This window comes from Marmota monax, unplaced genomic scaffold (assembly GCF_021218885.2).
Source record: "Marmota monax isolate L192 unplaced genomic scaffold, Marmota_monax_Labrador192_F-V1.1 WCK01_AAM20220418_F8-fsc00022, whole genome shotgun sequence".
Classification (NCBI taxonomy): Eukaryota; Metazoa; Chordata; class Mammalia; order Rodentia; family Sciuridae; genus Marmota; species Marmota monax.
Window position 1 is genome coordinate 14,986,423 of NW_026695215.1, and position 71,535 is coordinate 15,057,957.

General features: G+C 48.6%; 1 protein-coding gene across 6 annotated transcripts; it reads right to left on the reverse strand.

Annotated features, from left to right (window-relative positions):
- Positions 1 to 1,127: 1,127 nt before the first annotated feature.
- Positions 1,128 to 55,677, reverse strand: Pxylp1 (2-phosphoxylose phosphatase 1). 6 transcript variants are annotated; one of them, XM_046431712.2, is made up of 8 exons: positions 55,587 to 55,636; positions 55,031 to 55,207; positions 37,846 to 37,902; positions 28,500 to 28,633; positions 18,321 to 18,479; positions 17,305 to 17,431; positions 8,434 to 8,573; positions 1,128 to 3,431 (listed from the first exon to the last, which is right to left on the reverse strand). In XM_046431712.2, exons 4-8 carry the CDS (start codon positions 28,576 to 28,578, stop codon positions 2,494 to 2,496), a joined length of 1,443 nt encoding a protein of 480 aa, XP_046287668.1. In that variant the 5' UTR covers positions 28,579 to 28,633; positions 37,846 to 37,902; positions 55,031 to 55,207; positions 55,587 to 55,636; the 3' UTR covers positions 1,128 to 2,493. The 6 variants fall into 6 exon arrangements, with proteins under 6 accessions (XP_046287668.1, XP_046287671.1, XP_046287666.1 ...); XM_046431715.2 differs by lacking the exon at positions 55,587 to 55,636 and adding an exon at positions 53,390 to 53,466 and having other exon boundaries at positions 55,031 to 55,273; XM_046431710.2 differs by lacking the exon at positions 55,031 to 55,207 and having other exon boundaries at positions 55,587 to 55,677.
- Between the last annotated feature and the right edge of the window lie 15,858 nt (positions 55,678 to 71,535).

A 71,535-nucleotide genomic window follows, 5' to 3' on the forward strand; every position in this document is an offset into this window, starting at 1 on the left:
GATTCTGTGAATCACTTGAGCATGTTAATTAACTGAACCCAAGAAGGGGGATGGTGAGAGCCCCAATTTATAGTGGGTCAGTCAGAAGCACAGGTAAAACCTCCTGAGGTTTGCCATGGGCATCTGCAGTGTGTGTGGGGTGGTCCTGGGGACTAAACCCTCAACCCATGGGATCTGACATCTGACAGGTAATAAGTTTGAGGACAGGATTGAACACCCAGCGGCAGAACTGACTGCTTCCTTGGTGTGTGGGGAAAACCTGCACACGCCTGGTTTCCATAGTGTGTTGAAAGAGCACAGTGGGAGTCTGAGCCTTGTTCTTTCCCCTCTGACAAGTGAAAATGTCACTTCTGCAGTTGCTTTTCAGTATTATTTGATTATTTTCCAGTATGCATGTATTGATTTCAATCATAAAACCAAGAAAGGTAAATATATACATGTACATACCCAGAGTTGTCATGAATTAAGCCATTAGACTATGGCCTCAAAATTGAAGATTATGCCCCTCAACCTCAGGTCAGTGTTTTCTGTCTTTGCCATGGAATGATGTGGCTCACAACCAAGATTGGGGAGCATATTTTAATGCAGTCACAGGAGATAAAACATTACCTTCATTTTTGATATTGTCATAGCCAAAACATATACTTTTACTGACAGATGTTAAGAATTGATTTTTTTTTTTTTTTGTACCAGGGATTGAACCCAGGGGCACTTAACTAGTGAACCACATCCCCAGCCTTTTTTATTTTTCATTTTGCGACAGGGTCTCATTCAGTTGCTTAGGGCCTCATAAACTTGCTGAGGCTGGCTTTGAATTTGCAGTCTCCTACCTTAGCCTCCTGAGTCATCGGGATTGTAGGCAAGTACAACCATGCCTCACAAGAATTGCTTTTTTAAAAAAGTCTTCTAATTTGCTTTTATCGTTAAATCTTCAAGCTGTTTTTTAGCAGTTCTAATTCAGATATACTGCAAGTGGGTGCAAGAAATCTGAAGAGACTTTAAATGCTCCAGAGAGGATATGATTCTCAGCACTAAACACAGCAGGTAAGATACATTTTAAAAATATTGTTTCTCACTTGGAAAGAACTTGAGCGACTTATGGGTACACACTAGTTGCACAGGAAAAGTATTCTTCAAAAATTTATTTATAGAAACAGATGTGTTCAAATGCAACATTGGACAAAATCAAGAAGGGGCTGGAATTCTACCGACACTGGAGATCTCACTTGGACTTTACATTTCTGTGAAGAGAACTAGCACCATTATTTCAAAATCACAGATTTAATAATAATTGCTTCTAATATATAAAATACCTTAGAAAGATTAATTATCTAGTAACAAAGTTCTAAAAACGTATTTAAAAATCAATCGGAATTTGCCATTTGAAACTGATGAAAATGGTTTAAAAATTGATCCAATTCTAGGACTTGTCAAAAGGAATGAGCCGTCATTAGTCTTTTGGAAAAAAGTGCCTGAATTCAGCTTCTGGCCTTCTTCCAACCACCAAGCAGGTACAGAAAATTGAATATTACTATAGGAATAAGAGCGTGTCTAAAACTGGTCTTAGAAAATATTTTCCCAGACTATAAAAATACTAAATGGAATACAAAAATTTCAGCATACACAGCAAATAGACTACAGCAGACAGATATTTCAAACATACTTAAAACTATCTTGTACCACAATCATCATGAACATCAAGTATTATTCTAGTCATTTCTCTATGGTTTGTTCGGATTTGATGTTTTGTTATAGTGTCAGACCAGATTCTGTGTTTCTAGCAGAAGTTACTGGCGGAACCTTCGAATAATTCTTGGTATTCAGCTGGTTCTCAAAGTGCTGAGAGTGCAATTATAGTACAGCCTGATTTTAAATCAGGGGTCAGCACACTATACCCTGTGAGCCACCATGAGCCACTGCCTGTTTTGTAGGGCCTGTGCCCACAGCCACACTTTACTTCTTTATGTGTTGTCTCTGGTTGCTCTGCATTGCTAGGGCAGAGTTGAGAAGTGACAGAGATGGTGTGTTGCCTTTTGTTCTGCATGGTGTAAAATATTTACTCTCTGCCTCTCTCTCTGCCTTTTTATGGAAAAACATTGGCCATCCCCTGTTTTAGACAAATCCCTTCTGGAAATTTTTCTTTGGACAAGGACGAGGTAAAAGTGTCCAAGATTAAGAAAATTTGGCTAAGGTTTGCTGGTTCTATGGCAGGCCAAAGGAATACAAACTTTAATTGGCAACTTTGGATAGTGACTATTAACCTGGCATTCTGAGTGGTCTGGCTATGAAACAGTACCTCCTTCTTCCTGTGTACTGAGTAACTCACGTACCAACTTATAACATGTGCTTAGTGTTCAGCCTGGACCGCCTCTGTGGCTCCCAAACGCAAGTTTTCACCTTTAAAAATCAATATTCTTGTACCTTTACCAACAGACAGAAGTAGAAGAGAACCCTGCCAGCCCTCAGTACCAATGTAGGCTGTACCATGTATCTTTAGACTCCTTCCCTGTGACAGGCATCGTGATAATTAGTACTACTGCTGTCCAGGGTCACAAACATGTCCCTTTTGACAAAGCGGACCAAGTTCTCAAGAGGACACATGGGCTTGGAAGAACGCTTGTGGTGGTCCTGGCAGAAGAAGGTGTGGAATGTCACGTCGACTCCATTGTAGAGAATCCGCACAGAATGTTCGCTGGGCTTTTCTCTGTCTTGCCAGAGCTCAAAGATGAGCCTGGCGGCAAACCTCGGGAACCTGGCTTCCGAAAGGCCCAAGGCACTGAGAACTGGTGATAGAGTGACGTCGTGGGCAGAGTAGAGGGCAAAGACCTCATCCTTCCTGCCCTCAGCGATGCGCTGCATCCGATCGATGGTTTGATTGAGGATGGGGTGGGCGCCCAGCAGCGAGTACCCCAGGTACAGTCTCTTCTTGCGCCTCTCTTTCTCGTCCTCGATCTGGTGCATCTTGATCACCTTGAAGTGCTCCATGTCGAAACAGCCGCTGCTGGTGCAGGGGAAGCTGACGTTGTGGCAGAAGTGACAAAGCATGGAGTCGATGGGGTTGGCGGCCCGGAGCAGCTTGGTGGGGACATTCACGATCTTGGCCATCTCCCCGTAGGTCTGCTCCAGCTGGCTGTTCTTCAACCGCAGGAGGTACTGGCGACGCTGCTCCTTTTCCAGATACTGGTTTCTCACGGGGCAATAGCAGTTTCCAGAGCAGAAGAGCACACTTGGCTGGTGCCGGAAATAGATCTTCTTCCAGTCAAAATCTGGGAGGAAGCCATAGAGCAAGGCCAGCCCGCTCTGTAGGGTGCGGCTCCTCCCCGTGGTCTCTAAGTAAAGCTGGTCTGGGGACCAGTCGCTCGGCAGGAGTTTGTGTTTCTTTAGGTAGATGTCCCCCAGCAGCTGGCCATTCTGCAAATGCTGCACGACTCCTGAAAAACAGGGTGACAAAGGCCTTCCTTACCACCAGCTTAGCAAGGGGAACGGTGGCGAGGGGAGATCTGGAATGTAAGACAATGGGACGGAGCATGTGTCCCTACAATGCAGGGACTGCAGGAACGGGCTCACACCAGCTGGTAATGGGGGTTCACGGGGTAGGGGGGCGGTGAGTGGAATGGGCATGGCTTTTGGGGGAGCACAAGACCTTCTGCCACTCTCCCTCCTGCTGGGCTGGCTCCTTTCCAGAGAACAGCATTGTGACAGTATGAATCGCCCATCCGGGGGTCATCTAGGCTGTGACTGGCATGATCCAAGGACAGCTTTCTCCCTCCTGCCTGGGATACAGCAGTCCTGTGTGTGGGGATGGCTCCCCAGAATCTGTCAGGTGGAGACGACTGCTGGATGTCCCTCGCTGCCAGCAGACATTCCCTCCTTGACTCTTTCCCTCAGACTGCCCAACCAAAGGCTCTCTGCTAACCTGTTGGGGACACTCTGCCAAGATCTGCTCATCAACAAGGATGTGCTCTGTGTGATTTGGAATGATCTTTCAGAAATCCAGGAGAATACTTTTAAAAAGGAATGCTTATTGTGATCCTTAAAAAAAAAAAAATATGTTTATTGTGCTCCTTAAAGAAAAAAAAAAAGAAAAAAAGAAGGAAAACACAGAGGCTGCATTTTGTATACACAGACTTTGCAAGGGTGGACAAGAAACTAACACCAAGGTTTTCCCGGGAATGATGGGGGCACAGAAATGAGAGTGGATGGGGCGTGGGTAGAAGCACGGACTTTACTTTGACAGTTGAATATCATTTTCGTTTTGCAATGCCATGGCACAATAAATTCACTTCAAAGAAAAATGAAAAAGATTTGTTTTCAAGCAGGAGAAGGCAGCCCAAGACAAAAGCAAGCCCTCCCTCCAGTCCGCAGGATGTGAGGGAACGTGATCTCAGTAATGGGTGTAAACCCTCGGAGGGCATGAGCCACACACGGGCCCCATGACCAGTGACGTCACTATTTAGATGCCAAATAGTTTGGACAGCCCCAGCCAAGACCAGGCAACTTAGGCTGGAAAGCCTGAGACAGGGGCAGTGTGTTGGCCTGGAAGGGCATTAGCTCGGCCACAAGCACAAAGGGTTCTGGGTCCCCCTGTGAAAGGAGAGCACTGAGAGCAGAATTCCCCCAGAGACCTGAGCTGGGCATCTGCAAAATGATTTGCAAACAGAGGCAAACCATGAATGATGAATATGAAAAATCTGAGTAGATTTTATATTCAAGGTGGAGTTCTTAACTGTGTGCTGGGGCTTTCTCGCCTCCACAAAAACCCAATAAAGAAGGCGTGTTACATCATTACTCCCATTTTCCTTATTTGATAGATGAGGAAACGAAAGTCCTGAGCCACTCACACGAAAGTCAGGGCCCCATCTGGCCCCAATTTTGTGCTCTTAACCCTTGCTCTGTGCTTTCCCCTACATTTTCATGCACAAATATGAAGTTCTAGTCATTTAGGGCTTCTTCTCCCCTCCACATACAACTTTCTCTGCCTAGAGAGGCCCCCAGTCAACACCTGGCTCCATCTACCGCCTTTCTGCCTCTCCCAGCTCCAATTAGTATTTCCTTTCTGTTCCTTTGTGCTGTGGGACCTCTGTGACAACATCAGCTGCACTTGCAGAGAGTCTGCCACAGGCTAGAACCCTGGGAAGCTCTCGATACACATATTATCTAATTTAATTTACTGCCAGACCCGCTGGGGAGAGACCAGGAGGCCCATTTCACAGGTCTGACTTCAAGGCCTGTGTTGATTGCCTAAGACCTGCAGCTTCCAGCTGCAGTTCCCTTCCAGCTTCTAGTTCTCTCCATGTGTTATTCTGGAGTGGCCAGACAGACTTGAGTGGCCACTCAAGTGGGGCCAGATAGACTTGAGTGGTGGGAACATGAGGTTAAGGGAATCATTCTGTGAAATGGGCCCACTGTGCCGACCCCCACATGCTCTCTTTTTCAAGAAGCAATTTATCTGCAGCCCTGCCTGGCCTAAGTGGACAGGATCTGTCACATTCCTCAGCAAACTTCCTGTTACCCTCAGGAGAAATGCTGGCCTGAGATAATGTTGATAAAAGAAACCCAAGTTACCGTCAAATCCTGGAATTCAGGAAGATAAGGGTAATTCCTCCTAACCAGAAAATCTGTAAGAATTTATGGTTAAGAATACAATTAGAACTGGTCAGCATGGCCAAAGTGACCTAGAGTTGTCATGGCAGTGTGACTTGAAAGTCTGATGTCACATGCTGCCAGTCAAAGGTCAAGAGGTGGACCTAGGCGGGACTCTCTGGAAATTTCTCTGGGTCCCCCAATAAAACTGGAGGGCAGGAGAGGCACATTGTCCCTCTCCTCTCTGAGAGGAGCCACTCTCTCCCTTGCCCCTCCCTTCCAATAAATTCTTTCCTGTTTCTCTGAGTGGCATGTCTGAACTCCTTCTGACTTGAATGCAAGAATCAGGGTTTGAAACAGGACCTTTGTGCTGCCTTAATTTCCTGAAAGGCCCCAGCCCTGTAACACAGCCCCAGGGATCCCTTTAGGACAGGCACCGAGAGGGCCTTGCTCATAATGGCTTTGCCGGCTCAGCCACCACCAGGGCCTCTCCAGCAGAGCAGGCGCCGAGGAGCCATCTGATGCAGTCACTGTGGGGTGCCATAAGTATGCCAGGAAAAAATGACTCTTACGACAGCCATGCATTTTTAAAGACATTGAAAATAGAAGATAAAAGTGACCATTAAAGAGAATGAAGGAACAGGAGTAAATGGGCCCTGAAAAAATGATTCCCAGAGTAATGCTCATTGACAGAACAAAGATGATGATACATCAGTTGAGAAGAAAAGTCCAAATGAATGACTGCCTCTAAGTGTGTGAGCTCCCCCTGCACCTAGCCTGGGCCACAGGCTGGATCCTCAGGCTGAGCCTCCTGTCCCCTCTGCTCGCTGCACAGTTATTCTGTCACCTTGACCCTCTCGGACCTCAGTGGAGTCTCTCTCTCAAGCTTTTGGCCTGTACATTCGTCTCTGGGTGTGGCTCTTACTGCTAACTAATTGGCAGACACCCAGCAAAAAGCCACAGTGAGAGGCAGGGGTGAGACAGCCTTTTACTCCCAGTCCCAGTCTCTGGAGGTCTGGCCGCATTCTTACCCTTGGACTCTTTGAGTCACCCCTGAATTCTTATAATAAATTTCCCTTTTCACTTGACTTGGTTTCTGATGTTCACAACCAGACAGTGTAACCAGCAGTTCTCAGCAAGTGAGGTCCTGTCCTCAGGGAGGGCCACTCAAGTGGGGCCAGACAGACTTGAATCAGCACAGTATCAGGGAAGGGCCTTCCTGGGACCTCATGGGTGGGGACAGGGGGCTAGACACTCTTCACATGGGACAACCGTTCTGTCCCACACGACATCTGAATGTACCACAAGATACTCCCATGGAGAAAACCTGTTCAAACATTTTAGTCTAGAATATAACTCTGGCTTCTTGTGTCTACAAACATAAAATGACTTTTGGGTAACATTAACGTCCACTGAATTTCCAGAGAGGAGACATAAATTAAGGGAGATCTGTACTTTGTTCTGATTAGAACTTGAAGAGAATCCACAAACTAACATGTGGTGTCAATCATCTGCATTTGTAACTGTCACGGTCACCAAGGCATATTCAGGGAGGACACTTGATTACTCTATTTCCTACTGTAGCAGTTCCCAAGCATTTATATTTGATAGACACAGAGAACCTAGTTTCCTTTTGCTTGGTACAGCTGGGGCCCCGAGAGAACTTTTTAAAAAAATGAGTATCTAGAAGGGCTATATTATTTAGAACTTTCACTTCAGGATATTTGAGGGAGAATAAAACATTTGTGAAGAAAAGGGAGTGGTAGTCAGGCAGGATGAAAAGCCCTATTCTAAACTCACACAGAGGTCATGCACGTGGTACTGGCTTTGGACCCAACTCTCCAGCTAAGGCAAGTCCTCCAGAGCCTTGTTTGCCCCTCTGTCACCTGCCGTCACTCCCCCAACAACTGTGGCTTTGAACACCTGGCAAAACCCAGCAGTCCCAACTCTAGGACAAAGACCCTCCTTCCATCTAAACAGAGGCCCCAAGATGCTGACAGAACGAGGGACCAGAGCATGGTGTCGGGCCTCTCCATATCCCCACGGAGGCTGGTGGCTGCACAAAGGTCCTTTGAGGTCCCAGACTGAAGAACCAGGACCCTGAAATGCCATTTCCTTCCCAGCAAATGTCACCCTGCAGCTAACTCAGTGACCTCCCCTGATGGTGACCTGACTGCACAGTGGTACGACTAGGCCATAGAGGCAGAGATAGGCTTCGTGAGGAGGCCAAACATCCTCCATGTGCAGTGGGAATCGCCATACCGTGGCTCCCTGAGGTCTGCTACATTCAAGCAGCAGTTTGGTTTGCAAGACATAAGAACATAGGCTGGTCAGGTAAGCGACGGTCCCTCCTGGGTGGAGCAGTGTGCGGCCATCACGGTCATGGGGTGAACATTAAATGACAGGGCAAAATGCTCGTCAAATATTCTGATGTCACAAAGCGGGTCAGAGTGTGTTAGTGACATACTGCTCTATGTGTGTGTGCATACACACACACACACACACACACACACACCCACAGCAAGAAAGGTCACCACTCAGGGTCTGCTTCCTTGGTGACACTCTGGTGCTTTCTTTTGGTTTTAAAATCTTATCAATTCTCTTCCTGAACATGCATCACTTTTGCAGTAAGAAGAAAAGTCATTTTTCTTCTTACTGCTGGGTCATTATTTACAATCTCAACAAAATGAAATTCTAAAATAAGCCCAGTGTAGCCGATGTTTATCAGCTACCTGGGAGTCTTGGAGCACCTCGAGGTGAGGGTCGATTCCCCTCTGAGCCCCATAGCACCTCACCCAGAGTATCGGTTCCTCATGTGGGTGAGGGGAGGGGTGGGGGGCGGTCACGTACCTGTCTGCGTGAGCTCCCCCATCTCACACAGGGCATGGTTGGGGTAGAGCGGCATAGAGTTCAAGGGGCTTTCGAAAGAGGATCCTGATCCTTTGGACATGTGATTCACGAAAGCTTCCAGTTTAGGGTGGTAAGGCTTCCTAAAGAGAAGACATGGAAAACTGACGGTCAGAGTGCGTCACACACAGCCCGGACTTCACATCCACACCTTTCTCACCCCCAGTAACAGGGTCTGGTTCAGCCACTTTTCTTTTTCTTTTTGTACTGAGGATTGAACCCAGGGGTGCTTAACCATTGAGCCACATCCCCCGCCCCATGCCCCTTTTACTTAAAAAATATTTTATTTAGAGATAGGGTCTTGCTGAGTTGCTTAATGCCTTGCTGAGTTGCTGAGGCTGGCTTTGAACTCAGGATCCTCCCACGTCAGCCTCCTGAGCTGCTGGGTCCATCACTTTTAAATTGCAATTTCATTATGACTCAACCACGGGAACATTCTCTGGAAGGTCAGCCCGAGCCCCTCACTGCACCTAAGGTGGCCCTGTGGGATTTGTCTTTGTCCTGTTCCAGCTTTCTCCCTACCGGGCTGCTCTTGGCCTTCCCTGGAGGCCACCCAAAACTACGCAGCAGCCCTGCCCCAGGCAAGGGGTTGTCCTGTTCTCTCCCTTGTCACTTGCCCTCCAACTTCCCAGATCCTTCCACTTGGTGCTTCTTTGTCTCCTTCTCCTGCATCCCTGGGTTCTGGCCTCAGGCAGCTTCCATCTGGATGGCAATGGGCCCTCACCAGCCTTCCTGCAGGTTAACTGTACCCTTTCACTGTGGTCCTCTCCATAGCCAGAGGGATGGACCTCAAAGGCACCTCTGCTGGGTCACTGCCCTTCCACATTGCCACATTCAGGAAAGAGCTGTGCACAGGCTGTTCTGGCCCCACCTGCGGCTCCCCACTTGCCCAGCCGTGTTCCCTCCAGCAGTGTGCCCTGGCCACACAGGGCCAACTGGTCCTCCCAGCACATAGCACACCCCATCCTTTCCCACTGCACACCTTCTACAAGTCCTTTCCTCCTAGAAAGTCCACCCAACCTTGACCTAGCTGACCCTAACCTTTACTTTTTCTGACCTCTGGAAACTGAACGAGACATCCAAGGTCTCTGTAGCTCTTTATAGTTCAACATGCATTTTGCACATATGAATGTGGAGTGGTGAGGAAGAGCTAAAAAAGTTTGTATATGAGGTCTGAGATGATCTACATTTCTGTACGGTCAGTGAAGATATAATTTACTTTCAAAGTCACTTCCCCTGAATAATGAATGACCTATGAGCATATGGACATTTTCTTTGAATAATGAAATGGCCCATGAATGTGTCCACATTTTCCAGGTGAACAAAAATGAACAGAGACGTTCACAACAAAACTACACAGGGACCAGTGAGAAGCCAAGATAAAGCTTTCTAATAGCAAACCCCTGCTGTCTGAAAGCCCAATTAACTTTGGTGATGCTTTAAATATTGCTGCCAAAATGCGTGTATTATCTTTCAAAAACATAAAGCTGAAAAAAAAAATCCATCTTTTAAAAAACATGTTTTAAATTGAGAGAATATTAATCCTGACATGCAGAAGAGTTTCATAAATCACCCTGCATGGCTTCAGGGAATTATGCCTTTCCATAAAAACACAGAGAGAATTTCATTTTTCCTGAGGTTAAAGCACACAGATGTTTGCAAACTAGGAAATGAAATGCCCAGACTGACAATGAGGGGCATACGCAGATCCACAGGAACAAAGGCTGACCATGGACAGGAGTCAAGTTTCTGCTCCGGCTCATCATTTCAGGTTGGTGATTTCTGAGGATCTGAGACAGTTTTGCTGCCAATTTGAGCAATGGGGGAATTTCACTACTGAATGTTTGCTGAGATGCCCTAGGTTTTCAGGGCCTCTGGTTGCTTAATGATGCTTTGATAGCTAATTGCATCCATCACTGCTACTTTTCTTGTATGGAAAGACAAAGATTCACAGAGGGGAAAAAAACTTCACTTCCAAAACAGATAACAGGTGGCTCAGTGATTTTAATAGGGGAAGGACTAGGTAACTGAGTCCCTGGACATGTTCCCATCTGACCCCCTGGCCTTGCCTCCCTTTGCTACAGCTCCATGGAGCCCAGAGGACACCGAGCACAAGGTAGATGTGCCAAAAACACATGGGGATGGATTCAACTGTGAAGTGTCTCATCCTCATGCAAACACCAACCCTGAATGCCAAGCCCTCCATGATCTGTAGTGACGAATACGATGAGTTCCTGTAGTGTTTATTAAAACATGCAGATTTTGATGGAAATCTTAAAAACAAAGGCCATCGTGGGTGAGCGTGCCAGTGGTACATGAGGATGGTAGAATCAACACCTGGAAGGAAACTAGAGCCCTGATGACCAGGTAGAGCCAAGGCACATGACTGGGAACATTTATCTCATATCTTCACCCAAAAAAGAGACGAACTCTTTATTATTTAAGGCAAGGCCTTTTTTTTTTTTTTTTTTTTTTTGCGGGGGCAGGGTGGGGTGGATACTGGGGATTGATTGAATCTAGGAGCACTCTACCACTGACCTACATCCCCAGCCATTTTTATTTTTTGAGACAGGGTCTTGCTAAGTTGTTTAGGACCTCCCTAAGTTGCTGAGGATGGACTTGAACTTGCACTCCTCCTCCCTCAGCCTCCCAAGTTGCTGGGACTATAGGCGTGAGTCACTGAGGCCTGGCTAAGGCAATATATTCTTGAGTCTCTTTGTTACTACGGCCCAGACTTGTCCTGAATAATGGAGAAATGATCGTATCTAAGCAGATGCATTTTCCTTCCGCAAAAATTCATTGCCGTCTCATTGGAAATCTGCTTTCATACTGAAATCTGAAAGAATCCACAGTGCTCTGATTTAAAGCCTTCAAATCATTCACTTCTGAGTCTTTTTCACATTTTTTATGTGCCTTGCTCGTCCCTATTCATGCCACAAAGCTCGAGATAGAGCCCCATGGCCAATCTATACTCTCAGGAGGGATCGTGCTCTGCTTCAGTGGATGCTGAGGCATTTCTGAGCCCTGCACAGAATGTTCAAGTGCTCAGAGGACAGAGTGAGAGCATCAGCACTGTTAACAGAAAGCCACGCCCCAAACCCACCTGGCTGGGGACAGGAAGGGCTTCACACCAGATTTTTAACATTTATGCTAAAAAAATTATTATTTACAATCTCAACAAAATGAAATTCTAAAATAAGCCCAGTGTACCCTTCTGTCTTTGGCTTCCCGGGCCTTTTTGTTCTACGTGATGTGAGTAATGGCCGCACACGCCTCTGCTCTCCTCTGCTCTGCCGACCTCCCCAGTTGGCACACCTTCAGCCTCACCCCTGGAGGGGCCTCTTTCCTCTCAGTGCCAATTACATAATGTTGCTTCCTAGGCCTGCTTCTGGCCCTTTCCCCACTCTGCAGGTTCTCCCTGGGATCTACTCAAGCCCGCAGCTTCAGCTGCCACCCACATACTCAACACTGTCCAGTGACCCCGTCTCGCAGCAAGATGATGCTCCCGAGCGCCCAAGTACTGGACGGTGTCACCTGAATGTTGGAAGACGGCTCCCTCGCAGCACGGACGCCCAAAGTCACAATTTCCCTTCCCTCCTCCCTTCTTCCATGCTCTCTATTCCAGGGAGGGGCGGTGCCACCAGAAGATGACCCATCAGAATCTGGACACAATTCCCCTCCTAATCTGCCTAATGACCCCGCATGGCCCTTCTCTAAGGCCCGCCCCTCCATCTCTGCGGCCCTTCCCTGAGTTCCAGACTCCATCATTATTTGTATAATGAAGTGTGTCCCGGGGAGAGCTGGGAGCGCTGCAGCACAGAGAGGGTGAGGGGAGCACCAGGGGAGGTCAGATGGCAGAGGAGGCCTTGGAGGCTGTGGTTGGAAGGCAGGCCCCGCTCCCAGGGACTCCCTCTGGACCACTGTCCCTTAACAGCATTAACCCTGCCACCTGCTTCCAACCCCTGCTGTGCAGCGTGGTCACTTCATGCCTTCTCTCCCCTGCTGGCACTGGGAGCATCGGAGACAGCCTTGTTTCCACCCCTCTGCACTCCTCACTTTGAGGACCCCAGCATCCACCCTGTCCTGCATCCCCCGATGTGCACTGGTTGGTGTCCCTGCCCCAGGGGCCAGTTCTTGTCAGCAGCTACCTGACCTGTTCCTGCACACTTTTCCAGCTGCTGACCCAGGGTGGCCTTCCCTGACCTGCCAGCTGCTCTCCTCTCCCTGCCCCCAGTGGAGATGGGCTGCCCTCTTTTGGCTCATGCTCCAAAATGCGGGCACTCAAACCATTTCATTTCTTGCTCTTCTTCTTTCTCTTCTTTCCTCACTGTCTCTGCCACCTGAGCTGGCTGTCATTCAGGGAGGGTCACCAGACACCGGCACTAAGTTGGTCTCTCTGGAGGTGAGCAGGCCCCAAGGGCAGAGATGGCCTTCCCTCTGTGACTTTGAAGCCCACCCTCCCCTTCCTCCTGGGTCCAGCCTTGGCTCCTTGAACTCCCTCCTTGCAACCCCTTCTCCAGATCATCGCGGGTTGGCTGCCTCGCTTTGTTTATGTTCCTGTTTATGTGACAGTACCTGGCGCACGATAGGAGAACAGAACTAAAATGTGTTGAATAATTGCGGACTGAAGTGAATGTTTTTCCTCCTTAGATCTACAAAAGCACATTTGGTTTACATTCCTGAATGTACAAAAAGGAATTAACTAAACATGGTACATGAATAATGAATACTTTCATGCTGGCTAAACATAGTACTCTGAGGGATGAGACGGGACCCCTGTCATAAAGTGTGTGGCATTCGCAAAGAGGTTCAAAACCTCTAAGAGTCACAGACGTGTCCATGTGGGAGGAAACTTTGAGGCACTGGTGTGGACGGGCCACCACTCCTGCCTGCCTGAGATTCCCTCTGGCCCAGACATTCCCTTCCACAGTGGGAGCAGTGCGCTCACTGCAGGCAAGGCTCACTGCCCGCGAGGATGTCACCAAGTTGCTAATTTGTGAGCTGAAATGTCAGCTGTGGAACCAGATCCACAGACCCCGGGCAGTTAGTCGGTGGCTCACAGTGGGTCTCCCACACTGGGCTCCTCCTCACGCTGTATGTCTCCAGTGACGAGCTGGCTTGTCACTAGTATGTGTGTCTTTAAAGATGGAATTGAGTAAAAGACGTTAGGTACAGTAGCACCCCTTGTCTGAGGGGGGCAGGTTCCAGGATAACTAATGGATGTCTGAAACTGTGGATGATATATTTTTTCTTTTTTTCCTGTACAGACCTACTATGATAAGGCTTAATTTATAAGTTAAGCACAGTGAGACATTAACAAGAATAACAATAAAACAGAACAGTCATAACAATATACCCTAATAAATGTTATGTGCATGTGGACTTTCTGTTTATTTCTAGAATTTTCTATTAATATTTCTAGATTGCAGATGACCACGGGTAATGGAAACTGGTGGAGAGGGGATCTCAGATGAGGGGGGCTACTGGAACTAAACATGCACACCCTGCCCTCTTCCACAAAGGACTTAAAATAGCTCCTACAAATACAGGATGGTCCATAAAACGAAAATAGGCAAAGGGAAATGAAGACAGAGGCAGCTCTGGCAAGTGGTCACAGACGCTCCAGAAAGGACCCCACCTGAGGGCCCTGTCATTGTGGCAATAGCATGAGGGGCCCTGGGACATGGCCTGGTCTAGTGACTGGTCAAGTCTACTGCAGAGGAGGAAAGTGGCTGGGCCCAGAAGGCCCCAGCCACTGTGGGCAATGACATGTGACCACTCATCAGGCTTAGTGGACTAGCCTAAATGCTTATCCCATTGTCTCATTGGACTTCACAGGTGCTGTATGGGAGGCATCATTAACCCTGCTTTCCAGAGTGGAGAACAGAGGCCCAGGGAGCTGAAGTGATTTTGCCATCATCAAACACGTTGCAAAGGCCTCCAGGGATTCCATGGCTGAGGCTTCAACCCATCGGCAGGCGCGTGACAGGAGCACATCAAAGGCACTACGCCCTGTGATTCTCACTGAAGTCCTGAACTCATTCTGCAACCCACCCAGTCCAATAACTGCTTCACGCCAAGCTCTGGGCTGGGCCCTGGTGATCCAGGGACAGTCAGGGAGAGCAGAGACGAGCATGCTGGGAAGATGAGCTGCACAGTGCCTGGCGCACAGGGGACACCCTGTGCTCTGCCAGGCGGCCCTGACCAAGGGCACCCTTCTCTGCAAGAGCAGCCCCCAGAGACCTTCTAGCAACAGCTAACTGGTCTCGGCACAGACCCCTGGTCTGCATTGTGCTAATTAAATTCTGCCTTCTGGGAATGCAAAGCCCAGCTAGAGAAAGGGGAAGACCCAGGGATCCCACTCGTTAGTATTTACCCAAAAGAGCTGAAATCAACACACTACAGTGAGACCTGCATTCCAGGTTTAGAGCATCCACAGTTCATATCGCCAAGTTATAGAACCTGCCTGAGTGTCTGTCAGCCGGTCAGTGGATGAAGAAAATGTGGTACCTCTACACCGTGGAGCTCTACTCAGCTATAAAGAAGAATGAAGCTATGTCACTGCTGGTAAGAAGATGGGACTGGAGAGCATCATGTGAATGGAACAAGCCAGACTCAGAAAGTCAAGGGTTGAATGTTGTCTCTAATATGTGGAAGCTAGAGAAAAGTAAGAGGTTAAAAAAGGAGTGGGGATCTCATGAAAAGAGAAGGGAGACAAGCAAAACAGAGAAAGGGGATGGAGGGGGAGGGAGGAGGAGCAGCAGGAGAGAAGAGGAACTGTGGAATGAAACTGACTGAACGATGCTATGTGCATGTGAGCCGAGATCACAGTGAGTTCTACTTTCGTGTGTAATTAAAATGCACAACTAAGAAATTATAAATAAGTAAATAAATAAATAAGAAGGAGAGCAGTAGGGTAAGGGAAGGGATTGGGGAGAGAGGAGGAAGGATAAAGAGAAGTACTAGTGATTGACGTGTAGCAAATTATGTTATAATGCATTTATGAATCTGTCAGCGTGAACCCCACTATTGTGTGGAGCTATAACGCACTCATGAAGGAAAGAAAAAGGAAACGGATGCTGGGAGCGGCTGGGGGAGAAGCTCATAATTATTCATAGTGCCCTCAAGGCTGCCCTGCACAGGCCCGGCCTAGAGGCCTCGTGGTCCACCTCCTTCCTGGCTGATCAAAGGACTGATGTCCAGCCAGTGGGCAAGGGCAGGGCTGTGCCAGCTGCTGACACACAGAAACCCTGCTGTGCCTGATGGAGATAAGCCACTCCCTGTGCCAACTTCCTCCACCCGCCAGAGCTTTGGCGCCAATAACCCAGCACAATGAGAGCCTCCACCTTGCCCCAGCCCGAGGCCAGGCGAGGGACTGCCTTCAGACATTTAACTCTTGCTTTGCTTTTCCTGACACCTATGCCATTTACCCCTCTTTTCAGTGTATCCCACCAGGGCCACAGAGCCACCCAAAGGTGCTGGGGAGGCTTCTTGGAGGAGGAAGCATCTCGAGGGGCCTTGAAGAAGCTGTCAAATTGGGCCAAGCAAGGATGGGGACCAGGCAGTGAAGTGGCATGAAATGCAAAGACATGAAGGGAGGGGCTGGGGAGGAGTCAGGGGAGCCCCCTGGGAAAGGGCAAGAGAGTAGGGGCTCAGCGTGGAGGGAAGAGCGGTATCCATTTGTCCTCTGACGTGGTCTGGACTCACCCAGGGTGTTTTCCAACCTGTGAGACAATGGGATACACTCCCTTTTGCTGGACACAGGGAAGAAGATACGAATAGCCAGGCTGCCAGCCTGTGACCTCCAGGATGACAGAGAAGACCACCCAAGAGCCTCATGATGCCCATACCTAAAATGGTTCACTTAATCTTCCCCACACTCCAGTGAGAGGGCTTGAGACGCAGACAGTGAATCTGAACCAAGACCAGGTTCAGGACGCTTTTGAAAAACAGCCCCGCTGCAGGGAGGGGACCCACAGTTCCACCTGGCTGGCCCCACCCCAGAAACCTCCATCCAAATAATGCCTCCCACTCTGCCTGCCTGCCTGCCTTCAGCACTCCCCTCTGACCTCATTCAGTGAACCCTGCAAGAGATGCTCTGTGCCCAGACACATTCGCTGAGGCCAGGCCCATCACGTTATTGCTAACTAGGCTTCTAATTTTAGGCCTGTGCCATTTCCATATATACAATTTCCACTTTCTGTTCAATTGTTTTTTTATCCTAAGGGCTTTCAACCAAGACCAGGCTGTCTCTACTCCTGGGAAAAATAAAATGGTGGAAACACGGGGCTGGGGTTGTGGCTCAATGGTAGAGTGCTCGCCTAGCATGCGTGAGGCCCTGGGATCGATTCTCAGCCCCGCATAAGGAATAAATGAATAAAAAAAATAAAGGTCCATCAACACCTAAAAAACATTTAAAAAAAAATGGTGGAAACACTACCTCACATTCATGTGCCATTGCTCACACTCCCCAGCCCAGCCCGGCAGAGTCGTCCCCATTCCAGAGGTGAGAAGCTGAGCCCCCAGACCAAAGGAGCAGCTGGGGTGGGCCAGGACACCTGAGTCACAGCTCCCTGGGCCCCACCCAGCTCTCTGAAGCATGGCAGGGTGGGCTTCAGAACTGGCAGGCTCAGGCCTCAGTGTCCCTGTTGGGCTACCTGAGAGAGATGCACCCTCCTGCGGCCTCAGTCCTTTCATCTGAACAGTGATGACATTCAATGCAGGGCGGGAGCTCAGGCTCCCTGGTCCTGTAACTCTCCACTGAACAGGACAGAGCAGATTGTGGCAAGTGACTTTTGAAAAAGGAGTCTTTACCTGTTAGCCATCAGAGTGCAGTCAATTTCTGGCCGCTTTGTCTTTGGAATGGCATACAGTGGGTACCTGTCCCCATGGCGAATCAGCACGTGCACGGAGATCAGCTTGAAATGATGTGGGGCGTGACCTGTGAGAGAAGCACAGGGTCCAGTCAATGCTTGACCCTTCTAAAAGGTGTCGCTTCTTTTAGAAGAGGACTGGTGGGGGAACCTGGCCAGGCCTGTGCTGGGAATGAGAGGGAGGCGGGGGGCGGGGGGCACCGAGAGGTCGCAGAGCAGCCATCAAGGGGCCTGAGCTGTGGGAGGGGCTGCTACATTGGGTGGAGGCTGCTGAAGAGCCCCAGAGGTGGGACAGGGGATGTGGCTGGGGACTGAAGGCCCGTGAGATGTGGGCGTGATATTAACGTGGCCTCACTCACAGGCAGAGACAGGGAGGCCTATGGCAATCCTGATAACCAGGCTGCTGCTTTAAATCCTCCATGAAACAGGGCACAGTGCAAACAGATAAATATTCCACACCAGCCTGATACACGCTCAGAAAAGCAAACCTTGCTGAAGGAACTGCATTCTCCCACACCTTTATGGCAAGACACCAGCAGGGCATCCCGTGGACATCTGAAGTCCACCCTGGGTCTACCCTGAAAAGCAGAGCAGCTGAGAGTGGGTGAAGCCTGGGAACCTGGTGGGGGCCACTGCTCCATCTTGCCCACTAAAGACCGTGATAATGGCAGACACCTCTGGAGGGTACTCCTGAGCGGTGTGCTGTTCACAGAGGTCACTTGCTCTCACCAGCATCTCACGCACGGGTCCCGCTGGCCAGCCCGTCTTACGTGGGGGCAGGCTAAGATTGGGGAACTCGCTACAGGACATGGCCTAGTGGCAACTGCTGGCTACAAGCCCAGGAAGGCCAGCTCCTTACTGCTGTGCTGCATGCTTGGAGAACTGTCCCCACAGGGTGCCCATGAGGTATCAAGGTCCCGTCTACAGGGGCCAGGTTGGGGGCACAGCCAGGCCCACCTTCCATGCTGCGCTCGGCCACGCGAGGGATGTTGCAGTACAGAAGGGCTTCGTAAACGGGGTCTGTCACCGGGGGCTCCGTCACCGGGTCGGGCATGATTCTCTTTCGACTCTTGCTGCTCGCTCCATTCCTAGCTGCTGACATGGGGATCAGGTGGACTGCGGGGAAAGCAGAGCAGGTCACGGAGATGCAGTCACCACAGGGCAAGGCCAGCAGCAGCCCAGGGTGGGGCTGAACTTCACCGTGAGCACCCATCCTCCTCTCAGAATGAGGAGAACTGTGGTCGGGTGAGGCCTGCTGAGTGACAGACACCGGCCTCACCTCCTCATTTAATGCCATCTGACTGTTGCAGGCGTCCACCAGGACACTGGTCTCCTTGAGACCACTTTACAGGAGGGTGAGGGCGGATGTAGGTGGAAGGTGGAGCCTTGGTTCGGCTCACTCCCCCGCCTCCAGACTCACTCTCCTTGCTGTAGCCTTCTGGTGTCAAGGGGGCATCCTGTGGCCTGTCCTGTCTGTCCACCTCGCTCCCTTCTTTCTGTCTGGTTGAACTGTCAATAACAGGGTCCCGGCCCCCTGGCAGTGTGGACCTGTGACCAGAGTCAGGAACGATAGTCATAGGGCACTGCCCTCCCTTCCCTTGAGAGGCGAGACAGACACTAGCAGAGGCTCACTCTTCCCTTCTGGGTGCTGGTCGATGTGAATGGTGACTCGGGGTTCCCCAGCCACCTATCCCTCCATGAACAGCCTCTGCCTCAGTGGTCCCCAATCCTTCCATGTTCGGGGAACACCCTGCTGCATCACAGATTTTTCTAGAACACCCTGCACAATAACAGTTGTACTCTCAGCATCTACCCTGTGAGGGAAATGAATGCAAATAAGGGCATCCATGGACCTGTTTAGCTTCTGAAAGGTTTATCAATTACTGGAATATACACATATGTCTGAGCAACTGCTGAGGCAGAGACCAACCACGAGTCCAAGTCAGTTTAAATTCCCTAACTTATTTTACATAAATATTTAAGATTTCCCTTTGCAAACATATGCTATAAGCAAAAGTTAAAAGATGGATGACACACTGAGAGGAAAATATTTGCAACATGTATAACAGACAAATCCCTGGTACCGATGATGATGATGATAATAATTTTTTAAAAAGCAGCAAAGTACTTAAGAGCCCCCACAACTCAAAAAAAAAAAAATCATTGTAAAAGAAAGAAAGAAAGAAAATAAATAAATCAGTATTGCCCTAAAAAAATCATTAAAGAATATAAACAGGATAATTACAAGAAAATAAGTACCAATGGCAAATAAACATATGAAACGATGCACAAGCTTGTTTGTAATTAAAGGAATACAAAATGAAACAACCCATGGGATATGATTTTTTTCCCCATCAGACTGGAAAGTCAGGTTTTGATGATAAGATGCAGTATCAGTCAGGGCGTGGGGACCCGGATGCTTGTGCACACTGTGGGTGAGAGTGGAGCCACCCTGACAAAGGAATTTGGCATATGCTTTACAAATGTGCACTAGCCCCCATCCTGTTATTCTGTGCCTGGGAATCTATTGTACAAATGTATCAATTCCCACGATCAAGGATGTATGGCCAAAGAAACTCACTGCAGGGTTTCTGCACTAAGGGAAAAGGGAATGAGCCTGAACACCCTGTACGATGCAATACTCTGCCCCAGCTACAGAGCAGGGGAAAGAATCCAGTATAAATTAAATGAACTAAATGAGCCAAGTCACTGGGCACTGATAGAATCCTCTTTTTGTAAACAACAACAACAACAACAAAACTAAATTTGTGAATATTCAGGCATTTGTTTAGTTTGTAAACGCACAGAAAAATGTCTAGAAGGATGTCCATCCCCACACAGTGACTTCTCTGAGGAATGTAGGGGATGGGGGTGTGAAAAGTGTTCCTGGTTTTCTACAAATGTCTGAATTTGTACACACCCGCCACACACATACATACATATTTATGGTAGGTACAGGTGACATGCATTCGTGTATTTTACATATAGATAGTATTTTTTTTTAAATTAAACTAGGGATTTAACCTAGGAGCACTTAGCCCTGAGCCACATCCCCAGCCTTTTTATTATATATTTTATTTAGAGACAGGGTCTTGCTGAGTTGCTTGGGGCCTCGCTAAGTTGCTGAGGCTGGCTTTGGACTGGTGATCCTCCTGCCTTGGTCTCTGGAGCTGCTAGGATTAAGGTGTGTGCCACCTGCCGGGCTTCTGTCATTATTTCTAACATGTCTCCCTGTATTGCTAAAGCAACACTCAAGAACTACAGGGTTGTCTTCAGCTCAAAGGTAGAGCCCTGGCTGCTCCTAGGACCCTTTCTTTCCACAGTGGAGGAGCTAGAAAGGCCAGCGCAGCTCAGGGTCTGGAGCTCACTATTGAGTGGTCAGTGCCAGAGTTGGGGACTATCCGACAGCAGATGCCCGTGGTGGCCCCTTAATGGCTGCCCTTGCGGTGAGCATGCCCGTCAGCCCTTGCCTCTACTCTCTATGGAATGTGGTGCATTCCCTCTGCACCTGAAGGGTGAGGGACACGGAAGAGATCCTGTTAAGTGAATGGCACGGGACAGAGGGGTGAGGGCTCCCGGACAGTGGGCCGTGGACACCCTGGCTCTCTGTAAGCACATGGCTGAGATCTGCTGGGGCTGCCACTTGGGAACCATGGGCCCAGTTGACCTGTGCATGACGCCAGGCAGCGTGGCTTGGGCCAGTAGGCCTTGCCCACATCTCTGGCTCCTCCAGCTGCCCCGGGGGACCATCAGAAACTCTGGTGATCCTGAGCAGATGACCAGAGTTCAGATATCACCAGGAAAGAGAAAGGGAGCCAAGGTGTTAGGAGTGAGAGTGGCCAAGCCAACAGATGGGAAGGGTGAGTTCCCATGACACATCTGGGAAAAATGATCCTTTGAATCTGAATGAGTGCCCTGGGCCATGGTGCCACCATGGCCAACGTGAGTAACAGACTAAGAAACATTGCTGATGACCCTGACCAACGGGCACACACTTTCTCCATGTGTGGTCCCCGAGTAGAAGGCTCTTGAGGCTCACTGTCACCCTGTCTACATATCTCTAAAGCTTGTGTATAACGATGCCAACGGGGTCTCGATTTCAAAGAAATGGCAGAGTATATTAATCTGCGAGGCATCTGCGTGGGGCCCCTCGCTCTCAGAAGAAACCGGTAAACTTCTATAAACCAAGTACATCCCATGTTGGCCCCCATCACACCACACACCAGATACACAGCGGGTGCTTCTGTGAGCAGTATTAGCAGATGTTCCTGTAGCTGCAATGAGGAGGATATAAGCTAAACTGACCCTCTATGCTTTTTCCAGCAATGACCTGCAGCCCAGGAGAAGTCCCCATCAGCCAGACAGTGGCCTTGGACACAGGGTCCTGCAGCCTGCAAGCCCAGGCCTTTTAATTGCTCAAGCCTGGTATCTATGCACCTGCCCATCCAGCCTTCCTTTCTTTGATTATAAGAAAGAGGGAGCAGGAAGCATTTAAACCTTCAGGGGAAAGGGCCTTCTCTGTCCATGCCACCTCCTGCACAGACTACTTGGTTCTGGGGAGCAGGAATGGTCAGTGAGAACCTGGATATAAAGCAACCTTGGTGGATTAAAGTCCAGCATCAGGGACCATTGGTGTCCCAGCGAATGTGAACGTGACAGACTTGAAGTTGGCTCAATTTTGTCTCCGGGACGTGCTGCCCCATGAGTCACACCACTGACCACGCCAGCCAAGAGAGGTCGGGGTCCAGGCTAGCCCCACTACCTGCTCGGTACCTTCCTGGCTCAGGGCCCAACTTGCTCTTGTTGGGACCTCAGCCCCAGTCGGGTCACCTCCTTAAGGGGCTGCAACCACCTCCTCCTTGGGACTCCACTGAACTCAGTGCTGAGCTTCCCTGCTTCCCAGGAATCCATGGTCTGACCGCAGGGAGGTGGCCCGGGGCTGTGACTTCCTAGCTGTTGTGACTTGGGGCAAGTACCTCTGCCTCTCTCTGCCTCATTCCCTTCATCTGTAAGACAAGTGGGGTGGGACTTGTCAGGGTGGTGGCTGGGATGTCCCGAGAGGTCACCTGTGAATGGAACATGGTAAGGGACCTAGAAACTCCCTCTCTACGTTTGTCACCTGGAGCAGATTATCCCTGTTCCTTGCAGGCTCTTGAAAGGTGCTCCCTTCAACCCGGGATCGGGAAGGGGTGCTGAGCCTGCGGCCCCTTCAGGGAGGCACCATGAGCAGTCCCCCTTCTCTCGGGCACCCCGGTCTTAGCTTTCCTGACTCCCTTAAGTCCATTCAGTTCACCTGAGATAGCACCTTCTCACCAGCTGAAACACACCTTGTCCTGCCACCTCCTGTCCCCCGTTTCCTCCTCACAATACTCCAAAAGGCTGTGGAATTCTCTCCCCCTCGTCGGTCTGCCGAGGAATAACGATGTGTTCCAACAGTCGATTCCCACAATTCCCCTGGTGCTCCTCAGCTCACTAGATTATCTTAAATGCCCAACCTGTGCTGAATCTAAAAATGGCTGCTGTAATTGCCAGATGAAAACCAGAACCACAACAGAGAGACCACACTCCAGTTACTGCCTCCAGTCACTCACGTTGGGGTGGAATCAGTTACCCAGGCGAAGTGTGAAAGTCAAGTTCACATCTGAAGACTTTGAGATGCTTGGTTTTACAAGATTAATAGAAGATAGCTGAGTACACAATTAGCCTTTTTTTTTGACCTGTCCACTTTGGGCCATGATAGAACACCAACCTTTCCTGTTTCCCCATTTTTTTTTTTTTAAGATGGGGATCTCACTAAGTTGCTGAGGCCAGCCTTAAACCTGCGATCCTCCTGCCTCAGCCTCCCGAGTAGCTGGGATTACAGGCCTGAGCCATTGCTTTTGGCTTCTTCCCTGTTCTTAGTGCTGCTTCATGGTGAACCAAATTGGGTAAGACTGTAGCAAGGGACTGATGAGCCTGGTAGCAAATAGTGAACCCCATGGCAGTTCCATGGCTGGGGACTGAGTACATCCTACCAAGGGTTCCTCACCCCAGCTATCTGCAAGCCTTTATCTCTTGCTTGCCTGATTCCTTGCCTGTCTGTCACTGGGACCTAAGCCCACCTATTGCCAGAGTTGGGGGAAGGGTTCCCCATGGTAGTCTGAGCTTGAGCCCCAGTTGTAGGAGGCTTCTTAGAGGTCAGGAGACCCCATATCCTTCACATTCCCTGTTAACTGGCCTCCACCCAACAGGTCATTGGATTAGATGATGTAAATATTTAAGAATCCAAATCATGACAAAAACTAGAAATGACAGATGTCTAGAATAGGCCTTGAGAAAGAATCAGGAAAGGAACCTGTCACTCACCTGCTTGGGTCCCAAATCCCCTTGCTTTCACCTTTGAGAATCTGATAAAAGCTACTGACCCTTGTCCCTGACAGTGGACTGTGTACAGTCTTTTGAATTTAGTTTCTGGGGGTCACAGGACCCCTGCAACCATAAGGGACAATACAAAAGCCCCTGGGTTCAGCCTAACAACATGATGTACTTGGAAACAGTTTTCTACTTTCAGTTGGCTCTTGAGAATCGACGCCACAAAATTTTCCCTTTTCACACCAAAAAGGGATCTTGACACTTCATTTAAACATGAGTTCATCCTAAAATAGTCAACGCTAAGGTATAAAAAGAAAAGGAAAATCACCCACAAGCCTGCCCCCAGAGAAACCCACACTGAACATTTTGGCCTCTGGGTGTGGCTGGGTGTCCTGCTGCGGGTTACACGTGTGCTTCTGTCCCTGGTCCGGTGCAATGGTGACAGAGAGTCACTGAGGCTCAAGGACAGTGTTCTCATCCTTCCAAGAGGAGTAAGATTACCCTTCTCCAGCATCACCCTTGGCCAATTCCAGCCCTGCTTAAGGAGGAGTGGAGATGCCACCTGACTCCCCAGTCCTTGCTGAGTTCTTGTCTTCCATCCTCCCAGAACATTCTGCCACAGATAATTTCTAATTCATTTGACTCAGCAAACACATACGTTGAGATTACAGGTGCCAGGGGTTTTAAAAATTCTAGTTCGCCAACTCATGGGGTTGGGACAATCACTAGCCCCACTTTGAACGGGAAGGAGTTGAAGCATGAAGGGGGTCAATGATTTGCCCGAGCTCCCACGGCTGATGAATGGCAGGACAGGGACTCCATCTGGGTGGTCTGGGTCCAGAGTTCACACTTCTTCCCACCTAGCTGTGCCCCTGCCTCCTATCTGCCCTGGCACCCGGTATGTGGCATTCTGAATGTCTGCTCCTGACACTCCAGAGAGCTGTCTGTGGCCCCTGAAGGACTTCAGTCCCCGCCCAGGAGGGAAACTCCAGGGACGCACATACTAAACTTCACACAGTCTCAGATTTCAGAGACTTGAAATGGGACCGGGTCCTATGACCTTCCTCATATTGAACCCTTCAGAGCTTGCAGACTCCAGTGATGGAGAACACAGCACCCAGGCCACCTCTGTGTGGCACCCCCTTCGGGAAATTCTACTTCCCGCTTAAGAGAAACCTGTCTCCACGTTCACGTGGGCCACGCAGATCAGGTCTGACCCCTGGCAGAGCGGGCACTTCAGATTTTGAAGATATCCTGGTCTTTCACTTCTGTAGGCTAGCCTCGCCTCCTCCACTTGGGATCTGAATCTCCAGTCCACCTCCAATCGTTCCCTCTGAACCTGCTCTGATCAATCAGGGCCCTGCCCAAGAGGACCACCCCCAGATACGTACACCATGTGCTCTGTACAGATTAACCCCCATCCCGGCCAATGTGCTCTAATAAAAAATAAATAAACGGATGACATATTTCAAAAGCTTCCCCCTCCATCTTGTGGCTGAAGGAACAGAAGCTCTGGCAGCCTTCTGGAACACCAAGAGCCCTAGTTTCTGATGACAGTGCATTATGATGGGAGTGTGGTTTGCTTAAAAGATTTATGTTGGCTAGGCTTCCATGAGCCAAGGGTTTTTCCAAAATTCTTCATTCTCATACCGATCCTGCAAAACAGCAATCGTTAACTCTATTTTACGGGAAGGAAATGGGGTACCCAGATGCTTAGCGGGGAAGCTGAGCTTCCAACCCAAGGCTGGAATTCAAGAGCCTGTGTGCTCCTGTCACACCGCCATTTTGGGAATGCCAGTTGGAACATGGAGCACCAAGCACAAAATAAGCATCAAGGAAATGCTGGGGCAGAGGAGGGAAGTGGGGAGACTATAAATGAGCAGAAGAAGCAGAAACATAACTAATGATTCACGAGTCTTCACAGCCTGACCGTCTTTCCCTGCTGTGATGAAGGAGCCCCGCGATTTAAGAAGTCATTTTTCTACTTGTGGGAATTTTAACTAGGATAACATCAAGAACTTGGAAATACAGAATAGGTCCATTATATGCTAATGGACCTATTTCAAGAGACTATAAACTGTAACTTAATCTTTTGTGTGTCCCTTCCCTACTAACCCCCTCCAACATCAAACCCACATAAGCACTTAATAAATGCATGTGGGCTCACTGCATTCCTTCCGTACCCAGAGGAAGAAGCACTTATTTAAGCAACCTAATTTCTGAATCGTAACCTGGGTCTTAACTTTTTGGTATTCAAAACACCAGAAAAGGAAAACTACCAACCAGAGGAAATAAGATAGACGATCATTTCAGAAAACAAAACCATACTGCTTACTTCAGGCAATGAGAAGACCAAGTTAGAGTTTATGGCCTCAAGCATATTATTTAAGATTATTATATGGGCTGGTATAAAATTCAAAAATTAGTCAAAAGGAATTATAGAGCAAAAGTTCCATACATTTTATGGTAAGAATAAAAAAAGACAGTCTTACTCAAGTAAAATCTTCATAGTATGAATTAGTGCAGTTTCTTATACCGAAATAATAAGCAAGCAATAAAGCAATAAAATAAATAAAGCAACTGAACTTCATTTCTATAGAAACGAGAAAATTCCAGTTATACTTTACCTAGGAGTAGAAGAGAGGCAAGAACGTCCATTTCTTAATATCTTTCTGAACTCCGACGTACCCCAGAATAAAGAACTTAGAGCCAGCCAGGCTAATTTACCCTGCAAAAATTTTCCTTAAAAAAGCGTGGCTGAAAATTGGCTCTCCTGAAACAGAGGTACTTTCAGAAGAGTTATATAAGCAAGACACACACAGGCCCATTCAGTGACGTGAGGACCAGCGCATGCCAGAGAACACAAGTCACCCACAGCCACCTCTCAGAACCTATTGGGTCTCAGGGTAAAACCTCTGGGTTGACTGTAACATCCCACTTCTCTGACCAAAGGGTGGAAACTTTTTAATGAGAAATTATAAACAATTAAACTACTGAAAATCAAACCACCCTTTTTTTGGAAAGGATTCATAGTTTGCAGCTCATTAACCATCTGGAGTATTTTTAAACTTCTTGCGCCCACATTCTCTTGACCTCCTTTCCAATTCTGGAAGGATGAAATAAGTTATTTTAAATTTTCTTTACTATTAGAAATAGCTTGTCACGTGTCCCCAAGGTGCGCCTGGCACAGAGTCACGCTGGAGGTGAATCGGGAAGACCTGCTCCGAGCCTCCTCTTTGCTAAACCACCTACTCCCGATGCCAACTCTCCCCACAGGAACTCACCACATCCCACCCACTGCCTCCTCTTTCTGTCACTGAAAATGAGACGAAATGCCACCTCCTCACAAACATGTTCTGGGTGGTGACAGGTGCCAAAAGAACAGGTCCTCTGTTCTATAGGGTGAGGTGATAAAACAGATAGAAGTCAGGTGGCGGCAAAAGCACAATTCCCAGCATAGACAGACGCTTGCTCGGCTTTTAGTTCAGAAAGGGAATGAGGGCCAGCCTCGTTCCCAGAGTGGGCTTGGATTCATCCATCCAACCTACGTTCACCTACTATGTACCTGGCAAAGCTGGTTCCTGGGATACAGAGGCAAACATGACAGGGTCCCTGCTATCAAGAACAGACAATCTTATAGAAGGAAATGACACAAGAATGGAAAACACTGGGCTGGGGCTGTGGCTCAGTGGCAGAGCACTTGCCTTGCATACGTGAGGCACTGGGTTCAATCCTCAGCACCGCATAAAATAAATAAATTCGTAAAACAAAGGTATTGTGTCCATGTTCAACTAAAAAAAAATTTAAAAAAAAAAGAATGGAAAATGTTGATACTGCCTGGTTAATGACAGGAGGGACAGACTCTGTGCTTCTAGATGTACGTCACAGAAGCAGCAAACACTTGGGAGCCCATGGAAGATTCCTGGAGGAGAGGAGGCAAGCTCTGAAAGAACCCGGGGCCAGGTACAGGAAGAGCACCCGTTGCTGAGGACAGAGAGAGTGGGCACACAGGGAGGCTGGCACTTGTGGAGAACAGCAAGCACAGACAGGCCCCTCGAGGGCCACCAGGAAGGGCCACCGTCAAGGAGGTGTCAGGGCCAGGTCTGTGCTTGAGGACATCTGCTTGTGGGGAGCTGTAGTGTGCACAGGTTTGGGGCACAGACTGGACACAGGGATGCCACTGAAGGATGTGGAAGTCGGTGGACTGGCCTCACCAGCGACATCTTGTCTTGTCACACAGAATTGCCCACGCCCAGCCCCCGCTGCCCAGGAACCTGAGTTTGATGCCAGTGACCTCATGGCTCCACCCTGCCCCCAACAACTCTGGCCCTAAGTCTTACTGAAAAATTAAGAGGACACTGAACTCCCCTGGGGGCCAACCTGAGCCCAAACACCCCTGCTCTGTGTGAGTTTGCCCGAGAAGTCAAGTTGGGCCACTCGGCCTCCACCTCGGCCTCGGTTCTGGGAATAACTGGAGTTTTAATGTCCATACAGAAGTAGAAAATGTGTCACAGGACCTAGCGAGCACTCTTGTTTCTCATAGCCCAAAGAGCAGCCCCAGAATATTGGTCAGTGATTTAGGTTTCCTGCTTGCAGCCTTATACCCCAGGTACCAATGAAAAAAAAAAAAAAAAAAAAAAAAAAAAAGACCCTATTGTTCAAAACCTCTGTGGTTCATTGAGAAAGAACAAAGGCTCAGGGGCCTCCCTGCTTCCTACAGACTCAGACCCCCTATTTCGGAACGATGCCCTCACCCTCCCGCACGGGGCCTGGCCCTGTACTCACAGAACTGCAGACTGAGGCTCAGGAAGGCCAGTAGTGCAGCCAGGGCCAGCAGCAGCAAGAAGCGATTGCGGAAAAGCATTATTTATTTGTTCTATTTTCTCTTCATGGTTTCACCTCTTCATGGAGCACCAGTCCTGGGGGAAAAAGCAGAGGCGATCGCTAAACAGGTGTCGAGCGTGGAAAACCAGGTCTGTAGCTGAAAACCAGTTAGCCCTGTCCCCCGACAGGGAGGCCAGATGCCCTGGCTGGACAACAACCACATGTTCTATCATAAGTTCTGGTCGCCAGATAAGACCAGGAGAATATTCCTGTCAAGTTGGTAAGAGGCGGCCAGTTCATGAATGCTTACCTGACATCAACAGGAGTGAGATATTTTTGGAAACGGAAAGACGAATCCAGGGTCTGCTTGTCGAGTATTTGCAGTGTGCTAGACAATGCCACCTCACCCCATAACAACCACTAACCTTTAAACCTCAACCTCTTTGGATGACCATTTGGCTAATCTGACCTTGGCCTTTAAATGAAATCATCAATTTGAACGTCCATCATTGAAGTGTGTCTCACAGTAAAGCTTTCAGGGGTGGCTGGGGTGTGCTGAAGGATTGGCTTCACACTAACTATCCCCATGTGCCAATCAGAGACCTCCCTCATCGTGGACCATGGAGACCACTGAGGAGGGATCTTCCTGCAGCCCCAACCCACCCATTCTAATTTTCTCTGACCACATTAGAACTGTGCAAAGGGAAATTAAAAATAAAAAAAAGTAACTAAACGAGATCCTTAGTGTCCTGCCTGGGAAAACAGTGAAGAGCACTGTGGTCTTACCCTATTGGTCTTATACAGTATGTTTATTTTCTGGTTCTCACAGTAGAACTTGAAAACCACAGTCTCTTTAGAAAAGATTCTGAAACCACAGTAAGGTTTTAACGGTTATTCAGTGTCCCCCAGAGCCCTGACTGTCAAGATGGGATAAGAGCTTATCTGCTAATGTGGCAAGGACTTCACACACTCCACAAATATACTAAAGGCCACTGAATGGCACAGGGGAGGTGGCCTGTGTGGCGTGGGCACTTGTTAAGCTGCTTTCTTAACAAGCTCATCTGCCGGATTGAATCAGGAGCCAGAGCCTCTCCCCACGGGCCCTGCATGGAACTTTGAAAAACACCTCATTTTAAAAGGGACCTGTCAAAGCTTGTACCAAAAGAGAACATTTGCTAAGAATTTGAAGAAAATGCATTTGTATTTCTGGCCGCTATGGCCAGCATCTGGCAACTCTGTTACCGACAGATCCTGCTTTACATCTTTAAATAGAGTCTGCCTCTATCCCTTTAGTTACCACCCCTGACCAAGAATCAAGTGCCCCAGCACCCAGACTGACTGGCAACTCCTTCTGGGGACAGTCCCCTCTAGGCCTGGGAGGGGACTCATCTGCCTCACAAGCTCTTTGACATTTCAGGCTTAAAAAAAAAAAAAAACCTTCCCTGGCTATTCTGCCCATGATTTAATGTACTGGGGACCCCAAATAAAGTTTTCTGTTTCTGAAAGTTGAAGTCCCATTAGCTGCCTCCTGGAGGTGCTGGTAAGGACATCCACAGATCCAGAGGGCGGCTGGGCAGAATCTAGGCTCAGTGAAGGCCAAGGCCAGGGTGTCTGCACTGCACCCCGAGAGGCTGAGATCACAGTAAAGAAACAGAATCGGGTTCATCTGACCATGGTTTCCTCCTGTGGCCACTCAGAGGGTGAGCCCTTGGTGCCCACGAACCCTAATCTCAGATAGTGTCAACCCCCGGGGGACTCTGGCTCCTGATCCAGTCTGGTGGGTTCCTCATGCAACAGTAAACCAAGGGAGCACAGCCTGAGTGGCACCCCGGTCTCTGCCCCCTACCCTGGGCAGGCTTCGCTGACCACAAGCTCCCAGAGGACAGGTACGGAAGTGGCACATGGGCCTGCAAACGTCCGTCTGCAGGGTTTTCAAAGCTACTCTGAAGAAAGGTGGTGTAGTCGCTCACCACCTTCCTCCTAGGAGTAGGAGCCCCTGGCCCTCTCTGGCCAGAGAGCCTACAGCTCAAAGCCAAGCATTTCCATTCACCGAGCACTGTGGGAAGCAGCGGCCGTGTGGCCTGGGTATTGCCTGGCTCACTCCTTGCAGGGTGGGCGTGCACATCACCCACGTGCAGATAGAAAACAGGAACCCAAGGGCACAAGGCAGAGTGGTGGTGCCAGGGCACAAAAGGAGCTCCCGATGCCCCTAGAGCTCCCCTCTATGGGTTACAGTGTCCTTCCCACACACCACCGACTCTGGCCACAATCTGCTGATCAACACAGATTGAGTTCACCCTGGACATGCCCAGCTCAGCTTCTCACGCTCTTCAAGGGGCAGCAGCTTCTTCAAATGCCATCAATGACCTCCTGACACAGTGATCCTTTTAATGTGAAGAATGGGGAGAGAGAAGACTAGGGAAAAGGCTCAGAGCAAATTTAACCCTTTTGGTGTCTCTGCATCGCCACCACAAACAAGTATGTTGGCTTTTCTTCATGGTTTCCTCTGCCACCTTCTTTTTGAATGTCCACCTTTGGTCATTCTCATTCTCCTTTGTGTGAATATCTCCTAGAGTTGCTGCCTGGGAACTGGCCTTTGGGGCCTTTCTAAGTTCTACCCCTAGGATGGACCTATAGGCCTGGCTGTCCCTTGCTGCTATATATTTGGGGACCCTACAGGCAGACAGAGGCAGAGAAAGGGCAAGGTCCAGGACTTCAGTCAACTATTCATCCTCTCTAAGGCCATTTCCTCATCTAGAAAAGTGGACTAATTACCTCAGAGGACTAAATTTCAGGCTGAGTACAGTCCCCACCATAGCAAAGATATTCCAGAGACTGGGTGTGACCACTTTGTCTTGAGTCCTCAGCTCTTGCTTCCTTCCTCCTGGGAAATAAAATTTAGAGTGGAAGTTTCTCAGCTCTTGTGGTCCCTCTGGGTGTGTGAACACTCAATATTTGCGCGTTCCTGTCTACATCCCTCCTTCTGCAGCGATGGCTCAAGTCTTACCTGGGAGTCACTGTGGGAAATCACCCACCCAGATTTCTGAGTCTAGGTGGGGTCTCTTGCATTGTCACCTCAGAGGCCACACCTGCCTCCTGGTTGCTCTGTTTGCCCACAGGAGATTGAGCACCTCTCTTCTGCTGCTGGGCCACGTCTGGCCTTTCAGTGACTTCCTGCCTCTAGTTCCCAGGGATTACCACCTCAGTGACTGGCAAGAGCTAGTCAGCTATGGTTCGATTTGCCATCTCTTTTCATGTGGGTTTAACCACAATGTGGTTCAGCCTTGTCTCCAGGTAGGCATCAGGCAGAACGTTTTTATTTATTTATTTATTTTTATTTTTTGCTGAGTTAAATCTTAGGCTTATTGCATGGTGGATATGTTATAGTAATGGCCTCTGGTTGTTTATGCTTTTCTACATCTATGGGCTTCCATAGTTTCCTCCTACACCTACTCTCAGTTTGGCCTATGGAACAATACCAGAAGCTTGAAGTGTACATATGCCTGAGGGCTTGTCTTCCTTTGCTACTTCTGGAACACGGAGACCACCATATGAGGATGCCTAAGCTCCTCTACTGGAGGGTGGGGGACCATGTGGAGTGTGGGCAAGCACTCCAAGCTGAGGCTTTCTTCAAACAACCAGCCTGTCAATCATTACACACACACATGAGTGAGGTCATCCCGGACCATCCAGCTCTGCCCAAGCCATAGTAGACTGTTATCCAGAGAGTCTGCCCAGACTAGGAGGACTTCACAAAGCAAACACAATGGTTGCTGTTATAAACCAATAGGTTTTGGGAACTTGATACAAAGTAAAAGCTAGCTGATGTGATAGGGAGGAAATGCCTCACGTCTTCACCAGGAAATTCACGGTGGGGATCTCGATCTCCGTGACCTCATCTGTGGCCACCACGTGCAAATCTCCATCTTAATGACATTCTTTAATCTGCAGAGTGCTTTTTGGGAAAGAGGCTGTATATAGTCTAGATGTAAAATACTTAGGGTATGCTGGGATGACCAGATGGCTGGGATCATGTAACTACTGCTTCTAGTCTTTGGAAAATGTCAGAGGAGAGTCAGAAGAGGAGCGAGCAGAAACCCAGAGAGTGTTGAGGGGAGGATGTCGTGTGCGCACGCGCGTGTGTACATATGCGTGTCCAGCACAGGAGCCAGAGTGCATGGGTATTTCCCCACTGGGGATGCTTCTTCATGAATGTGACTCCCCGGAGCCCTAATGTAGTGGAAACCATGAGACTCCAGAGACTCACAGATCTTTGTTCAATCCCGGCTCATTGCCTATTTTCCATGCGCTTTCTTGACACACGGTTAACTTTGCTTCTCTGAGTCGTGGGATTCTGACTTTTAAATAAGATTGGAGACAAGAATATGAAAAGTGGGAGGAGCAGACATGGAGACAGGCAGAGCCGCAGCACGGCGCGGGGAGGACTGTGTGGGCCTCACTTCTGCAGCAGCCACACAGACCGTGTGCCTCTCTAAACACAAAAATTCACCCTTTCTCCTCAACTTAGGGTTCTGCTCCATGCTGGGGTTCCTCTCCCAAAACCTGGCCACTTCCCGGTCACCAGCCCCATCCCTCAAGGGAGGCAGACAACACTGGTGGCCCTGCTCCATGCAGGTCTCTCCTGGGGCGACTCAGCTGTCCTGTCTCACCTTGTCCTGGGTTTTCCAGCCCAGAACATCTGTTTCAGCGTGTTGGGCCCCACCCCCCAAAATCAAGAATCACCAGCTCACTGTCTCTCTCCAGATCTTCAGTCCCAGTTTGGCGATGAAGGACATGATTTTCCTTATTTACTTTTTCCCCCCCAAGACAAAATAACTATGATAGAATGCAAACTTCCCATGGAGTTGAAGGAGGCTGTGTTGATGGCGGGAGCTGGGACCCCAAGGGGGAGGGTGTGCACATGCCTATGTGCCTGTGTGCTTGTCTACTGTGGTTACCAGAGGACAGGCCCTGCGGCTGGGACTATTTCTCTACGGGGAAATACCCACAGGGAAGCACACATAGTTCCCAGAGCTCCTTCCCCTTTCCCACGCCAGGAGGACACTCACAACAGCCGCGCAATCCTTGGTTTCCCTGCCTGCCATCTTCCTGCAGTCTCTGCTGGGGAGCTCTGTGCCCACCCCGGGGGTGGACTGCAGCTTCTCCAGGTCCCCATCACACGCAGGCAGGCCATACCAGTCACAGCCAGGACTCTAGGTCCAGCCAGGCCTGACGTCTGCCCACTCACAGCCCAGAAAAAAGAAGTTGTGGGACAATTCAGGGCTGCACCTGCAGCAGGAGGTACTGAGCTGTTACAACTCCCTCGTCTCCTCATCCCCAAACAGCTCTGAGCCCCATCCCCTTCCATGGAAAGGATACTCTTGGTTCAACAGGCACTATGTCCCAGTTCCCATAAAGACCTCTGTGGGAATGACTGTTTTGTGTCCGGCTGAATATGTAACAGTGGCTCATGGTCAACGCCTTTGGACGCAGCTTTAGTCCCCCGTACTAAACCCACATGGTAAAAATATCTGAAACTCAGAAATGGAATAATTACTTTGAATTCCTAATTAGACAGCAAACAAAAAAACAGAAAACTCAGCTAACTCAATCCCACCTCCCTACAAATCTGAGTAGCAAAAGAAATCTGAGTAGCAAAAGAAAAGATTTTAGAATATAATTCCAGAAACAGTAAGAGTTAATAAGCAGTTCCCATCATGTTACAGTAAATACCACTTCTGCGTTAAAAAGAAAAAGAACTGTGTCAAAGGCACTTTTATAAGCTACTACTCCATCACCAGAGGTTTCCACAGGCCAAGTTCTGGCCTTCCCCCCACCCCCAGTTTTTTTTAACCTTTTAAGATCTGGAAATGCCACATCAGGCAACAGACCCTGATCTCAGGGTCCCCTTCAAAGGGGCAGAACTGAGGGTTTCAGACATGACCACAACTGCTTGAAAGAAAATATGCACTCAATTATCTTTCATTTGTACAGTAAAATACCATTACTGGGAATAGAAAGATGGTATTTAATAAAGAAAATGCACTGGATGTCTTCTATGCTTTGATTTTGGGGGGGGATAATCATTTGGGCCTAAATAAATATAACATTATAATAATGTTATTATAATGCAATTGTGATCTAAATATGAACCAAGCGAAGGTAAAAGCATCATCTTATTAGTCCTCTCTCTTCAAGGTCATCTCAGAGTGGAGTTTAATTGCAAAATCAAAGATGCTTGGCTAAGAATAAACCAACCTTGAAGTTGGATGAAGATGGATGGATTTCAGAGCTTCCTGGAAATCCCAGGCAGTGGGATGGGCACCTGGGACGGAGGGGATGTAGTGGCACCCCCTTCTCCACAGAAAATCTTAACTGGGCTTCTCCAGAAATCTTCACCATGGCTGATTTTAGGACTGTCAGCAAAAGAGTCTCTACAAAAGAGTTCAATGTAATTAAACTCCCTATTTTTCTGTAGCTCTATTTTACTTGGCCACTGGCCTGGAAGAAATCATCACTCCACGTGCTGAACACCTCCTTACTAGTTTTTCACAAAATTTATCCAGTAGAGTAGTTTGTAAAAGTGTGTTTGCAAATGCAAAGTGTGATTAAAAAAAAAAAAAAGACAAATCCTTTAACAAGGCCTCTGACCTTGAGCTGGGCTTCACAGAGATGCCTACATCTCTAAGATAAGAGAAGTTACCCATTGGGCTCCATGGTAACAGCTGGCAGGGGAAGGAAAGAAAGGGGAGAAGAAGTTCTCCCCTTCTCAAGTGCTGTCCTTGAAGGGTTAACTTGCCCAGACAGTGAAAGAAAAAGCTGCTTTTATGTGAACTTTTGAGCCCCTCCCCTTACATGCTGGGTATACTGTTCTGAAACTTCCTGAACTTGGGGTTCAGGGGATTAATTGATTACAGTGAAAGCTGTGCCCTCTGAACCTGGCTGCAGCCAAATAAAACTGTTTTCTGCTGTCTTTGGTGCCCTGCCTTGTCTGTCCCCTACAACAGTGACATGAACTCACAGCATTCACATTCCAGGGTCTCCAGCCAATGTGCAGGCTTGGTTCTAAAAGTAAAAGCCAATTCATTCATTCATTCATTCACTCGATTCAAGATCACATGGTGTCAGAAACCATCGCAAGTGACCCAGGACACACAACAGGGGACATTTTTTTTTTTTTTTGGCCATCTTGCAGGTCATAGCTGAAATCCAGTAAAGTATTGTGGAAGAGTGATACAAGATCTAGGACGTGCTTTAAAGTATTCCAAGGGCAGGGGGTGTTGCAGGGAGACAAAAAGATTGAGGGGCATGGACACAGGATGTGGGCAGCTGCTGAAGCTGCCTGAGGGATCCGGTGTTCACCACGTGCTCCTCTCTGCTTCCATGGGTCTGGAGTTAAAAAGCTATTTATTTTATTCCTTTTTTTTTTTTTTGGTACAGTTTTAAAAGGTTAAACAACTAAAAGAAAAATAAAAGGGAAGTTCACAGTCTGGTCAGTGAAGAAATGGGCAAGATGATCATTAGGCACTTGAGAGCAGAGGCCAAGGGGGAAGCAGGAGGGGGCAGCAGAGCCTGCACCTAGGTCAGGATGCAGCGGGAGGTTTCCTGAAGAGGCAAGGCCACAACTGTCCAGCAACACATGCAGGGCAGTGCTGGGCCTGGGGACAGCCAGCTGCCCAGAGGCCCCACAGGGCTGGCCTGGGAGCCTCTGTCTTATGTGGGTGAGCTCCTGCAAGGCCAGGGCTCGCCTGTGGCCCAGCACCCACCCGTGTGTGGGCTGCAAGGGCCTCACTCCCTCTACCCAGGCCATTTGACCCACCGACCCCAAGGAGTCCTGCCATCCGTGGGACCAGACAACATTCTCACCGATTCGCTTTGCCTCCCAGGAGTCCCCTCTAGGCACAAAGCTGACTCATCTATAGGCAAGAGGAGGGGTCTCAGCAGTCATGCCACCGAGCAGTGCCAGATGGAGGGACTGACCCTCATGTCCTAGGGCCAGGGTTCTTCTGTCTCTTCCCAGGACTGGCGTCCTCCAGAAAGCCTGGAGAGGAGCAGCCCCGAGCCTCCTGCCGCTCCCAGTAACAGCATCTTAAAGGAGGCCCAGGAGCCTCGAGCACACCCCCTTCAACACTGCACTTGGCACCACAACTGACCTTCCGGGTGCCTCCCCCACCTGGGCACTCTGAGAGGTGATACAACCCAAGTCACTGTCCCATGTAAAACAAAGTGGCGATGGCCACCTCTAGGGTAGGAAGGAACCAGTGTGGGAGGGCGCTTCCGCTCAATGCTGCAGACTGATCCCCAAGCAGCCACCGGACACAGGAGCACTGGGCCCCGGTGCTCTGGGCCCTGCTTTCAGGCCCTGCTGGGACCCAGCCACACCCCACAAATCCCTCCTCACTTCCCAGTCCTTCCCACTCAGCTTTGAGGGCGAGCCCAGAGATTGGGGGGCATGGTGGAACCCTGCTCTGCCCCCTCATGGGCCACGGTGGCCCTCTATGACATGGGCACCATCACAGGGCCATTCAGAGGCTGTGTGAGGGCAAGCAGGGTTAATACGTGTAAGGCACACGGCAGGGAACCCAGCTGATAACGGGTTCTTCGTTAAGTGTCAGCAGTGACTTCTCTAGGGGTCAAGTGCCTCCTCTCCCCCAGCTCCAGCAACAGAACGCCCCCTGGAAATGCCAGAGAGGGTCAGAGCTGGAAGAATTTTAAACATCACCTGGCTCAAGTCCTTGACCTGAAGAGGGACCAGGACAGGTGGGCGCTGGCTCAAGGCCCCAGACTGTGCAGGGAACATGGGCCTCAAGGCTCACACCACCACATCCTTTCCTCAGACACACTCTGTGGCAGATGCCACTGTCCCCATTGTCTAGTCTCCTTCCTCTCATGGGAAAAATCCTTTGGGCTTTAACGAGAGGCCTGGTCACCCAGCTAGACATGATGTTTCCTAGATTCTTTGGCAACTAATTGTGGGCAAATGATCAAGTTCTGGCCAATGAGCTGTGATCGGAACTCCTTGGTGATGCCAGATGGAGAGGCGGCTGTCTGCCCCCGCCCACCCTGACCTTTCTCCTCCCCACTTTGCACGGTCTGAACACTGAGATGGGGGTGAGCCAGCTCTACACAACAGGGACGAGAGATGGCACCCTAGTGCACCAGGGAGAAGAACCCTGCAGGCCCAACGCCACCTTTCTCCTCCACTGCCCACCAGCTGCAACTGTTCTACGAGAAAAAAAAGCCATTTCACAAGTTGTCAAAGCGGTCGCTGTCTCATTTCTCTGAAGCAGCCCAACCCACATCGTACCTAGAGCTCGCCATCAGCACCACAGCACACAGGTCCCCTTCACAGCTCTGTCCGTACCTGTGATGAAAAAAAGTGACACATATGATGAGCTGCACGAGGCAGAGGACTCGTCATTGCCCAGGCTGAATGTCCCTTTCAGATCTGATAAAAAGGTGACGTGATCATGGACACCTTTGTTCTCTTTGAACTTCACTTTTTGTTTTAATTTAAATAATTCACACACCCATGAAGACTCTTGGCTCAGACCACAGAGCACCCCAGCTAACCCAGAGAGGCCCGTCGACATTCTCCAGGCACAGAGCAGCCCCAGGCTTGGTACCTGAGCAACTCTAGGGCATCATCAGGAAGCCGAGACCCTTCTCCCTCTGTGCTCTTGGCAACCCTCTGTGCTTGTCCAGCCCCCAGGCTGGCTTCTCTTAGGGTCACAAGATGGTGGCCATGCTCCCAGGCAACGCAGCCATACCTGGAGGCAGAAGGGGTAGTCCCGTGCATTTCCTCTCTCCTAGAAGCCCCTCCACCAGATTTCCCTGGCAGAAGAGGGTCACATGCCCAGGCCCAAACCTAGCACTGGGAAAGGACCACAGCAATGGGTGAAACCAAGATTCACCTCCTGATGAAGGTCTGAATGGAATCGGGCTCTGTTAGGATCAAGGGAGGAAAGGGATTTCTGTGACAACCCGCAATCGGGGAAGATGTGACAATGTGCACAATTACTCAAAAAAAAAAAAAAAAAATCATTCTGAAGCTCACTGATCTGATGAAGGCCCTGGCACTAGCAATCTAGCAACCAACACATACACAGTCATAATTATATGTCTGAAAAGCAGCGGAGCCGCCGGCTCATGTGTGGTCAGCCGCCCAGTCCAGAGCGGCCCCGGGCAACCTGCACGCGTTCTCCCGACCAGACCGTTCATCCCACGTCCTACATGTTTTAAACTATGCACCCTGAATTATTTAGCTACGGCTCCTTGCCAGAAAGAATTCGAGGCCAATAACCTGCAGATTTAGCAATTTTAAGTTCATGGAATATTAAAGGTTTTTTCTCCCCCCTTTTATTTGTGAACTATTCCAACCATGCTCTCCCTGGTGGCTTCTTTTTTTTCTTTTTTTTCCAGAAGAAACTGGTGGTTTCTCGGGGCCAGAAGAGACCGAACACGGCTTCCACACGCCAGCTTTTTCACGCCCGCGTTCCCTGGGGTGATTTTTTTCTGACATTTTGGAAGAAGTCTGCGTGGGTCCCGCCTCACCGCCTTTCCTAAGTTGTAGAAGCGTTCTTAGTTTAGAATGTCAAGAGCAACTCCGAGTGCCTCAGCGAAGAGGGGGACACACAGTTGGCATGACTTGCTCCCCACAAAGCCACTTCAAAAATATAACTGTTTTTTTTTAAAAGATTTTATTTTGCAAGCAAAACTGTGTCAATTAAAAGTTTCTTCAAATGTCAAGGAAAGCACAAAGGGATTAAATAGGCAGGCTGTAAAATTGGAAACGCAAAGTGGGATGTAATAAAGGTTTGGGTGATAAAAGTCACATTTTTTTCAAAGCCAAAAAAAAAAAAAAAAAATTAACAATTCCTGAGAATCACAGATGTACAGTGCCAATCAGGGACACTCGAGTGCATGGGTTGGCAAGGCCACTTACGTTTTCTGATGCCTGAGGGTCTATGTTAACAGCACCTCAGAGATGGGGGTTTTGCTCTGGGTGGACACAGGGGTGGCGGAGCCATGGACAGGAGAGCTCTGTTGGCCACTGCAAGGTGTTTGTCTGATGAAGTCTTTTCCAGGTGAGGAGCTCACTTGTAGAGCTCTGGCAAACCCCTGTGCTCACTGCACATGGCTCATTCGTGACAGGGAGCCAGCACCAGCGTCTCCCTGGGTCCTTATCATTGCCAGTGCCCATGAGCAGGAACTCTGTGCCCTTAAAATGTTCTGGAATGCTGCTGCCTCACAGGCAGTGTGGTCAGCACAGAATGAGCCCTCCCATGCCCCTGGAGGTGATCAGTAGGCAGCTAGCTGCTGGGGAGACCAGGAGGGGCTGAGGCAGGGACCTCTAGGGGCTCTCCCCATGCTGACACCTGAGGAGACCCTGACCCTCTCCACACTATCTGTGGCTCCTCTGCACTTAACCAAGCGAGAAGGAGAGCCTGAACAGAGCTAAGCGCTGGGCCCTGGAGTCACAGCCATTTAGTTTGCAATCTGAACTGTTACCTGGTCCCTGCCAGTGAAGCAGTTACACTGTTCTGAGTTCCAGCTTAGGTTAAAGTGGCAATGAAACGCAAGCTTCAAGGTCAATGACACTTAATGAGAAAGAAGCTGTCGACACAAGTAATGTCCAGAATGCAAAGCAATGGGCAGCTGTTGATCCTTGTTAAGTCACCGGCTTCCACAAACCCGAGATAAACGAGCAAGTACTTGTTCTCATAAATTGAGTTTCTAAGTGTTCACAGTGAACCCCACAAAGAGCTCTCCTGCTGAGTCAGTCACGGGCGGGGCACTACTATGTGCAGTGCAGGAAGCCACAGCAGGAGGTCTGCTTGGACTGCATTGGGTGACTGACTGAACTGTGCAGGTCACAGGGGGTGTCTCTGCCCACTAACTCTGTGATCTCTGTGATATGATACTCGACCACAGACTGCCACAACGCTGATCCTGGCATAAGTGACTCAATCCGGTGGAGAGCTCAGCTTCCTCCCTTAGAGCCGGGAATATTCTTTTGTAGGACAAATCATTCTAACATATGGATTTTAAAACATAACACAAACTCTTCTTCTTCCCCAAAGAAATGTCTTCCCCACTCTTCCCTGGCCCTCTAGCAGCTGCCCCCAATGCTTTCCTCACGATGACAACCGACCACTCACTGCCCACGGCCTCCAAGGGCCCCTGCTGGTCCAGCCTCACTCCCACTCCCGACAGCTCTCGGATTCACAGGAGAGCTTTGCTCCTTGGAGACTTGGAGCCCGTGTCCACGCGTGTCCACCCAGTCAGGGCAGACAGTCTGCTGGGCCGGTGCTTGAGGAGTCAGCCCACAGGGGCGTCAACCCCCACGAGAAAGAACCCAGGATGGAGAATCTATGACCCTCTGGAACTGCCTAGAAGAGGGATGGAGGTGAGAGCCCCTCCCTTAAGGGACATGCTGCAGCCACCTCACAGGCCACTTGGTGTTCTGAAGCCACCACACTGGAGAGCCACATGGGAGGCCACCCAGAGACAGGGATGCCCACGTGGCCCCAGCTGTACCATCTCCCAGCTGTGTGTCTCCCCAGCCCAGCCATCATCATGTGAGTGACCAAACCAGAGCAGCTATGGCTTGAGTATATGGGTGAGACACCTGCAGGGCACCAGCGGCTGGGCCTAGTCCACCTCCAGACGACGAGGATGGTAGTGAAATGACACCAGGGTGATCTGCTATGTTGAGGCTCTCTGCCACTCTCTTCGGGGACTTCATCAGTCTTGCCCTCTACACCTGCGTCTCCAGCACCCAGAGCAGGGGCTCAATCACGACTTGTGGAGGGAAGAGATGAACACTTCTGCCATCCTGCCTTCCTTGGCCAGCATGCGCCTCTCCTCTGTCCTTCCAATCCTACCTTACCGCTCCCTGGGTCATCCTTCAGTCCCTGCGCAGAGGTTACTTCCTCAGGAAAGCTGCCCTGGCTCTTCCCTGATGAGAGCCAAATCCTGTCTCACCCTCTCTAGTCACCCTGTATCTCCTTCATGACACTTCTAGGGACTGTCATTACATAATGGAGTGACCACCCAGGAATACCTGACCCGCTGGCTGCTTCCTGCAATGGATCTGGATGCATGTGACAGCAGGGCTGGCGCCTGTCTGTTCAGGAGCAAGTCCCCGCTGCTGCACAAAGCTCCGCCCAGAGCGGCCGACTGCCTGTGGGAGCATTTTTGAAAACTGGCAGTTGCCGATCTCACTATTAGAAGGTGCTAATTCTTAGGGACTCTCTTTAATACTGAGCTGGACCTGACCTGTACCCGCAAGCCCATGCTCCACCGTGCTCTCCAAACCCTCTCGCCCTGGTCCTCTGCACCACGCAAGCCCCAGGGGGCCCAAGAAGCTGAGTGTCTTTTCCAGCTTCACACAGTCATTCTGCGGAAAAGTGAGAAGTTTGGAGTGGGCTCTGGGACACGGAGCCAGCTCAACACGACTTCCACAATCCCACGCAGCCTCCGGATGCTCCCACCAATATTAAATGCTCTGAAACAATCGGAATCCCTCCATCCAAAGAAGAGCTAGGAGAGCCAGGCATGATCCACAGGGGCACCTAGGGAGCAGGCCGCGCTTCCCAACAGTCCACAGAGGGGGTCTACGTACAGCAAGAGCTCTTGGAGATGTCTGTGGGGACCCCCCTCTCTCCATTCAGGTGAGGGATGAACCCCAAGCAAACTTCCACTTCAGATGTTAACTGGGTTCCTGTTCACTGTACCAATTCTCTGCGCAGGGTGTTCCTTCGCTTTCCTTTCTTTCCCATTACTTATCATTCCCAGGACCTCTGGAGACAAGGAACATCAGCTAAGGTTAGGAGCACCCCAGGTGATCTGCTGGAGCTCAGCAGGATGGTGATGCTGAACGACCAAGCTTCTAAAAACGATGCAATAGCCAGGGAAAACGCATCTGACCTGTCGCCAGAGGACAAAGGTGAGAGAACCAGGCACATGGCTGAGTTTTTCTTCAATGCATTTATGTATGTGTGTGCCAGAAAACTAGAGGCAGGGGATTGCAAATTTAAAACTGAGATGGCATTTCTCTCTCTCTCTCTCTCTCTCTCTCTCTCTTTTTTTTTCCCGGTACTACAGATTGAACCAGGGGTTCTTAACCCCTGAGACGCATCCCCAGCCCTTGTTATATTTTATTTATTTTTTTACTTTATTTTTTAAAATATATATTTTTTTGTTGTAGGTGAACACAATACCTTTATTTTACTTTTATATGGTGCTGATGATTGAACCCAGTGTCTCACACGTGATAGGCGAACGCTCTACCACTGAGCTACAACCACAGCCCCTTATATTTTATTTTGAGACAGGGTCTTGCTAAATTACCTAGGGCCTTGCTAAGTTGTTGAGGCTGGCTTTGAACTCAGGATCCTCCAGCCTCAGCCTCCTGAGCCACTGGGATTATAGGTATGTGCCACCATGCCCCCTGCAAGAGATGGCATTTCTCATTTATCACCCTTTGGATTGGCAAAAAATTAAAAAGCTCACTCATCTCTAGTGAAAGTTAGTCACTAGGGGAAGATTTCTCTCACTCACTCTCCACGACAGATGGTTAACTGGAATGGCCTCTAAATCCAGGAAAGTCAACTCTATTAAAACAATAAACAAACACACCTGGTGCCCCAGGAGCTCGTATTCTGGGATCTGCCCTACAAAAAAAATGCTCCCTTGTGTGCACAAAGCATTAGGAGTCACTGTAAAACCTGCAAACAACTGAAATGCTCGCCCTTTGGAGAACTGTCGGAAAAGTGCAGCGTGTTGATGCAACAGAACATGATTCGGCCTTAAAAAGAAAGAGGTGGGCTTATGACCTTCCATGAAATACAGCCCCAATAAAAACAACAGAGAGTAAAACAGCAACGTAATAACAGATACAGAGCCAGCTCACTTAGGTAAAACCTACATTGTCTTTTTTTTTTTTTGGTACTGGGAACTGAACCCCAGAGTGCTTAACCACTGAGCCACATCCCTAGACCTTTTTTGTAGTTTATTTAGAGATGGTCTCACTGAGTTGCTTAGGGCCTAGCTTTTGTTGAGGCTGGCTTTGGACTTGCAATCTTCCTGCCTCCGCCTCCCGAGCTGCTGGGATTACAGGTGTGCACCACCACGCCCAAGCCCTACATTGTCTATCTTAACATGTGTAAGAAAACAGGTAAACTTACAGAAAAAGATCTAGCAGAATTAAAAGATGGCCAGATTAATAGTGGCCATCTCTGTGAAGAGTAAAGGACTTACTATTTTTAATGCTCTGCTTGTATAGTAAGTTGTACACGACAAACAACATTGTATTACAACGTCAAAAAGGCAAGCTATAACACTTTGCACAGTTTGATCTCAATTATTTTATAAAGGACATATGTCACAAAATTTGGCTGAGCAATTTGAGGTAGAGGAGGGAGTGGGACTTCATATTTGTGTATTCTGTAGAATTTTGGAGCTGGTGTTCTTTTGAAAAAAAATGAATTTACATAACTGCTACTTTAAGAAGGAACAATTGGGGGAGGAAAAAGAAAAAAGGAAAAACCACTGGAAAGAGAAAATTCGCACTAAGTATCATGAGTGGTTATGGCTGTGATTTCAGGTAATCTTGATTTTCTCCAAAATAAATTGCAAGACGGAAGCTGGCGGACCACACTTTAAAAAGGTGGTGGAGACTAGAAGACTTATTTTCTCACTTACATGTTTCTGCATGTTCTAGATTTTCTTAAACAGGTAGTGTGTTTTAAATTGGGGAAGACAATGCTGTCAACTTCATGATCATTGTTAGTTTGTGATACTGGGGGTTGAACCCAGTGGCACTCTACCACATAGCTACATCTCCATTCCTTTTATTTCTTATTTTGAGACAGGGTCTTGCCCAGGCTGGCCTTGAAGTTGGCAATTCTCTTGTCCCAGCAGTCTCTTGCAGCTGAGATCACAGGCGAGAGCCGCCATGCCTGACTTAAATAATAATTTTTCACAAGGTAGTTAAGCAAGATCTTACAAGGAGGGCACATGACAAGCTGTAAAGAGACCGGTCATTTGGAAAAAGTACCCCCTTTCAAAACTCAAAGCCTGATGTGTCATTCAGATAACTGCAGAACAGCTGGGGTTCGCAGGGAGGGGATGGTACAGAAGCCCCGTCCACCTGAGGACCCAGGGCTCCAGGGACACCAGAAGAAAATGCACTACACAGACTACCGGCTCCGGGGCCTGCGGGGAGGGCCTAGGGGCACTTGGGACTGGGAAGACCAGGAAGGGCTGCTGGGAAGAGCAGAAACTGGGAGACCAACAGGGTGACGGCTGTCGGGCCCACCTGACACGCACAGGCGACAAACACAGGTGTTCCAAGGAGGGTCAACGCATACAGTGGCCCAGAGGTAGGGCCCAAAGCCCCCCTGTGCTATTGGTGACAGTCCCCATGCACTGAAGCATCAGAGAGCAGGGTAGAGGGTGGCTGGGAGCACCAACCGTCTCTGAGCACATGCCCGACAGGACAAAGGTGGTTCTGTGGAAATGTCACCCTCCAGCTACTGAGAGATCTGCTCCCATGTGTTCTTCCCACCCTTGGGATGGCATCCTTCAACCTCCTGGGCCCTGACATTCAGGGGTCACACTTGTTACACTAGTCGTTATACACCTGACAGGCCTGGGAAGACTATGCAGGGCCCTCCTACACTGCTATCCTCCAAGCAACCCATATTCCGGGGCTGGGTGGCTGGGGTCCCTGAGTCGCAGTTTATGGGACCTCCCTGGGACCGAGGTCCAAACCTTTTACTCTACCACTTTCCAGCTTGGGCAAGTTCTTTCCTCTCTCTGAGCTGAAGCTGCTTTTTCTGTACAGGTTGGTTTTACTTATTCAATCAACAAATATTTACTGAGCACCTACAAGAAGCTGGGATTAGTAGCCCAAATTGGCCCAATGGGGGTTATATTCTGGTGGACATCACCTACCTCATGGAGCTGGCAGTAGGGGGTGGGGATTTAACAGAGGTACCTGGAAAACACTCGGGATGGCAATGATGCTCCTCTTCCTCCGCGTTATTCACATTCCCACAGCACTTGGACCAAGAAGACCCTTCATGAACACCACTGGACGGGCCAGGCTCTGTCTATGGATTCAGATTAACCGACCTTGAAGCAAAGAGCTGTTCACTGAGCCCTTGGCTTAGACAAGCAGAAGCTCCCCATCCCCATACTAGGTCAAGTTCACTATAATAAATAGGACTGGGAGGAAGAATGAATGCAGGAAGCCACCCTGGGGGCCACTCATCACCACAGGGGCAGCTGACAGCTTTGCTAAACCCTGGCTCAGCCCTCAGGTCCCTGGGGAAGAGGAGGGCAACACCACTCCCTGGCACTGCTGGGACCTGTGAATGCCTTAGGAGGTGCTGACCACAGTGCTGGCCAAGTCACCCACTGGGTACAGGACATAGGTACCTGAGGGACTGCAGGCCAGCACCTCATGGGCCCCAGGGAGATGACTGGCCTCTCCACGCAAGCCAATCTGTGGCCAGGTGAGCCCTACATGGCAGGTTTCAGGGTTAAGTGTCCATTTCAATGTGCTCACGGTGGGGGGTCGACTCTGGGGCAAGGATGGGCAACAGCACCATCAGGACACATTCTGGGCGAGTGGCAAGAAGTACTGGCATGAGTCCAAGTGAGAAAAACACCGTAAGCCAACTTAGAACCTCGTCCCCGGGGCTCCAGGAAAGAGCTCCATCAAAACCCTCCCTGGCAAGCCCCTTGATGTGTGGTGACAGTTCCAGCTCTCCTCTCCAACTTCACGCTGGTGCTCTGGTGCCAGACTCTATTTTTACAGCTTGAGTAATGCCTGGGCAAAGGACCAGACAGGAATTCGAGACACAGGGACGGGGCATGAGAGGTGATGGCACAAGCCACAGAGCCCACATCCTCCTCAGCTTCCCCCAGCAAACCCTTCAGAGCGGGGTCCACGATCCGCCCTCAAGCTCTGGCCCTGTTCCTCCACAGCCTCGCCCCCTGCAGCCTAGGCCTGAGTTCCGCTGGGGCTGGGTCCTCACCTGCCTTGTCCACTGCTGCCCGCCCAGGCCCTGGAGCACAGCGTCACTGGATGAGTGGCCACATCAGCCACTCAGCTGTGTGCTCCTTTTCGTGATTCAGGGTTTGTGCCTCGTTTACTCTCCTGGCCCCCAAGCTTTCCTGACCTGGTTAATTCCAGCTCATCCTTAAACTCAGGCCAACTTGGAACCAAGCCTGGGCGATGTCCTCCAAAGTCGGGTAACCTCAGTCCCCCAGAGCCTACCCATGCCACAAAACTCATCAACACTACAGAGGCTCAGGGGACTGTCCCCACCTGCCTGCCCCAGGGCTGGACGGGACGGGAGGTGGCAGATGACACAGAGCAGAGTAAGCCTCAGGGTTCAGCAAGTGTGTGTAGGAAAAAGGGGTGGCAGGGAGGGGACCAGGTACCAGGGATGCTCTGGACGGAGGAGCACCTGTCACGGTAACCTACAACAACTGAAGAAGGAGAAGGCACCAAAACCCAAGAGATGACACATATTAGCGGGAAGTAGTGGGAGATATTTCTCAATGTATGAGAGTGGGCATCAGGGTCACACCCCTCCTCCCCTCCAGCTGTGATCTGGGTGGGCTGGAGAGGAACTTGGGAAGGTGGGGAGAGGGCGCTTGACAGGGGCTGAAGGCCACCTCCCCTGGGTTAACCTCCAACTACTGAGGCCACTCAACCGGGACCTGTTCTCACAAAGATGCTTGTACGTGAGCACGGCAGCCTAGGAGCCTCCACCCGCCCATGAGGAACAGCCACTCTGGAATTTGTATGAGCAAAGAGCAGATGCCCACAGGGTTGGGCCACGACACATATTTGTCTAGCCAGGGAGCCTTCCTTGGTGTACCTGCTGACTGTTTACATGGCCCTTTTAACTGGGAGAAACGTGATGGGGTTCTGGCCAGGAAACGCGGGGGACTATTGGGGAGGATCTGATTTCCTGACAAAAGGAGCCAATGTGTCTGGCATCGCCTCCTTTCTGAACCAGACATTTGCACCATGAAGGAAGGGCTGAGAGCATAACAGAAGAGTCAGTCTGTCCAGACACGAGCCGCTGAAAACCAACACCAGCAGCCTCCGGCCTCCAGACACCTGTCACAGGAGAAAAGCAAACAAACACCTACTGGTGTTAAGCTCGGAAGCAGGACTTTTGGTTACTTGCAGCCAAACACACTGTGCTAGTCAGCTTTGTGTTGCCGTGACCAAACACCTGGCGAGAACGACTTAGAGGAGGAAGAGCTTACTTTGGCTCATGGTTTCAAAGGTTCAGTAGGTGATAGGCCCACGCCATTGCTCTGGGCCTGAGGCAAGGCAGATAGATCATCATGGCAGAAGGTGGGTAGAGGAAAGCTGCTCACCTCATGGTGGCCAGGAAGCACAGAGACTGTGAGGCACCAGGAACAAAAATATCAATCCCCAAGGCACACCTCAGTGACCCACTTCCAGTAGCCACGCCCCACCTGCCCACCGTTACCACCCCGTGAGTCCGTTCAAATGATGAATCCATCAAATGGACTAATCTGCCGATTAGGGTATGGCTCTCATAATGCCATCATTCCACCTCTGAACATTCCTGCATTGAACCAGGAGCTTTGGGAAGACACCTTATGACACACATAATGTCATAATGACATAACGGACATGCCCTGCCACTACCCATCACTTACTTTATTCACCAGCCTTTACTGAGACTATTTAATGCTCAAAAGGAGAAGCTTCTGAGAAGTGCTGGGTGTGGCCACGGCCCTCCAGGGCACCCCAGTCAAGTTGGGGAGAGAGCTGCATGAGCCAGAGGGATGTGGCACTGGGCAGAGGGCCAGCACCAAGGTGAGGAGTTCCAACCCCCCTTTCTGGCATTTGCTGCCTATAAAAAGGCTGGGCGAGTTGGTGCACACCTGTAATCCCAGAGGCTCGGGAGGCTGAGGCAGGAGGATCACGAGTTCAAAGCCAGCCTTGGCAACAGCAAGGTGCTAAGCAACTCAGTGAGACCCTGTCTCTAAATAAAATACAAAATAGGGCTGGGGATGTGGCTCAGGGGTCAACTGCCCCTGAGTTCAATCCCTGGCATCCCTGCCCCCCCCAAAAAAAAAGCAAATAAAAAGAATGCACTATCCTCAGCCCAACCAACTGCAATTACTTACTCTAAGTTGAGTGTTAAACACCACCAATGAATGCAGCCACCTCTAGATAATCAGCAGTCACGAGAGCAAGATGCACAAAAGGAGAAAATCAAAAATCATATGCTGCTAACTTAGAAATGCTGGAGATCCTGTGAGCTGGCTTGCTTAGATCCTCCTGCCTGCTGACGTTAGTGATCTCCTAAAATATACTTAGTTTCTCGGAAAGACAGTAATTTTTCACCTTGAAGATGGAGCCCAAAGGGAAAAAAAAAAAATCAACGCTCTATGCCATGACCTTCAGCCATAAATGCCCAAGCGTTGATTTTTCAGGTCTGTTTCCTAATGGAGAGGCAGACAGACAGACTGGCAACGAAAATGGACAGGGCCTAGGAAATCAAGGGGCCGAATGGAACTACAGAAGCGAGGGCACCCGGGGAACTAGACAAAAGGAGCCCCCTTTAACTCAACTCCCCATGACAAACCAACCACTGGCATCATTTGCCGTTCTCTATTTCCAAGCATGGGGCGTGTATCAAAATGTAGAATACCATCTCATTCACTTTGAGTCCCAGTAGTTTAAAAATGAATAAAAAATAACCAGGCTGCCCACCAAGAGAACTGACCCTCAGTTTCCCTGGGAAACGGCAGAGGGTGTGCGAGCCATGCCCAGCGAGGCGCGGAAGCGCTCAAGCAGCCACCACAGGAGGGTTCTCTGGTCCACAGCCCTTGGCTGCAGGCCCTGTGCCAACTCTGCTGTGGCAGGTGCTGGCCAGGCAGGCTGCTCTGCCAACCTCCTGGAGGATGCATGGAGTCAGGGCAGAGAAGGTCTGCGGAGGAAGGGCCTCCCTTTCCAGGACCAGTCGGTGGACCCGCGCCAATCAACACAGCCTCTTGGGCCAAGGAGGTTCCAGCTACAGCAGACACAGAAGCCTGGTGGTCGGCTCCTCCCCAATCTACCCTTGGGAGCTGCTACAACCACCATTCCTTGCTCTAAAAGCTGGGTCTCTGGAGAGACGGTGGCTTATGGAACTGCAGAAGGGCCCCTGTAAAACAGCCGCCAGGGCAGCATTCTGTCAACGGGGATCAATAATAGCATTGTCACACCAGGTGAGGAAACACTGAGTCTATGGCCTCTTGTCATGCTTCCTGCTAACAATTTGTGGCCCAGAGTGACAGTTGAAACATTAACCACCAGCAGTGCCAGACACACACCAATCAAAATGAGTACCTGACTTAAACAGTTGGCAAGGTCATACGATACGGATATGTACCAGCTAAAGATCACGCCCCCACTCCCATCCCAATAATGGTCAGCACCTTCCAGGCCATACCGCAGCCTCGCAGGCCAGAGCACGAGGCCCAGAGCCAGGTGAGTGCTTGGAAATACTCCCGCACTGTCACGCCTACACCATCACAAATGCCTGCACTGTGGAATACTCTGCACTGTCATATACGTCCTTCCCTGGGAACACAAGAGATCCTGTGCTTTGTATTATCATATACTCATCATCTCAGTGTGTTCACCTAGGAGAATGTATTTGTAAGGAGCTAACAGTGTTTAAGCATGGACCATATGCTGGGTGCTGTTCTAAGTTCTGTCACACATGATCTCATTTCAGTTTCACAATACCAGAAAGCAGGGAGCAGGTATTACCATCACCCCAGTTTTACAAATAAGGAAACAGAGTCACAAGGTACAAGGGTACAAGCTAGAGATGGCAGGTCCAGGATTCAAGGCCAATTTAGCTTTGGAGTTCACACTCTTAACGGTTGCGCTGAAGACACAAAAACAAACCTAGGCCCTGTAGCCTCAAGAGAACCAGAATCCCAGGAACCCGAGAAACCCTTCCAGGGGGTTTCTGGTGGTACAGCACATGCATTGGTTTTGCTTGTGTGACTTGCAGAGTACCCTAAAGAAAACCAATACCTACTCTGACCCCTAAGCAGGAGACCATTTTCAAGTAATTATGTAACCACATCTGGTTATCAGGCAACTGTAGCAGCAATATCCAAGTTTACATCCTGATTCTCTGCTGAAGAAATTTCACTTCTAGGGAGAAGGATTTAACCCACTCTGAGGTCCCATTTCCCTATTTCTAGGTAGATCCAGACTTGCCAGAATCCAATGAGATCGCGGATCCCATCTCATCAATGAACTCATACAGTTGCCTCTATGGTCAGATAGTATATAAACACAATGTATGACAACTGATATATTTCAATAAAGCCAAATTTCTATACTTACTAATCTATACTTTAAAAATTTCTATATTTGTCTATACTTTTTTAAAAAGTCCTAATTAATATATTTGTATTCTATTCATGATATTCAAAAAATGATAGTTTATTTCTGTAAGATCTTTCCATTCTTATTTCTGAGCTTCCAAGCATTTCTGTTATAATTTGATAACCTTTCTCTGTTCCCCTGGATCCAAATGCCTCTTTCATTTTAAAAGCATAAAGAGTTAACAAGACTCGTTGGACCTAATGGTACTTCTGGATCCAGGAGTAAATGTTTTATTCTAATTCCTGTATTTGCTGATGACATATTTAGCAAGCAATAGCCTCATTTTATTTGGTAGTTAAAATGCTCAAAACGAGACTGTTGTACCTCTGATGGCTGGTGCTGGATGCAAGAATGGTGCAGGCTGAGGAAAGCAAGCTTATGTGGTTTTGTTGGTTGGAAAGACACAAGTCTCCAAGTAACTGAGGGGTAGGACAAATCGTGTTCAAACTACTTGTATATTTGGTAGAAATGATGGCTGTGCCCACAAAGAGAAGTGGAGGAGGGGAGGGGAGAGGAGGTCAAAACCAGATGAAGTAATTTTTACCTCACTCCGTTTTCTGAAGCTCTGATTTCTATGCTGTTGACTATAGCTCTCCCTAAAGAAGTTGGTAGCACATAGAGACAGAGAGGGTGGCAACCAGATGACAAAGGGATGCCTGGCAAACAGGAATATGAAGGTCCACGTGGGAGGTAACCGTGAATATAAAGAGAAGTTTTGAGTTCCCAAAGTCTTCATTACTAGATAGAACTCTCTTCCGGCCAAGTGCCCAGCCCAGGTGGTTTTGCTGGTGGGAAACCCATGTGCGGATGGGTGGGCATGAGGATGGACAGAGGCAGGTGTGGACGGACAACCCAGCCAAGAGGAAGTGATGAAGAGTGCCTCCCCGCTGCAGCAGGAGCTCCTCCAGAAGGCTGGTCCACATTCTTTTCTCAGGCCCGTTAATCATTAACGTCCTCCACCATCCTGAGGTTCCTCCCCCCTTCACTAGGGATTGATCTTTTTACCAAAGCCAAGGACTTCCCCAACCAAAATCCAAGAAAGGGCAGAGCAGCCTGCAGGCTCTAGGGGTGCGGTGCAGAGTGGGGAGCATGTGGTCCAGTGAGGTGACCACGGCTCTCCTGCCTTCTTGACTAGAGCAGACCCTGCAGTTCCTTCTGGGCTCCCAGATGCCTCCTCATGCAGCCCTGCAGTGGCTGCAGGGTGAGCGGCTGCACTGATCCCTATGCTACCAGTGAGGCTGTCTCACAGCTCCAAGATGGGTCCTTAGCAAGCTGCTTCTATCAAAAGCCGACCCCCCTCCCCAATCCTACTAGAAGGCTGTGTCTTCTTTACCCACCAAGTGCAGGTGCACAGAGCCTCTGAGCTGCTTCTTTTGACACTGCCCTGGGCTTTCTCCTCAGCATCTCAAGTGCAAGGTGGCTCCCCAGGTCAGACCCCAGGCCACCCAAGCACCACACCCCTCACAGACACTTAAAACTGCCCAGCACCCTCCTACCCGGTCAAGCCCAACTCTCTGCTGGCTTTGAACAGGGGCTCAGCACTTTGGGCCATTTAGTCTATCTCAGTGACTGCTCCTAATGGTGATCCTGACACCAGAATGTGGGCACACTTCCGTACCCACCAAATAAGATCCTTGTCCCAGAAAGATCCTGGGGCTGAATCTCCCCTTCTGGATTTTCAGGACCTCAAACATTCTCTCATCCTTTCTCCTGCCCTTGAGATAGTAGTCTCTCTCTCTCTCCTCTCTCTCTCTTCCCCTCCCTTTCTCTCTCACTCATGAACTGCAGGCATCAATTAAACCTCTTCTAGAAAACAGATTTGTGCCAGCTGCAGGAATTCTGGGTAAAAGCCAGACCTAAAGACAGAGGCAGTCTGGGTAAGAAAGATAAGCTCATGACAGCCTGGGGCAGTGCAGGTTCCCACATCCAAATGGCACTCTGAATTCTAGTCCCTCCCAGATTCCTGAACAAAGGGGGTCTGGCCCGCCCTGGCCCAAGCTCTGACTGTACTCTCTCACTGCTGACCTTTCACACAGACAGAGAGATGGACTTTGCTCCATCTGCCCGTGAAGCACAGCCACTCCGGACAGACCAAAGCAGTCCCCAGGCACCAGCCTCTGCCCACCCCTATTATGCTGCAAGCTATACTGACAGAAGTGTGCAAGGAGGGGCACTCCTAGCCCTCCAGAGGAAGCAACTTTGGGGTAGGGAGCACCCACTGGAGTGAGTGGGTGAGTTATACTCATATACCCCAGCCTAAAGTGGACAGTGGGGCTCTGTAAGTGACCCGTTCTCCTGAGAGTGTCCTCCCAGTGGGCAGGAATGGGGGATGCCCAAGAGAGCTAAGGCTGCAGCTCAGGTCCTTTAGGGTACACTGCGGTGGACTCACCTCTCAGCAAGAGGCCTCAGTAGCTCCTCAGGGTGCCCATGGCCCTCCCGACTGCTCTTCTGGAACTGATTTCCTTCCTGGAAATTTTGGAGGCCCACTGAGGTTATAGACAGCTGTCAAAGACTGATATGGAGATTGAGCTCCTTGTCCACCCCCCACAAAACACAAATGAGTTTGTCTCTAGTGAGGCTGTGTGTGCCATGTCTGTATTTAAATCTGTTGAATTGAAGGATAACATTTTGAAAACAGCTCAGCACAATGGAAAAACACTGATAGTGGACTCAAGACACATTCAATTCATTTCTTAACAAACATTGAGTAAAATACCAGGCAGGGGGTGCCAGGCAGGGCCCCGGGGCCACAAAGGTGGGTCTATCTCATCCCTGAAGGTGCTCCTAGCCAGTAGGGCTCCTGACAGCAGCTCATCACAGTAAAGGACAAGAGGATGCCTACAGGAATTTGTGGACACTCAGAGGGAACCTACTGAACCCCAGTGAGCCCTTGGTTGATTTTCTCTTCAGTGGTAAAGGAATATTGAGTTAATTACTATTCAAGCAGATCAATAGGGGAAAAAAAAAGTTACAGATAGGGTAGTTACACGTTGCTCAGAGTGCTGGTGTTCTGAAAGCCAGGTGGCTGCCCTGTCCTGGCACCCAAATGTGGCCTCCCAACGCCTCTGTGAGGGAGGGCTGGCCAGGAGCCAATACCTAAAAGAGAAGTACCCCTGACATGTCTCTTCTCTGAAAATGGGCAATTAATTTAATCCAAGACTTAATGAAAGCCTTGAAAAGGGATGGGGCGGATGCACACACTGGCTTCCAGGCTGTCACCATGCATCTCCACCTCTCTCCAGGGACGACAAGGCTTTCCAAGCCATCTGTTTTAAACCCTCTTCCCACAGATGTGGGACTGGGCACCAACACCTTTGAGGAGGACGAGCTGCTGCCAAGCCCCACTGCAGTCACGTCTCCTTTGAAAGCGTGGGCTGGGCTCAGCACTGTCTTCTCTACACTCAGGGTCCACCCTCCTGCCTTCTGCAAACAGCAACAAATGCCCGCAAGTTGCTTAACTCTCACAAACCGCCCGCTCCTGGGCCATCCATCCCACATTTCCCCACTCACACCCCGGATCTATTCCACGCCCCTCATGATTTTACTTGTTGCATGTTTCGAAAGCATCCTTGCCTTACCACGAACAGTGGCCACCCAGGCGGGGACAGCCTCGTTCCCCACAGTGCCCTTTGCAACCCTATAGCTGAAGCGGAAAAATATGGCTCCACGTTCTCCTGCATCGCTAATCCTTTCCCATCCACAGGTATAACTTGAAAGCCAGCTACAGCCGCAAAGAAAAGCAACCTGCTCGGAGCAAATCTAATTCTTTTTTTTTTTTTTTTTTTTTGCATGTGACAAAACCAGTTTCTTTAAAAAATCGCGATGTATTCAAGTTCTCCGGCAAAAGCAATGTGGGGTCTAAACACACAGCCCCAACCTGAGCATGCAGGGAGGTTAACCTGCGCGCGCGGAGCGGTCCCTCGGCGGGGCCGTGACACCCGGAGCTGCCGCGCGGGCGGCAGGTAGCTGCCCGGAGGTGCCAGTCCCACACCCCAGAAAGGCCGACGAGAAGTTGCGGTCGCCTTCTTACCTGGACCCGAGCGGGTTCGGGACTGACGGGGAAAGGGAATCCCGGGAGCTCGAATTCCGGCTGAAACGGGCGGCAGGAGTGCGGGGGCCGAGCAGGAGCGGGCTGGGGGACGGGGACGGGGAGGAGGCAGGCTCGGCAGGAGAGGCGCGGAGCAGGGGTGGGAGAAGCCGAAGGCTCCTGGTAGGCGAAGGCGGAGGAGAGGGCTCGGGCGGGAGCGGGGGATTTGCAGGCAGGTTAGACGGCGCCGGGGCTTGGAGAAGGGGCGCCGGGCCGGAGGGGGGGGGGGCGGGCGCTGGGACAAGGGGCGCGCGGGAGAGTGGCTTGGGGAGGAGGCGCGAGTCTGCGGCTGGGACTTGGGGAGGGCGCAGGGACAGGGGAGGGAGCTTGGTCGCTGGGCTCAGACCCGATGCTCGCCAGTGTCCCCACCTCTGTCCTACCCGCGCGTTGCCCCTCAGTCTCCCAACCCTGGACCGTGGACGCCCGCCCGCCCACCTCGCGCCTCCGCGCCGCTCAGCGCCAACAGCAACTGCTCGGCCTGGGCGCGCGCCGCACTCACCGCCCATGGTCCCGGCCCGGCCCGGGCTCCGCCGCCGCGCGCCCGGCTCGCCGCCGGCTGCCAGCTCCTCGAAGCGGGAGGGGAGGCTAGGGCGGCGCGCATCGGCCTCCGGGCAGCTCGGGCTGCCGCAGCGCCCCCTGCCGACCCCGCCGCGCCCCAGCCCGGCCCGCCGTGCGCCGGGCACCCTCGAGCTCCGCCCCGCAGGCAGCGGTGCAGTGCAGGCAGGCAGAATCGTCGGGCGCAGAGGGATTTGGGAAAGGACGCTGCCTGGGAAAGGCTAAGCAGTCTCCAGGGGCCGGCCGGTCGTCAGAGCTCCAATGCGAAAGCACTCGCAGTACCAGCGCGCAGAGACCGCGGCCACCGACTCGCTGGGTCCTGTGCGTCTCGCAACGCTCGACTTGACATCAGGGAGTGCTCTGACGCGCGCCAAGGCCAGGAGACCGACCTGGCCCAGCCCTGGGCCCTGATGTGGGTGCTTTTGAGCTATGTCTGGCCTGTCTCGGCCGATCTCATTGCCGAGGGGGGCGTAAGTGTTTGGGATCCTCCGGGTGCCACGCGGACCCAAACTGTTAGGATCCTTACACGGTGACCCCCGCGCCCCGCCCCAAGCCTATCCACGCTTCTCTTCCGGCACGGACCACATCCGGCCTGTGTCAACTCTAGACCTCACTGCTACTCAGTCCCCAACAGTGTTCAGCCACTCCGGAGCGTTGCGCGCTCACGCACATACACGTATACACAGCTTCTCGGCCCAGCGGGGTCAGCTACTGAAGATCCATCTGAGTAGCACTTGCCGATGTGTGCAATCTCATTGTTGGACCTCGTCTTTCACTCATCGGTGGGGCTCACATCCACATACGTGACCCGATATTTTACCCATATTTCTACTTCTGATTTTCTGCGTAGAACTTTCCACCTCAAATCAGCATGTCCCACACCAAATTAAACCTCTTCTCAGCCCCCAGCTCTTTTTGCGTCTTCGGTCTTGCCATCCACTAGCCACGTGGGATGTCTTCCTCATTCTGAAAACTTCATAGCTAACCTGCCCCTTTCACCCTATTCCCTGGATGCAACGCTGCCCTCAGCCTTCTTACTGTCTTGAATACTGACATTCTGTCCCAATTCAGGAGCACGAAATCTCACTGCCTCCTTAAGTGTCAACGCAGCCTCCCACCTGGCTTTCAAGGGCGGAGGGAGAAGTTCTGATTGTCCTGCACTAATTCCAAGTTCTACCCCTTGGTTCCCTGTCTTCCTCTTTCTTAAGCAGGTTAGTCAGGATGCTTTCTGCTATAAATGACAGACAACCCTATTCACACCAGCACAGAGAAATCCCAACCTTTGGTAGCAATCCCAGCGACTTGGAAGGCTGAGGCAGGAGGATCATAAGTTCACCACATCTAAACCATAACGTCTGGTCTTAGTCCCAGAGTCTCAGGGACTCTCGGTCTCAGTTTCACTTTCACTCATGAGTGCTACCTCTTCAGGCCCACACCAGACTGCAGCAGATCCAAGCTTTCAGGCTATAATCCCAGCAGATAAACAGCTTCTCTCTGCCCACCTTGGGACTGGCTCTGGTATGACAGAATTGACCCGCTATCCATGTGGTTCCCCAGCCACTGTGACCCATGATGGGTTGGTTCACTCTCTCTTGGCTAATTTCTCACCCTTTCACCCACCACAGAGAACCATCGGGCACCCCTAGACTGCATATGCACCATCTCTAACCATTTCTCTGCCAAATTTGCCATACCACCACCATTTCACCTTGCTACATCCTCCTATGAAGACCCAGATGGGAAGTAGGGCATAGGCCCTCTCTGCTTTCGGCTTCCTCCTCAACCTGTCCAGGATTCCTGTCTGCGCCTCCCCTCAAAAGGTTAAGACTAGGTATCAGATGGTCCTCAGGGATCCATTGGATATGGCATCATACTCTCCAGACTCCTCCTCACCAGTCCCCCCTCCCATTCTATATTCCCCCAGAATAGAGAGAACTCCTAGGACCCCTTCTCTTTTAGAATGTTCTCTTTCCCTCTTTGGTTTCTCAGTGGTACCCATAAACCTTTCAGTGGGCAGGAGAGGCAGTGAAGGGAAGTGAAGCTTCCCATAGGAGCAGTTATTTGGGGAAGCACCTCAAGACCGTTGTCTCCACTAAATCTCCTTCCTCTGCAGTTGTTGAAGTAGGATGTCACCAAGCAGCTGGGGTCACCTGGCTGGTACCTGGAGAGGCTGTGCCAGACAGCATAACTGACAGAGGAAGACAGAGTGGAGAGAGGTAGCTTAGCTTCCTGTCATGCTTGATGCTGTTTTTCACAAGCACATGTTCCAAAGAATTCCCCACTTTCCCCCTAAGCAAATTAAAGTCAGATTTTTCTGTACCTTGCAACCAAGAGAGTCCTGACTAGTACAAACGTGTATAGCATAGTGCCAGGCACACCAGGTCCTGCAAAACAGTAGCAGTCACCATCATTAGTCATCTGGTAGAGCAGCACGCTTTGCCCACGGGTGATTGTAGAACAGAACAGAGACGGGGAAGTGCAGGGCCGCTGGCTCACGACCTTCCTTCCGTCTCCTACTGTCTTCAACCTGTTCCTTTGTCCTTTCCACCTTGCTTCTTGGCTTCCAGGGAAACCCTTAAAGTCATTGAAAGCTAAACCCACTCATAAAAAAACAGTCCCAGCTCACCCAAGGCATGATTAGTCTGCTAGGTGGTACTTGCTTCCACTTTACACAAAAGATCCTTGCCTGGACTGGGAGCAGCTAGGATCAGGTGCCCATCTTCAAGTCAGTTCTAACCCACTGAGCAAAAAATGTGCAAATATTTGCACAGCCTCCTTTTTCCTCCTTTGTAGACTGAGGGAACAATGGATTCTGCTCACCCTTCCCCCTGCCTTGGGGGAGGATAAAGATTCTAGGAAAGACACTGAGGTGACAGATGACAATTCTAGGGAGCCCTCCAGAAGAGGGATGGAGTGATTTATTCAAACCAGTTTCTAAGTTCCAAAGACGGTGCTGCGTGCTGCCCTTACAGGATTTCTGCACCTGCCCATGGTACTTCTGTTGTTTCCGGAATACCTGGATTGTAAGTATTATTTAGAGATTCCATTTACCAAGGGTTTCATTTCTACGATTAAAGGAGGAGTACCCATTCATTACAGAAACCTGGGAAGATACAAAGTACACAAAAATAAAGATTAAAAATTATCCACAATAATCTTGTGTCAATTCATGTAGTAGAGAACATTAAACTAAGATATAAAAAAATTGTCCTGTCCACATGTCTACCCTATCCCTGGTCACCCCAATGCTGCAAGAAGATAAGTATCTTGCAAAAGGATAAAGAACATTTTTAGAAATATTGCACTCTTTCTATCATATGTATATTTTTAAAAACCCACAAGCCAGGCCTCCCAGCTCCAGGGTGGTCTGTTCTCTATTATTTATGCATGCATAATTCATTTTACCTACTCCCAGCTGTGATCCATTCTCCCCACCCCCACCAGGCTTATTATACAAGCCCCTTCCCCCTCCTGAGAGCAACAAGGGAGGGCAAACTCATTTCCCCATCTATCTGGGTGAAATTTAATTAGAAAGGCAAATCTGGAAGAACAGAACACAAAAATAACCACATTAAATAAAAATAAAAGATGGCTCTGAACCTGACCTTGAGCCAAAAAAATCACAAAAACTGCAGTAATTCGATGAATCATGGGTTTAAATATTCACTGAGCCCTACTTAAAGATGTTTCTAAGAAAAAAGAAGAAGAAGAAGAAGAAGAAGAAAGAAGCCCTAGATGAACTCACACTAATCACATTTAATAATCATAAAAGGACAATGAGGGCAGTGGCTGTTTCAGCTAAAACATTGTCCGGCACATAGTAGGTACCTTATAAAAACTAGATGAATGGATGGATGGACGGAGAGTCCAACCAGCCAATCAGAAAGGAGATGAGAGGAGGTTGAACCAGGCAGAGATTTCTGTAGTCTCATGTCCTCTTGGAAGATATCAACTGAAGCTCAGGGTCCATGAGAAAGATGTGACCCAGAGAACCACCCAGATTTCCAGTTAGGACCCAAAGCTGAAAAGATGGAAGCTAGAAAACAGCTTTAAAGTGCTGAAAGTCATTGCCAACTTATGAGACATCTACACCCAGAGAATGTAGGGGCAAAGAATAATTAACATGCCCCAGATTAATGTGAGTGAGAGAGTAGAAGACTCCCCATTAGAATCCAGGCCTCCTGGACATTTCAGGGCCCCTTGCTCAGCATCTTCAAAGAGGAGTTAGGGTTAGGTTAACAAACTTATCTTACAGTCAGTTTGAATTTTTCAGAAATTGCATTCCAAAGCCATTGGGGGTAGCTATTTCTCTCAGCATTTCCAGGCCACTTAATATTCATGGGAACTGGCTGAGTTGGGTTCTGACATCCAGCATAGGCCTCCCTGTTAAGCATGGAACCAGAACATCCCGTTGCTGACTCAGTAGCCCCACTTGGACCTCCCACAGCACCACACACTCTGTCATGTCCCAGTCGACTTGGTGTTCCCTGTCTTTTAGACAATAACACCTCTGTCACTTTTTTCTACTCTGCAACCCAGAAACCTAGGAGACATTTAAGACACTGCTCTCTCCCTCCTTCCCTGTGTCTGCTTCTTTCCTTTTTCCTTCAATTTGCCCACTTTGGTCCTCTCCACCAACACTACAACCTAAACCACAAATGTGCTTTCTATCACTGTAGAGTCATTTTCTATAAATGAAATCACATAGTATGTACAACTATATATATATATATGTGTGTGTGTGTGTGTGTGTGTGTATATATATATATATATATATATATATATATATTTATTTTGCTGGCTTTCTTCACTTAGGGTAATTATTTTGTGATTTATCCACACTGATGCCTGTATCAATACTTCATTCATTTTCATTGCTGGGCATTATTCCATCATAAGGATGTACCTCAATTTGTTTCTTCATTCACCTGTTGATAGATGTTTGGGTTGTTTCAAGTTTGGACTATCACAAAAAAAGCTACTGTGAACTTATACCAACTGTATACACTTGCATACTTCTATCAACAAGCGCATACTCTCTTTGCTTTTGTGTAACTATCTAGGAACGGCATGGCAGGGTCATGTGGTAGGCATATGCTTAATTTCTTTCTTTTTTTTATAGAGAGAAGAGAGAGAGAATTTTTTAATATTTATTTTTTAGTGGATATGATGTATCGGTGGACACAACATCTTTATTTTATTTTTATGTGGTGCTGAGGATCGAACCCAGCGCCTTGTGCATGCCAGGCAAGCGCGCTACCACTTGAGCCACATTCCCAGCCCAATGCTTAATTTCTCAACAGACTAACAAACTGTTTTCCAGACTGATTATTCCATGTAACACTCTCACCAGCAATGTCTGGGAATTCCTGTTGCTCCATGTCTTCACTGATATTTGGTGTGGTCAATGTTAGCTATTCTGGTAGGCATAAAGCAATATCTCATTAATTTGCATTTCATCAACATTTAATGATGCTAAATATTCTTTCATGGCCTATTTGCCATCTGTTCATTTTCCTTGCCAAAGTGGCTGTTCGAGTTTTCTGACTAGTTAATTGGGTTAGCTGTCATATTTTGGAGTTGTGAGCATTTTTTATATATTCTAGACACAGGTTTTTGTCAGATATACATTTTACAAATATTTTCTTTCCAGTCTGGGGCTTGCCATTTTCGTCTTCAATGTGTTTGGAAGAACAAGTTTTAAATTTTGATGAAATTCAATTTATTGATTTTTTTTTTCATTTGCAGCTCTTGATTTTTGTGTGCTCTTTAAGAAACATTTGTCAAACCCAATGCCACTAAGATCTTCTCCTAACTTCTTCTGAAAGTTTTAAAGTTTTCGCTCTTACCCTCAGGTCATCTCTTACACTCAAGTTAATTTGTGTGCAGGGCATGAGATTAGGGTGGAGATTCAAATTTTTGTATTTGATTTCCAATTGTTCTCATATGTAAGCATTATTCTTCCCCTATTGATTTTTTTTAAGAGAGAGAGAGAGAGAGAGAGAGAGAGAGAGAGAGAGAGAGAGAGAGAATTTTAGTATTTATTTTTTAGTTCTTGGTGGACACAACATCTTTGTTTGTATGTGGTGCTGAGGATAGAACCCGGGTCGCACGCATGCCAGGCGAGCCCGCTACCGCTTAAGCCACATCCCCAGCCCCTCCCCTATTGATTTGCTGGGAAATATTTGTGGGAAATTGATTGGCTTATATTTGTGGGTCTATTTCTGAAACCCATTCTGTTCTATTGATGTATGTGTTTATCTGTATGGTAAACTATACCATACAGATAAACATATATATCTATCTTGATTATAGTGGGTTTTTAATAAGTCTTGATATCAAGGAGCATAAATTCTGAAATTTTATCTTTTTTTAAGACTAGTTTTAATGCTTCTAGGTTTACAAATCTCCATACAAAGTTTAAAACCAGTTTGTAAATCTCTACAAAATACTTTTAATTTGATGGAGACTGCATAGACTACATAGGCATGTTGGGAAGTTTGGACATTTTAACAATATCAAGCCTTTTGATATATGTAATTTTCTATTTGTTCAGGCCTTTTTTGTTTTCCTCTTAGCAGTGTTTGAGGGTTTTTATTGTAATGAGCCTTACAACATATTTTTTTGGTTGAATTTACTTATGAGGATTCTGTATTTTGGATGCTGTTATAAGTGGTGGTGTTCTAAAATTTCAATGTCCACTTGCCTGTTGGTAGTAGATAGGAATACAATTGATTTTTGCATATTGACCTGGTGTCCTGCAACCTTGATAAACTCATTTGTCACTTCTAATAGCTTTTTACAGATTCCTTAAGATTTTCTACAGAGATGATTGTGTGGCCTCTGATAAAGCTGGTTTTATTTCCTCCTTTCCAATCTGGATGTCTTTTATTTCTTGCTCTTGCTACATCAGCTAAAACCTAATACAATGCTAATCTGGTGTGCTGACAGTGACCTCCTTGCCTTGCTCCTGACCATAGCGGGGTCTTTGAGTTTTTCACCAGTAAGAATGATGTTAGCTTGGGGCTTTTCATAGATCCCTTTTGGTCAGGCTGGGGATGTTCCCTTCTAGTCCTAATTTGCTGAGAATTTTTTTTTATCACAAATGGATGTTGGATGCAGTCAGAGATCTTTACCCAGCTCAAGAGATGGCCCACATGTTTTTATTTGAGATCATGCAGTTGAGATGATCACATACTTCTTTCTCTTTTATCTGTTAATATGATGAAATATGCTAATTATTTTAAAATATTAAACCAGCCTTGGATTCCTGGGCTAATCTCCACTTGATCATGGTACATTATTCTCTTAATATACTGCTGGATTTGATTTGTTGGAATATTGTTAAGAATGTTAGCCCCTATGTTTATGAGTGGTATTGATCTATAGTTTTCTGGGTTTTTTTTTTTTTTTTGGTACTGGGGATTGAAGTCAGGGGTGCTTAACCCCTGAGCCATATCCCCAGTTCTTTTTTAAAAATTTGAGACAGGGTCTTGCTAAGTTGCTTTTGATTTCTCCTTGCTAAGTTGCTGAGACTGGCTTTGAACTCATGATCCTCCTGCTTTGAACCTCCCAAATTGCTGGGATTACGGGTGTAATGTAAGTAGCAAGGATGTTATTTCTTCGTTAAACATTTAGTAGAAATCACAATTAAGACCATTTGCATGTGGAGCTTTCTTTATGAAAATGCTTCTTTCTCTTTAACTGTTAGTTAAATTTCATTATTAGATATAAGACTATTCCAAAGTATTTGTTTCTTCTCCAGTGCGCTTTGGTAGTTTGTATCCAGGATAATTTGTTATTTCCTATTTGTTATGGTGCTATTCCAAAATCCCAAATAAAACTCTGGGTATTTTTGAAGTAAAGACAAAGGGTTTGTTCTGGCTAGGCCCAAGGGAGCAGAAATCAGACAATTCTGCAGCCCAAGACACTGAACACTGGTGGAGAAGAGCTTCAAAAACAGAAAAACCACAAAGAAGTATGTGTGGGGCGGGGCAGAAGCAAGTACAATCATAAGACACACTTCTCAGAAATTTGCACCTTTTGTACATACTCAGGAAACAAGCCTGCATTAGCCTCATAGTTTAAAGACATTGTGGTCAGGGTGCAAGTGGGGCTGTCAGCTTCTATGCGAGTGGGCTCATGAGAAAAGGGGGTTCAATTCTGCACAGGGTGAGATGTCTGAGCAGAATGGGGGTGAGCCTGCCTTAATTTCAAATCAGCCCATAACATACCAAATTGTCAAATTGTCATAACGTTGTCTGTCACACTCCCTTTCTATCTTTTTAAAGTCTATAGGATCATAATGGTTCCTCCATAATGAATCCTCCTCTTTCATTCCTGATATCAGTAATAATCTGCATCTACTGTCTGATTTTCTCTGTCTTCCAAAGACTTAGAAGTTTTATACAGTATTTTAAGAACAAGCATTTAGTCTATTATTGGTTTTATCTGTTGTTGTTTTATATTTCTTTTATTTCTTCTCTTACCTTTATTATTCACTTTCTTCTGCTTACTTAGTTCATCCCACCCCATCCCTCCAAAAGTTCTTAGAATACATGTTTAGGTCGTTCATTTCAGACCTTTCTTATTTTCAAATATAGTCAGGTATGGCTACAAATTTCCTTTTAACCACTAATCTAGCTGTAACCCACAAATTCCGATATTGTTTGTTTTCATTCACATCCAGTGAAAGATACATTCCAATTTCTCTTTTGATTTCTCCTGTGAGCCATGGGTTATTTAATAATGTGTTTACTTAGTTTCCAAATATGTGGGGATTTGCCACCTATCTTTCTGTTATGGATTTCTAATTTAATTCAGTTGTGGTCAGAGAACATACTTTGTATGATTTGATTCCTATTGAGGTTTATTTTATGGTCCATTCATATAGTTTAGTTTGATAAATAGTCTGTGCACCTCTGAAAAGATGTATTTTCTGTTGTTATTATATGGAGTGTTGCGTATATAATGAACTGACTAGCAAATAGGATTGAGAGTTTTTCAATTTTTCCAGATCCTCACTGATTTTCTATTTGTTCTAGCATTTACCAAGTGAGGAATTGGTATCTCTTGTGGTCATTGTAGCTTTGTTTTCTCTTTTTCACTGTACTCAGCTTTTACTTTGAGAATTTTTGAGCTCTGTTATTAGTCCATAAATGTTTAGGAGTATGTACATGTGATGAATTTCCCCTTATCATTATGCATTATGTCTTTGTCCTTTTCAATATTTTTTATCAGAATATAGATTTTGATTAGTGTTCCATGGTACATCCTTTCCCAGCCTTTTCCCTTTCATCTATCTTTATATTTTAAGTCTTTTTGGTGAGCATGATATAATTGTGAATTGCTTTTTTATTCCATTTCACCTCTGAGTATTCCTCTATCAACACAGAAGCTTTGGGGGGACCCTCATATCCAAACCATAACAGTCCCCCTTGCTGGGCCTGTCCAGCTGTTGCCCTGCTGCTGACTGACCCCTCCTCTCTCCTGGTTCTGAATCCTTGGCAGAGTTTGGACAGGCCCCACCAGCACACATAAAGGACAGTAGGTGACAAATACTACCTATACTCCTGATGAGGCTAATCACTGCCTCCAGGCATGTTGGCTGAAATGCTCATTCCAAGCCTACACCCGGAGACCTCTGTCTGGAAGTTGGGCAGAGACATAGTGCAAGTTTTTTTTTTTTTTAATTTTTCAGTTTTCGGTGGACACTACATCTTTATTTTATTTTTATGTGGTGCTGAGGATCGAACCCAGCACCCCGCTCATGCCAGGCCAGCGCGCTACCGCTTGAGCCACATCCCCAGCCCTAGTGCAAGTTTTAAGAAGCCTTTTCCTCAGAGGCAGAGCCCGAGAGTGAGGCCGTGGAACCCTGGCTGATTCACTCTGGTGAAGTCCTGGCCCTGTTCAGGGGTCTAGGAATGACTCCTCTGGCCAGCCCAACTGGGGACCATCACTCCCCACAAAATGAATGCTCAGAGCACAGGCAGGGTGACAGGCGTAGCCAACGAGGCTCCTTCCACTCTTAGCCATGGCAAAGGAGGGGTGAGCTGAGTCAGTGGGAAGCTGGATGGTCTGGGGCTGGGAGGGAACGTGGAGAGGCTGGGGCAGTGGCAGATAGGAAGGGGGAGGAGAGAGAAGGCAATGGAACTGCCCACTCAGGTAACTTAAAATCCCCCCTGCCTCACCCCTCCCATCACATGGCCCGCTTGTACCCAGGGGGTGGCCAGAAGGTACAGTGCCATGGAGCCCCACGTGCTGGAGGGGCACTGGGCTTCTGGACCTTTCCTGACAGCTGAGCAGCCACAGAGGAGCAGGTCTGAGGATCACTGACAAAAGCAGGGCTCCTTTCAGAAATGCTCCCCACAGCAGGGCCTCCTTCCCAAGCTCCTGTGCCCACTGTCGACCATGTTCCTCTAGCCTGGGAAGGCCCTTTTGCCTCTGCCTCCTGCCCATCCTGGTGGGACCCACCCTGAGGCCCACCCCTTGGTCTTCCTCTGTAGACGCTGAGAAGGGAGCCTGTCTTCCTCCAGTCCACTCCTTTGCTTTCTGGTTTACCGTAACCCCAGGGGCTCAGCATTTCAAGTAGGAGTTAAAAGTAAAGGCTGAAGAGGTTAAGTGACATGCCCAAGGTGAACCAGCAGTTTGTTGGTTGAGTTTGCATAAAATTAAGGGCCATGGTAGTTATTCCTGACCCTGTCTTGGGCCTGCCTGTCATCTGGCATCTGTGGGGACAGATCAGAACTATGGAGCCTGCATAGCATGACATCACGATTCTTCACCAGGGTTCTTCGTGCAGGTCTCAGGTCCCCTGTGCAGGTTAGCTCCATGCAGCTCCTGTCTTCTTGAGTGTCTGTGACTTGTCACCACAGTGATCTTATCAACTCAGATAGCGATGTCTCCGAAAGCCCCAGAGCACCTTGCACTCTGTGATCAATAGACATCTGCCGATCGAGTTTCTGTTAATGAATGGAGAAGGCTTCAGCGGTGAATATTGATGGATTGGGACTCCTATTTACTCTGCACAAGAAGCCAGGGCTTTTGCACAAAGAGGCAAAGAAGAATGTCCAATAAATTGGATGCATTCTAATCCCCTATGTAGACAAGTCTGTAATTGATTCAGGCCAGAGGATGGGGTATCTCTCTGTTGTCATGGTGACTCTTAAAAAAAAAGATAGTTCTTTAACAGCATCCCAGACATCAGGACTCTGAAGTAATAGCCCTTTTAAAATTGAATCATATTAATAAGGTCTACCCAACTGCACAATGTCTTTTTTCTTTAGATGCATTATTAACTTGGCCAGCAACAAGACCTCATAAATGCAAAGTGCTCATTCAATAAGAACATCACTTCCAGCATGGAATAAGTAAGAGTGTAACTCACCAGCTCAGAAGATCCTGATGTGTAAGGAACAAGCTCCGAAAAGTGGTCCCTGTAGGATTTTTTTGTTTGTTTGTTTTAGTACCAGGGATAGAGCCCAGAGGTGCTCAACCACTGAGCCACATCTCCAGCCCCTTTTTATATTTTATTCAGAGGTAGGGTCTTGCTAAGTTGCTTAGGGCTTCACTAATTTGCTGAGGCTGGCTATGAACTAGAGATCTTCCTCCTCAGCTTCCTGAGCCCCTGGGATTACAGGCATGCTCAACCACTCCTGGCTGGGTTATAGGTTCTTTTGATGGGGGGGGCGGTCTTGCTGGGAATTGAACCCAGGGCCTTGTGCATGCTAAATAAGCACTCTACCAACTGAGCTATATCCCCAGCCCTGATTGTAGGTTCTTAATGGACCTGAATTGCGTGAAGGGGTCACATCTTGTGGGGAATCCCTGAAGCCTGGGACAGTTCATGCAGGTATGCAGACCAGTCTGGTCACAAAGCTTCAAAGAGAAGTTGGGAAAAGAACAAAGTAAATTTCACATTGTACAAGAGCTGGATTGCAAGAATCTTGAATCTCACAGCTCACCCACCTCAGTGTCAACTTTTGCTATTGGATTTGATATTTACTAAATACCTACTAAGAACTGAGGTGGGATAGACTCTAATATGGCTCCCAATGATCTCACTTCATCTTTGTGTACTCCTCTTCCTTTAAGAGTGGCCAGGACCTAGGACTTGTTTCTAACCAAAAGAACATGGCAAAGGTGATGAGATGACAGTTCTTTACAATATAGGATGTGACTTCTGTCTTGCCAGTGGACTCTCTGCTTGTTGGCTTGATGCAGCAAGATGCCATAATGTGTGCTATGTTATGGAGGGAGCCTCTGACAATTGACTGGGGGTGGGCTGTGTCCAACAACCAGCCTCAGTCCGACTCAGAGAGTTAGTGTGTGATGGCAGCCCTGCAGGCCCCAGGGAGGGCTTTGGTCTTATTTGCCCTGTGAGGGGAGACTCCTGGCCTTCTGAGCAGTTGAGTATTGTGCCCTGGGCTGGGCATGAGAGTTTCTCTGGACCCAATATCCTCTTCTAGTAGTCACAGTGTGGATTACTACACAGGGCCTGGAAAATGACAAAGAGCCTCCCCATCCATTTTTCTCCAGCGATTCTTCCAAAAGATCTGTCAGGTGGATGGGGCGAGTCCAGGAGTTCCTCTCCAACATTACCTCCCTCTAGTTTAAATGGCTTGTCTGTGTGGCTAGACCTCTGGGTCCTTTTTCCATACTCAGGAGCTACCAGAATGGAGTCAGGACACATGGTGAGTCACTCTAGTCCTGACTTGGGGACCCTGAGTTACGTCATATGAACTTTGAGTCACTATGTGGGGGATGAAGCAGATGAAAAACAGTGCTTCTCCGATGCACATTATCTGCAGTACAGGCGAACGGATGTACAGGAATTTTTTTCCCCCATTTACAGGCATCTATTTGAAATTTCAAAGAAGGAAGGTCCTAAAAATATTCTTATGAATTAATTATATAGGGACCATTATTACTAACCTAACATGTTTCAAAGGCCATTTAAATGGCAGAGTTTGTCTTTTGATTTGTACTTTTATTGTTGTATTCTTTTAGAGACTGTATAAATACATATTAGAAGTTTTACATGTTTATATACATTATTAATCTCTCAACCTTATTTTTAATCTGTAAGATTTGAGTCCCATATCTATATTTTTTGCTATATCAACATAAAGCTCATTGTTAAAAAGGAAATCTGTATTACTGAACCTGAAGTTCAAGAGATTAAATGAAGGGCTTCTATGTTTTTCTAGTGGATTCTGCTGGCTTGGGCTACAGGAGGGGCATGACAACAATCCTACCCATACTGGAAGACAGGCCACTGATACTTCTCTCTGTCCTTCATCCATCCCCTCATCCATTCAGTCATTTATCACCCATCCAGCCATTCAACCATCTTGCTACTGCTCATCCATCAATCCATCCATTGATCAGTCCATCCATCCATTCACACATTGATTCATTCATTCAAATACATATTTACAATATGTATTGAATACTTGGCCAGACGTTGCCATAGGAAGCTAGATACGAGGCAGATATAGCTTTCTATCAATGTAGACTAATCTCTGTTCTTCAAAGCTTGATTGCTTTCTTAAGACACCATCTCCATCACTGTTCTTGAGCTATCATTTGGACAATCACACATCAGAGTCTTGTGGCAGGATGTCCAGGTAAACTTTGCTGCTCATTCTTGAGTGGACTCAAACAACTCCCTCAAAGCTCTCCTATTCTACAGGCTCTGCCCTAACATCTCTGAGATGGATGTGGTCAGGGCTGACAAACCAAGACCTCCATATCTGATCTGAAGTCCTTCTGGAACATAATTCAAAGGGAAGCTCTTCAAGATTCCAATACCATCTTTCACCTATCCATCCATTCAGCCATCTCATTGCTGCTCACCTATCAATGAATCCATCCATTGATTGGTTGATCCATCCATCCATCTGTCTGTCCATCCATCCATCCATCCATCATCCCACAAGCTCAAAGATTTCTGAAACAAATTTCAAATGTGTCAAATAATTACTACATGCTGGTAAGATTGACAAGTGTGTTTTTATATTCAAATGTGCAAGATCCTTTCTCTCTTTCTCCTCTACCACTTCAGCCCTAACATTTTTATATGTCCCCAAGGTTAACTTTATGTACCCTGAATGATCTTCCTTCCTTTTGCTATTAAATCAGAATCCTCACCTACCAAATTCCCTCAGCTCTTGACTTCTGCATCTCCTTTTTTTGCTGTGATGACCCAAAGAGGACTGAATATTTACCTCCACCTGTTGTGATAGTGTTGGGAAGTGGGGTTTTCAGGAAGGGATCAGGTCATGAAGGTGAAGCCCTCGCACGAATGGAATTATTGTCTCCATTGGAGCTGGAGAGACTCAAGTTCTCCCCTCTCGCCAAGAGAAGACACTGTGAAAGAAGGACCATCTAGGAACCTGGAAGCAGACCCTCACCAGTCATCAAATCTGCTAAGGTCTTGATCTTGGACTTCCCACCCCCAGAGCTGTAAGGAATACATTTATTCTTGGTTGTTTATAAGCCACCCAACATATGGCAATTTGTTATAGCAGCCCAGATGGACAAGACAGGGCTGGAAACTAAATCCCTCTTAAAGCGAGCTCTCACCACAGCTGCACGAGCAAGGGCCCCAGAACTCAAAGATCTGCTGAATGGAATCCCCCAAGGATGACTCCTGGTGTGGCTCGAGTAGCACTGGAGGCTGTAGCTAGTTCAGGGACATGAGCCCAACTCAACAAGTGCACAGTAGAGAGGAGATGGGCAGAGAGGAAACCCAGAAGGCCAGAGAGACAACATCATTGTTCAAGGAGGAGTGACCCAGCTTGGTGGTTCTGCCACTAGAGAGGGACCTCAGCCATCAGATGGAGATTATTTTAGGACTCTCTGATTCTGAGCCCATGTTTCCTAAGGAGCCAGATGGCTACAACTTCACCTTCTCAGCATATTGTCCCCAGGAAGGGGATTATTTGAGAAGGAACAGAAGACATTGGTTGCAGGTCAGGATCCCACTGCTGAGAATATATCTCCACCTAAAGGGAAGGGTACAGGGGTCTCCTGTGAGTGTGGGTAGTGTGAGCCAAGCACTAAGATACATCAGTCTGAGTGACCTGAGAACCCCGCCCAGATCAGGCCTGGATTCCTCAGGCTCTGGTGGCCGGGAAAGGCATTGTCTATTTTATATCATTAATGACATCGACTTAGTCCACATTCACACCAAGTTGGCAAATCCACCTCCTTGCCATGATCTCCAGATATATGGATTCTGGTACTTTCCTCCATTGTTCAGTAATGTGGGATAGTGCACCTTCAGGACACATCACTCCACTACCTCAGGTTTTCATGTTTGCTGATGGGGGAGGGGTGTTTGTCAGTTTTCCATGTCCGTGACAAATACCTGAGGGAATCAATTTAGAGTAAGAAAGAACTGTTTAGGCTCATGGTTTGAGCCATTGGTCAGCTGCTTCATTGCTCTGGGCCTGAGGTAAGGCAGAACATCATGGTGGGGGGCATGGAGGAGGAAAGCTGCTCGCTTCATAGAAGCCAGGAAGGAGTGGCGGGAGGAGGAAGAGAGAGGGAGGGGAGGGTGGGAGGGAGGGAGGGAGGAAAGGGCCTTCCAAGGCAAGCCCACAGTGGCCTACTTCCTCCCACAGAAGGAGGCCCCACCTCCTACAGTTCCCACTACCTTCCAACAGTCCATTCGATTAGGAACACATCAATAGTTTAATCCACTGAAGAGATCAGAACCCTGATGATCCTGTCACTTCCCCCAAGCCCCAAAATATTGCTAAATATCACGGCACTGGGGGACCAAGAACCTTTGGGGGACATTCAGATCCAAACTCTGACAGGGTGTGAGTTGGTACAACTTTGGAAAAGTGTTTGACAGTTTGACAAACATTGGTTCTGTGATCCAC

Bases quoted from the DNA above. Each gene is read 5' to 3' on its own strand.
- Pxylp1 (XM_046431710.2), bottom strand. From the start codon at position 28,578: ATGCTTTTCCGCAATCGCTTCTTGCTGCTGCTGGCCCTGGCTGCACTA. The intron at 17,432-18,320 runs GTGGGCCTGGCT...CTTCTCTCACAG, and splicing joins GGCCGAGCGCAGCATGGAAG to GTCACGCCCCACATCATTTC. The intron at 3,432-8,433 runs GTACGTGACCGC...CCTGTTTTTCAG, and splicing joins GGGGGAGCTCACGCAGACAG to GAGTCGTGCAGCATTTGCAG.